The sequence below is a fragment of the Henckelia pumila genome, chromosome 4, assembly GCF_033568475.1.
Source record: "Henckelia pumila isolate YLH828 chromosome 4, ASM3356847v2, whole genome shotgun sequence".
Taxonomy (NCBI): Eukaryota; Viridiplantae; Streptophyta; class Magnoliopsida; order Lamiales; family Gesneriaceae; genus Henckelia; species Henckelia pumila.
In genome coordinates, this window is record NC_133123.1 from 32,603,810 (window position 1) to 32,675,898 (window position 72,089).

Consider the following 72,089-nt stretch of genomic DNA (forward strand, 5'->3'; position numbering starts at 1 on the left):
TGACAAGATTCAAGAAATCCAAAGACCGGTACATGATAAAACCGGTCTAGGGTTTGGAACAAATGAACAGTCTATGGAATCCTGTATTCAGTCAAGCCTGGACAAAGGCAATCTTAACAAAATAAGATTTGTCAGGTCCAGCACGATATATGAACACGATGAGTGCAGCTTTGACAAAAATCAGAAAGTATCGAACGAACGAAGCTCTAAGCATAAAGGGCTGGGATATGTGGATCCCCAGACCTCTAATCAAAGAGGAACTTGGATCAAACCAAAACCTAATGAAAGAAGAAAGGAAAACCAATCTAATTTCAAAAGGCCATGGAATGAGTCTAACTACTCTAAGAAAATATGGTCAAAGGAGAAGCCTTACCAGTACTTTAATTGCAGGCCAGTTCAAAAGAGGTACATGCTAACTGATGAAAATAAAAAAGGCAAGCAGCACACAGCAACCTCACAAGCACACACATTTACTGCCTATCAACCGCACAGATTTCTGGACACACACACGGGCAAACCTGTAAGGGTGTTCCAGGTGTGGGTCCCGAAAGGGCTAATCCGACCTGGACCCTACTAGATATGGGTACCAAAAGTTCTTCACTCTTTGCAGGTACTAAAAGTCCAAACGGGCGAGAAAACCACTTCTATCAAGGACACTACCTGGTATTTAGATAGCGGTTGCTCACGACACATGACAGGGAATCCAGAACTTCTAACAGAAGTGGTGTTGTGCAAAGGACCAAAGATCAGCTTTGGAGACAACTCCAAAGGTAAAACCGTGGGTAAGGGTAAGATCATCCATGGTAACATCATTATTAAAGATGTGTTACTTGTTGACAAACTATGCTATAATTTGATAAGTATTAGTCAACTATGTGACAATGATCATTCGGTCGAGTTTCACAAACACACTTGCCTCATAAAAAATGACAAAGGTGAGACTCTTATGACCGGTGTACGAGACCTAAACACCTACAAGGTAAACTGGTCTTGCTCACATATTTCTTCACCCACTTGTCTTACTGCTCATCATGATAAACATTGGTTGTGGCATAAGCGGTTAAATCATCTAAATTTTAAGTCCATTTTTAACTTGAGGAAGCATGATTTGGTTTCTGGTCTGCCCGAAGGAGATTTTATAAAAGACAAAGTTTGTCCTGCTTGTCAACTAGGAAAGCAGGTGAGAGCAACTTTTAAAAATAAAGGGTGTATGTCTTCTTCCAAATGTTTAGACTTACTTCACATGGACCTATTTGGTCCTATACCAGTAAGAAGCATAGGGGGAATGAGATATGCTCTTGTTGTTATAGATGACTTTTCTCGATTTACTTGGGTCATCTTTCTCTCTTCAAAAGATCAAACTGCACCTCACCTGATTAAGCTTTTTAAACGCTTGCAAAATGAACAATCTACTGTGATAGATAGAATCAGGAGTGATAGAGGGACTGAATTTTTAAACACCACTCTTATGACTTATCTAGATGATCAGGGAATCAAGCATGAGTTGTCAGCTGCTAGATCCCCACAGCAAAATGGGGTGGCTGAAAGAAGGAACCGTACTTTAAAAGAAGCAGCCAGAACTATGATTGCTGATTCAAATGTTTCTCAAAGACTTTGGGCAGAAGCAGTTAACACAGCTTGCTATACTCAAAACAGATCTATGATTAATAAACGATTTAACAAAACTCCATATGAGATCTGGAATGGCACAAAACCTGACATTTCTTATTTCAAAATTTTTGGGTGCAAATGCTTTATCCACAACAATGGCAAAAACCATTTGACAGCCTTCGATGCCAAAGCAGACGAAGGAACTTTTATTGGTTACTCAGCCGTTAGCAGAGCTTATCGAGTGTTCAATCAAAGATCACTAACGGTCGAGGAAACCATTCATGTTGTTTTTGATGAATCTACTCTATGTACAGAACAAACTCAAGGGAGCATAAATGATCTGAGTCACAGACTGGAAAACACAAATCTACAGGAAGAGAATGACAGTGATCTATATCCTCCAAAGAAGGATGATCCAGTTCCCTCTACCGGGTGTGATCAAACAAGGCCAGAAGTGGATCCACCGGTTGATAACAATCCTCCAGCCAATGATGATCCAGTAAACGAGGACGTTCATCAACCAATTGATGACAACCCTTTAGGGAATTATTTTAGGTGGAACAAAGATCATCCACCTGGGTTGGTCATAGGTGACCCTTCTGCTCCTCGAAAAACACGTGGTCAAATGATTAATGAATTCTTGCATGCAGCTTTCATATCTCAGGTAGAGCCCAAGAAAATAGATGAAGCTCTATCAGATGCCAGCTGGATTGAAGCTATGCAAGAAGAGTTGAATCAATTCACCCGCAACAATGTTTGGCATCTAGTTCCTCGACCGAAAAATCAAAATGTGATTGGAACTAGATGGGTGTTTCGTAACAAGCTCGATGAACATGGCACTGTTGTGCGTAACAAAGCTCGACTTGTTGCTCAAGGATTCAGACAAGAAGAAGGCATAGACTTTGAGGAATCTTTCGCGCCAGTTGCAAGACTAGAAGCAATCCGCATCTTTCTTGCTTATGCAGCCTTCAAGAATTTTAAAGTTTATCAAATGGATGTGAAGTCTGCATTCCTCAATGGTCTACTTCAAGAAGAGGTGTACGTTGAACAACCACCAGGTTTTGTCAATCCTACTCATCCTCAATATATCTATAAACTTGACAAAGCTCTCTATGGATTAAAACAAGCACCGCGTGCTTGGTATGACACTTTGCTAAAATTTTTACTGGAACATGATTTCCAAATTGGAACGGTCGATAAGACCCTGTTTAAATTTGTAAAAGGTGATCATGTGTTACTAGTACAAATTTATGTTGATGACATTATATTTGGGTCAACTAACCCCAAGTTGTGCTCAAAGTTCTCTAAACTGATGAAGGAGAAGTTTGAAATGAGCATGATGGGCGAGCTAAACTTCTTTCTTGGACTTCAAGTAAAGCAACTTGAAACTGGAATATTCATCAATCAGTCCAAGTATGCCAAGGAATTGGTAAAGAAGTTTGGAATGGAACAATGCTCAACTGTATCTACCCCCATGAGTACATCAATTAAGCTTGATAAAGATGAAGGGGGAATTCCGGTTGAGGTAACCATGTATCGAGGCCTTATTGGTTCACTGCTCTATTTGACTGCCAGTCGACCGGATATCATGTATTCAGTTTGTTTATGTGCTAGATTTCAAGCCGCACCTAAGCAATCTCATTTCATTGCTACCAAACGAATACTTAAATATATTAAAGGAACTACTAATGTGGGTCTTTGGTATCCCAAAGATTCAAATCTTAATCTTATTGGCTATTCAGATGCAGATTATGCAGGTTGTAGAATTGATCGCAAAAGTACAAGTGGCACATGTCAATTCCTTGGAGATAGACTAATCTCGTGGTCAAGTAAGAAGCAGACATCAATTGCTACCTCGACCGCCGAAGCAGAATACCTTGCTGCTGGCAGCTGTTGTGCTCAAATACTCTGGATTCAACAGCAGCTTAATGATTATGGGATTCGGTCGAGTGAAGCTCCAATCTACTGTGACAATACAAGTGCCATAGCCATCACTCACAATCCAGTGATGCACTCTCGGACAAAGCACATTGATGTCAGGCATCACTTTATCCGAGATCATGTCTTAAAGAAGGAAATTAGGCTGGAATACATCTCTACCGATCAGCAAGCAGCAGACATATTCACCAAGCCTCTACCGGACGCTAAGTTTTCATATTTTCGAAATATTCTTGGCTTAGTAGATTTAAGTTAGTATGCATGTGTTTAGGGGGAATGATTGTCAATATGACATTAATAGATTAGCTGTTACGTTGCCATTAATATTGGCATATCATCCGCCTTTAACTAGTCTCTGACAGGCTTCGTACTAGCAGCTTGGTGCTTTGAACCAAATGACATTAATTGGGCGCCGTGATTATGCTCTTCAAAACTTTTTGAATTTCAAAAATACTTTTCATGACATCACCCTATGGCCCATAGGTTCCTATATATACTTCTTTACACTCGTATATCAATTTTTCACCTTTGCTAAAAACTTTCATATTGTATTAAACGCTCCATCGAATTACTCTCAAGCTTTTGCTTACTCTTTGCTCGAGTTCTTATCTATAGATATCATGTCGATCCAGAAGACTTGCCTCGCCATCAACTTTGATTCCGTTGTTAAGGCAAACAACGCAGGAATAACTGAGGTCTTCACCATGCTTGAAGCCTCTGGACTGAGGAAATTTCTGGAATGCAGCGCCATCTGCGATTTGCCTGTTTTGAAGGAGTTCTTCGCAACCGCTCAAATCGAGCATGGGACTATCAAATGCTTGATCAAGACAGAGGTCTACTCCTTCAATCAGAAGTTCTTCGCCAGCACATTTGATCTGCCCTCCAGGGGTTTGACAAAATGCACGGATCTTCCAGATGGTAACTGCTCTTATTGGTTGAAGGAGTTCTCAACTACTGATGCTCCGATCAAACTGCCGGCCCAGAAGACATCTCTCAAAGCTCCATTCAGGCTACTGACTAATATCGTGGCCAAGAATCTTCTGGCCAAGGCTGGATCTTACGACAAGGTGACGCTGGAGAAATTTCAATACATGGCTTGTATTGCCTCCAAGATCAACATAAACTGGTCAGACATTCTGTTCAATATTCTATGTGAAATGATCAGGGGCAAAGGGCAATCCGAGGGATTTGCTTTGCAAATCTGCCACATCTTGGGCGTCCTTGGAGTGGACTTTTCCAAGACTGAGCCTCTGCATCCCACCAAATGGCTCAACAAGTCTACGATTCTCAAATTCCTGAACAAGAAAGAGACTGCGGTCGACACCTTGCCCTCAACCGCAAAGGTTATTGCTATCCCTCAACCGCTTTCAACGGTTTCGGTCGTGGCCAAACCAGTCCATACCAAAAAGTCTGCCAAGCGTCAACTGATCATCGAATCTGACTCTGAGGATGAATCACGTGAGAATGTTCCACTGATTCAAGCTTTCAGCAGGTCATCCCCTTCGGTCTCCAAAGCAGCTGTGTCATCCACGCCTGCAGGCGAGAAGAAGAGGCAGCACAAGAAGCTAAAGTCTCTTTCTGGACTTGCTCCTACCCTGCCAACGGTCGAGACTACTACCGTTGTTGCTTCTACTGCTCCTCGTCCTACAAAAGGTGTGATAATCCGAGAAGGTGCCTCATCAGCTCCTGAGGTCACTCTAGCTGATCCCAAAGACAAAGGGAAAGGTGTGATGATCTACACACCCAAGGCTCAACCAGCAGCTACGATAGAACTCAATATGATCATCTCTCACGTACTCCGTACTATCAAGCGTCATCTACAACGTTTTGACAGATGGCATCACTCCCGCACTCACTTGACACTCGCTCAAATATTTCCTAAATGGAAATCTCTAAACGTCATTGAGCAGAAGATGCTTCTATTTGCTGATACTGAAGACATCGTGGAGGCTCTGGGAAGAAGACATCTCATAGACTTGAAGCTTCGAGGAAGCCTGCTATCACTGCTAATTAATGAGCGTGTCAAGAATTTCAAATCCAAGAGTCCTACCGCTGCCGATGACTTTGTGATTTTGACTGGACTACAGGATAGTCTACGTCAAATCACTCAACTACTTCAGCACTTTCAAGCTCTCAACAATGTCAAAACACCAGCTTCAGCAGCCTGTTTGCAAGCTTATGTGCTGGAAGCACAAGTGATGATGAAAACCTTTCTCACTCAAGATCAGGGTGAAGAAGACGTCTATGCTCTTCCTTCTTCAGATGGGATTCTGACCGATCTCATCACTGCTGACCTCTTTCAATCATATGCTCTAAGATCGAGTGTAGCAGCATCTTCATCGGTCGACCCCTCCTCAACCGCAGTCCAAGTAGTTACTCCACCGGAAGCAGTTGTGATTGCTCGCTCCTCTCCCGTGACGACCGCTCACACTTCTCCCGGTCATTCACAAGATGTTTTAGAAGTGGCTGCACAAGAGATACCTGTCACCTCTGTGACAGAGGCTCCTTGCAGTAGTGAAGCAACAGTGCCCCCAACGGAGATATCAAGCACTATTGTATCACCTGCATCTCCAGAACAGCAAGTGACTGATGCTGATCCAGCACTTCAACCGTCTCCATCTACTGAAAAGTTTATGGAAGATCTCATTATGGATGAACCAAGTGCTGATCCTGGTACTCCACCAACCATATTGGCTGCAGTCGAAACTATTACATCTCCAACTGTACCATTATTGGAAGGTCCATCGGGTAGCTCTCCAGCAAGTTCACCCGCGCCACATCATCGTGAGTCTAGCCCTGTTTCACCAAGAAATGACTCAGAAGGGCAAATGATTCAGACTGATGATTCTTTAATTGAAGCCATGGCCGCAGCTCTAGATCATACCTTGATAAATCGGCTTCATGAGCTCATGCAAACGGTTAGGTCCTTCTCTCAAGACATAACAAACTCATCCTTATCGGTCGATAATTCACGCCAGACGATGATTCGGCATTTCGAGACCGTGTCTCGAGACCTCGCTCGTCTGTCCACAGAGATCACTAATCATCATCGCACTCAAATCAACACGCTCTCTACCGTCTCCGAACAAGTTATCCGATCCGAAAATCGCCTTCATAAGCAGTTGAATGATCGGATGGACACTATGCAAGCCACTCTACTTGCTCAAATCGATGCAAAAATAGACACTATGCAAGCCTGCCTTGGCACTCAACTCACTGAGGTCATCCTTCGGCTTAACCAAGGTGATGCCAAAAAGGGGGAAGAAGAGCAACGTAGAGCAGCAGAGGCAAGAAGACGTGAAGAAGAGTCCAGAAGAAAAGAAGAAGCCGACAGAAGAAGAAGAGAAGGCGATAGGTCAGGAGGAGCCAGTTGGTTCAAAAGATGAACAACTTATCTCTTCTTTACTTATCGCAGCCGCATCTTTTTTTCTGTAGGTGTAATAAAAATGCTTATTGTACTTAATGAAATTCATTCTCTCAATGAAGTTCATTTTAATGCTTTCATATTGTTCTTGGAGCACTTAAGTTTTGTCATCACCAAAAAGGGGGAAATTGTTGAATCCGATATTTTGGTGATAACAAACAACAACTCATTGTATAGGAATGTGCTGCCAACCATTGTATTTCAGGAACCTACTACAACTTCTACCGAAAGCTTGTCAACCGCCTTTGCTCTCGACCGGCTGAAGTCACAAGCCTATCAACTGGCTATCAAGACCAGCAGAGGATAAATCTATCTACCGGAAGCTTGTCAACCGCCTTTATCTCTCGACCGGTTGAAGTCACAAGCTTATCGACTGGTTATTCAAACCAGCAGAGGACAAATATCTCTACCGGTAGAATGCCAACTGCCTATCTAGATATCTCGAGACAAGTACCTATGACAAGATGTTCTTTGCAGGATCTTTTATTAAAAGCAGAACCGGCGTTTCAGAAGATTTGTTGACTCCTGCAAATCAAGACAACAGGTTGTACCAAAATGGCAAAAACACAGAATGACTGCAGATAAAGCATTCGACCGTTTATTCCAGTTTTGGACCCTGGAAGTTGTCTGCAGTGTACGATCCTCATGCAGAATCATCAATGCATTTATGAGCATTAAATGTGCATTCAATGCAGCATCAGAACGTTCAAAATAAAGACGTTGATGATTGACCTATATAAAGGGAAGATTGCTCAAACAACAACAAAAAGTGATACGAGACAACGAAGAGAGACAAGCAACTCAGAAAAATTTCAATCACTTGACTAATATCAGAAGTCCTCATCTGATATACTTGAGCACACTTACAAGATCAATCATCTGCTGCTCAAATAAACCCTCGCCTACAGTTCACATATCTGATCGTCAAGGATCATCCTAGGGTTTTCAAGCCTCTCGACCGCTCTGCAGTCTGAGAAGCTCAACTCAACTATACTCAGTGTTGAAGAGACTTGAAGCTGCTCTGAAAGCTTCCACCAGTCTGATAAGAACTGAGAATCTTATCTGTGTAAATCTAGGAGTTTCGGATTAGGCATTGGATAAGTCCTAAGTCTGAAGTGGGTGTATTACAAGACGTTGTAATAACCAAAGTCTTCTAGTGAATTCCTTCCTAAGTGGAAGAAGGGGAGACGTAGAAGGATTAAGCCTTCGAACTTCCATAAAATCGTGCTTTAGCATTTACTGCCACTTATCTCACATCCTGCTCATACATTGCATTATAAACTTTGCATCACTAAAACCTCTGAACTATTTCCGCACTATTTAAGTTGTTCAAAACGTTTTAGAAGTTGAGAAAACTGATTAAGTGAACTAAACTTCACTTGATCATTTTAAAGAAGTAGAAGAAAAGTTTCAGAGTGTATTCACCCCCCCCTCTACCCTCTGAACCGATCCCAACATACCCTTACATCTATAACAATACCTTGCGTCTTTTTTCCCTCAACAATTTGAAAAATAAAATAGTCAAATATGAAATCATACCCATTAATCTTCAACCTATTAAAATATCCCAAATTGCATAGCCAAAATATAAGCAATTTTACTTTTGAATCCCATACTCAATTTTACAGAGCATACACGGTTTGCCGCCAAGCTAAAGGGTGTTAAAAATGGATTAAAATTTAAAAAAATTTAAATCCAAACCAAATAAATCAAAAACAAAAACAAACAGAAAACCGAAATTTTAATTTGGATATAAGTGTCAAAATAAAAAATTATATGGTTTGGCTTCGGATCATATATAAGTCAAATCAAATCAACAGAAAAAATCAAAATTTAAATAGATAGATAATTTTATTTATATTTTTATTTAGATCGTATATTTTATAAGATTATATTTATTAAATTAAGAATCATATTTTAAAAAAAATGAGTTGATTGTTATTTATTTATTTAATTCATTTAGATTTAATATTTTGAAGATTGTACTAAAAAATTATCTAAAAAATAATATTATATATTTTTAAATATATTATAATTAGAATTTAAATAGTTGTCAAAATCGAATCAACAGAACAGTTTTGGTAGGAAATTGAACCAAAGAAAAACAGTTTGCAGATCGGATTATATATTTCTAAACAAAAAACCAAAAAACAGTGTGGTCATGGATAGTTGATATTGCATCCTAAGAGGAACAACTAAAATTAAATCGTGTCAATAATTATTTTTAAACATAAAAATTTCTTCCCTTTTAAATTTTTTTGGCGTATAATTTTACACAAACAACAATAACAATAATTGGTTGTGTGGATTAACAATATATTCACCATCAATGGGATTTGAAATAGAATAAATCATCTAATTTGTTTTACTTTTGGGTTTTGGTCATTTAGACATGGCCACGGGACGGTTCCGGTCCGGTTCCGGGACGGAACCGCCGGGTCCGGGTTGGTGAATCGGCGGTTCCGGTCCGGGCCCGGGTCAACCCTTGCTATTTTAAAAAAATAATAATTTTTTAAATTTTTTTTTTTACAATTAAACTTTTAAAAACTCTATCAAATATTTCATTATCTCAATAAAAAATATATAAATTTATTAAATAAAAATATATACATTTAAATTTTTAACATCTTCTAATATTATATTTATTCAATAAAAAAATATATGACATTTCAACTTACAACATTTTATATTAAAAACTATGTCTATATCAATAAAAAAAATTATATTAATTAAATAAAAATATATTACATTTCTTATATTAAAAATTATATATATTTCAATAAAAAAATTATTACATTTATTCAATAAAAAAATATATTATATTTCAATTTTCAACATCTTATATTAAAAACTATACATATCTCAATAAAAAATCTATTACATTTCAATTTAAACATCTTGTATATAAATTTTATTAGATTTAATTATTTTCAATCACAATCTAATATCAAATGATCTATTGGCCTAGTGGCAAGAGTGATGCCTCAATATCAATTGGTCTTGAGTTCAATTGGTCTTGAGTTCAAATCCAACATGTGTAGGTTTTAAATATATTATTTAAAATTTTAACAAAATAATAAATATATTAGGTTTTAAATATATTATTTAAAATTTTAACAAAATAATAAATATATTATTTAAAAATAGGCCGACCCGCCGGGTTGACCCGGGTCAACCCGCCTGTTCGGACCCGGGTCAGAACCGTCGGGTCGGCGGGTTTCAAAAGGAACGTGTCAAACCTGTTGACCCGGTTATCCGGCCCGTTGACCACGGGTTTACATGTTTCCAGAAAATGGTGATTTTGGTCCTATATTTTTTTACCTCTCCTTCACCTCCACCACCACCACTACCACGACCACCACCACAGTTATGTTGGCCATCTTTCTCTTTATGTTTTTATTTCATTCTCCACCTCTCGTCTGGGCAGAATGGTGCGTTTTAGCACCATCTGCCCAGATTGCTGAGGCGGAAGATTTGGTGAACCAACTTTGCCACGCCCCCTAAAACCGGCATTGGAAGATCTCCGTGCAGGGGAATCTTGTGGATCTTCAGCCGTTGGTCTGAAGATCCAAGCTTCCTACGTGATCAACTCTATTTTTCAAAAAAAGCAAAGTTTATCCTGTGCAGTAGTCTCCCAAGGACTGGGAGTTTCATCAACTGAGGACCCTAGTATGGTTTTTTAACATTTTCAAGCTTTATTTATTTATTTATTATTTTTATGAATTTTGTCTTTTTTTTTTTAAATCACAGCCGTGGGAAGCTGCATTTTCCCTCAGTCTACTCCCGGCTGGCATATTCCCACTTGGGCAATTGTGCTGATTGTGGTCGTGGGGATCTTGTTTGCTGCTGGAGGAGTCAAATTGTGCAGTAATACCGGTGGTGTCAAATTGTTCAGTAATATCAAATGCAACATGAACTTATGTGCAAGAGTCACCGAAGCTGGAGCTGGTGCTGATGATGATAGTGTCTGACTGTCTGCTAGTGTTGTTAGTTTGCTAGTAGAATTTAGAAATAAAGGTGTTTATATATTTTACTTTATCATACATCTCCGATGAATTTTTCCTCAAAATTTTTATTCCAAATGACTTTCATTGTGTAGGCATATTCTGCAAAAAAGTTGGAACAAAAATGTAAGCAAGTACCAGAGTATTTTATGTTAGAAATTTTGGTGTGACAGAAAATATCGCTAACCGGGTGCTACGTATCCATAGGAACCTGCAACACGGGACATGACTTGATAACTCTGTTGTTCATTCGGTTTTCACTATCTTGGCCAACCCGAAATCGGCTACTTTAGGCTTGAACTCTTCATCGATCAAAATGTTATTTGGTTTGACATCTCTATGAACAATCGGGGGCACACAATCATGGTGCAAATAGGCGAGCCCCTGAGCTGCTCCTAATGCAATGGCGAATCTCTTAGGCCAACCCAAATACGCCCCGTGCTTCTCGTCATTCAACATGTCTCTTAAACTCACATTCTTCATATAATCATACACCAACACTTCCATATTCTCGCCCGTGCAACTAAACAACAGTCTTACAATGTTCGCATGTCGTATTCTACCCAACGTGTCCACATCCGAGCGGAACACCCCCTCGGATTCTGCTATGTGGTGTGTTCCCCAAAGCCTCTTGGCAGCAACCGTCTTCCCACTTTTCAGCTTAACCCAATAGACACGTCCTGATGCACCAGATCCAATAAGATTCTCATCTCTTAGGGCCGCGAACACCTCCTCTTCATTGAATCCAATCCGTTGGCACGATGTGATTTTCCAAGATTTCTTCCTTTTAACAAAGGTAATTAACTTCTTGGTCTTGGTCAAGAGCCAAAGTAAAACCACCAGTAGCAATGCAATTACTGATAGAATTCCCACGAGTACAAAGTTCATGTGTTTGGGTCTCGAGCAAGGAGGAAGCGGCCTAAGATCCGGACTACACAAGTTTGGGTTTCCCATCAAACTTGAGAGAAAAAACTTGGTATCAAAACCAAGTGGGAACTTTCCCTTGAAGCCTATTATACGAGACGTTGAACTCATTGAATTTCAGATTAGTCAGCGATACCAGAATCTCCCCAGAGAAGGAGTTGTGGGAAAAATCCAAATGCGTTAGACCCTGCTTTGTAAGAGGAGTCGGGTTTGAGACTCCAACTCGAATTTGTGTTAGCAAAAGTTATGGCAACACTTTTAATTGATGCAACTTCATATATTATGACACAATTCGAATTTTTTTTTTAAAAAAATGATTTTCCAAAAAAACAAGTCATTATTATCGATGCAAAAATAATTAAATATATAAAATATTATTAAATTTTAAAATAAGAATATAATATATTATAATCTAGGTTTTTATAATTGGACCGATAATAAAAGATGGAGTCACCCTTCAACTAGTTAATATGGCTTTATCTATAGTATTATGTTATTCAAATTTACAATAGTAGTTTATTTTCAAATGATTTATTGACGCAGTACGCAATAATCGAATAAATTATAATTATTGCTCTCTTACTTTAATTTCTTAACTCCATCCCTGTCAATAACTGTTTCGATTAATCTTTTAAAAATAGTTCAACATATTTAATTTTTTCTTGTTTTTTTAAATAACATATTTATTTTATTTAAAATTTTATTTTTGGTTAAATATATATATGATTAGTTAGATTTTAAAATTTTTTAGAAATTTTGTTTAACATTTGAACATATTTTAATTTATATTTTCTTTCTAAAAAATATTATATTTCATATTTTAATTATATTTATTCTATTTTTTGGATTTTAAACTTTCTAAATATATATTTTTATTATTTATATATGATGAGTGCATTTTGTATGCATTATTTCGTGAGATTTTATGTCTATTTTATGTGCATTCATATTGTTTTTATGTGTTTTTATGTGTTTTAGTGCATGTGTGTGTATTTCACTCTTCAGGTTAATTTTTTAGGAAAATAAATTTTTGAAGATTGAATGATGGAGCATCCTTGGTCAAAAATTCTTTTTTTAATTTTAGGGAGATCCAATTCCGATCTCCACCATTCAAAATGAATTCAAGATGTTTTAAAGCTTATATCCAAATTTCATCTCGATCCAACGGCTATAACTCGAGATATGATTTTTTCAAGAAAACTGCGCGCTGGAAAGAACACATACACGGACCTAGGCACGGACCTGGCGCGGGTCCGTGCACTTCGCGAAAATTTCAAAATTCGGACAGAAAATTGCTCGCTCGAGCGAGCCTTGATCCCGCTCGAGCGAGATTTATGGACAGGAAAAAAATATTACAGAGCTACGCTCGCTCGAGCGAGCCGCACGTACAGAGTTAGTATTTTTGAAAACTCTTGCTCGGATTGGATGCTATCTTTTGAATATTTGGGCATATAATGTAAGGCCCGAAAATATTCAATTATTAATTATGGGATTTGAGAATTAAATTTCATACTATGGGTTAATATTGATTTGAGGAGTTATGAAAATGATAGATTTAATTTTCGAGCTGAAAATATTTAATTTGAGAATATGCGGATTTTGAGAATTAAATTCCGAGAATTCTTAAATTAAAAGAATAAATATTCGATTTGAATATTTATGGAATTGAAGATTTAATTCCATGTTTCGGAAATTAAAGAAGATGAATTGTGAAGATTTAACCTGATCAGGGACTGATTTGCACATACTGATATTTGAAGGGCTAGAATGCAAAAGGTCGGGATTATTTAATTAATCCGAATTTAATTTATTTTAATTCGAAAATATTTAATTTGGGAATATTTAGAGTTTTGATTTAAATTCTAATATTCTTAAATTATTTTGGATTGAAATTGAATTAAAATGAAGGCCGAGGACTGAATTGCAATTACTGAAGACTTGAGGGACTAAATTGCAATTTATGAAATATCTATCCAATTTAATCAGAATGAAACGTGTTTGAAGCAAAAAGGTTTCAGAATTTGAGAACAGAGGTCGAAACCTCTTCCTTTTGCTTTTGAATTCGATGATTTTCAAAATGCCGTAACTTTTGCGTCGTTCGTCCGATTTCAATTCCGAAAGATGTTTTGGAATCCTTGCGATGAGTACTTCGACTTTATGTAAGTTTCTGAGTACTTTAAGTATGTTTTGTAGAACGAAATTGGCAGAGATCAGTACATGAGCATATGATCTTGTTCTTGACGTGTTGTCTTGTTTATATTCGAAACCGGATTGAAGATTTAGTTTTGAATGAATCGTATGGATTCTCCAGCATGTATTCTCGAAATTTTAGCTGCTGGTATGTGGTTATTTGTCTGGTTTATGATCACATATGTTGAGATGAGATTGAATTCGAATACGATATTTCGTCGGTTACCGATTTTCAGTCGTTATGCCGTCGATTGATGTGTTGAGACAAGTTTGATAGATGATTGTCGAGATAAGATGTTATTTGATATGTTTAGCTACTGTTTTGAAGATTCAAACGATGTAGTATTGATTTGAAAAGCTGTATGAATTGAATTGAAATTAGAAATGAATTCGATACCGTAACGATTCCCGATTGTCAATCGCTACGATGATTGGTTATGTTTTGAAACCATATGGATAGTCTACGATTGAGCTAATGAACTTGGGATTGTATACTGATTTTGTTAGATGCAATCTGTATATTTCAGACATGCTACGAGCTCAAGCAACTCAAGAAGTCGAATAGTGAACCGAGGAAGTTCGCTTGAAATTTGAAATGATTTGATTGAAGATGTGCTGATGATTTCGACTCGATTCTGAAAGGATTGAATTGAACGAAGATGGATGTACATGTTTGAGGTTGAAGAATTCAGAACGGATAATATACGAAGGTAAAAGTAGACTACTATTTGATTGGGAATACAACTCGAGATGGTTTGTATCGAGTTCCCCTAAATCACATACTTGTTTGCTTAATTGCTCTTATGTGCTTTCATTTGAGTTGTTGAATAAGTTTTTGATGTTATGAATGCCTTGATGATGATATATGTTGCATTCATCTTGAAGACTTATTCTTTGATTTTGAAATGAACGGAAACGTTCGAATAGACGATTTGAGGAATCTTATATGTATGGCCTGGGTGGTTGATTTAGCCTAGCGTCTGATTTGCATATATGATTGCTTCAAAGTCTAGAGAAGAAAGATAAGTAACCCCACCTCGAGCGGGAGAGTCGGTGGATTAGTTATGATATCTACTTCTCGGGATCCCAACCGACGAATGATGAAATGAACCTTGTTTTGAAAACATGCATTGTATTTATTGTTATATCATGATCTTGATATATGTTTGATATGCATGTTTAGTTGCTTTTACTGGGAAATATATTTCTCACCGGAGTTATCCGGCTATTGTTTTGTTGTATGTGTCATTGCAATAGGGGGATTGGAACAGGGCAAAAGCAATCATGAAGAACAAGGATTGAAGAGATATAGTGTGAGGATCCGAGTTAGGAGTTGTTTGAACTGTCATGAAGTTTATTGAGTCGTAAACATGATCATTTTAGAAGTTACTTGTATCAAGACTTGTTAAGGATGATCTAAAGGTCTTGTTATTATATTTGAAATTTGAGTAATGTTTCAAATATTTGACTCCAACATGTTGTATCTTGAACTAGTTTTTATATGACAAGATTATATCATGTTTATGAGATTTTGATTATGTTGTAAAGCCTTGGAATGGTTTATTCCTAACAATTATAGCATGTTAGAATGCATGTTAGATGTTATGATTGATTAAACCATGTCTAGACTTTTGTAGGAGATGATCTTGAATCAATTGTAGGCTTGATTTCATTTTTGACAGCAGCTGAACAATTTTTCTGGTGCAGCGGCCGGCGCACGGGCGAGCAAGTACTCGCGCGCGCGCGAGCCAGTTTTTGAGATCTCGGTCTCATTGGCCGGCGCGCGCGCGAGGGGTGATGTCCGCGCGTGCGCAGGGCAATCCATTTGAAATTTTTTTTTTTTTATTCTTTTGTTTAGACTTTGATTATTGTCTAGCATTGTTGATTAATTGTTTAGACTTTGATTATTGTCTAACAGTGTTGATTAATGAGAGATTAGAACTCGGGTCATCACAACAGGTGGTATCAGAGCCCTAAATTCTTGGACTGAGATAGAAGCTGAGCGAGGTAAATCGAGTCACATGCATTGATTGTATTGCATGATTATGCATTACTTGATTTGATAATTCGATAAATTGATAAATTGCATGTGAGCATGATCTATCTTTGAAATTGAACTGCCTGATTTACTGATTTGTAACTATTTGGCATTTTTACTGTTTTGTTATAAGATTTTTCTCGGGTAATGTAAGCACCCATATGTTCTTTGGGTGACGTAAGCACCCCAGACTGACAGACTAGTATGGCCAGACTGAACAGAATGGTATGGTCAGATTGAACAGAACAGAACGGTATTGCTCAGCTGAATGAAGTATCTCTGATTGAACAGCATAGAAGATTAGCAAATTGATGATGTTGAGGGTTGTAGTTGGTTTGAAGAACTTGATTAGTTGTGATGACCCGAGTTCTAATCTCTCATTAATCTCATTAATCATTATGAAACCATGTTAGACAATAATCAAAGTCTAAACAAAAGAATAAAAAAATTTTTTTTTTTTTTAAATAAGTTGCACTGCGCACGCGCGGGCATCACCCCTCGCGCGCGCGCCGGCCAATGGGACCGAGGTCCCCTGGCTTGGCTCGCGCGCGCGCGAGCAGGAGCTCGCCCGTGCGCCAGCCAAACCAACAGAAAAAAAAATAATGGTTCAGCTGCTGTCAAAAACGAGATCATGCCTATGATTGATTCAAGATCATGTCCTACCAAAGTCTAGACATGATGAAATCAAGCATAACAACTACCATGCATTCTAACATGCTTTTAATGCTAGTAATAAACCATTCCAAGGCTTTACAACATAATCATCATTCTCATAACATGTAATAACATTGTCATATATCAAGTTCAAGACACCTTATGTTGATTCAAGGATTTACAACATATTTCCAATCCTATAAATATCAACAAAACCACAACTCAATCATCTACAAGTCTTGGTACAAGTATCCTTAAACATGATCATGATTAAGACTCATTAAACTTCATGACAGCACACATAACTCCTAACTCGGATCCTCACGCTATATCGATTTCATCACTTGTTCTTTAAGTCCGCCTTTGCCCGGTTCCACTTCCTCCTATTGCAATGACACATACAACAAAACAATAGCCGGATAAATCCGGTGAGAAATAGATTTCCCAGTAAAAGCAACTAAACATGCATAATCAATATCACAATCATGATATAGAAATAAATACAATGCATGCTTTCAAAACAAGGTTCTTTTCATCATTAATCAATTGGGATCCCGAGAAGAAGATATCATAGCTAATCCACCGACACACCCTATCGAGGTGGGGCTACTATCTTGCTCCTCTAGACTTTGAAGCCATTATATATGCAGCTCAGACGCTAGGCTCAAACAACCACCCAGGCCATACATATACAATCCCTCAAATCGTCTATTCGAACGTGTCCGTTCATTTCAAATTCAAGGGAATAAGTCATCAAGATGAATGCAACATGTAACATAATCAGGGCATTCATTATATCAAGAACTTATTCAAGTAATCAAAAGAAAGCACATAAGAGCACTTAAACAAACAAGTATGTGAATTGAGGGAACTCGATACAAACCATCTCGAGTTATAATCCCAATCAAATTGTAGTCCACTTTTACCTTTCAAATGTGATGTCTAGGATGTCTTTGAGCTTGTCCAATTCTGTCCAAGATCAATTACCAAACACAACTCAAATTCTGTTCAATATCAACTCAACCTTCCACAAGAACTTCAAAGGAAACTCAACCAACCTTGTGTGTTATTCTATCGGTTTCGAATTCAACGTTCTCGAGTTCACCTGTCCTGTTTACACACTGAAACAACAACATAACAAGCAAAGAATCATCAGCTAAGAGCTCAACAACTTCAGATTCCAAGAACAATAGCAAATCATTTCGATTCAAGAGTTCGACGGCATTTCGGTATTACTTCGGCGATCCCGAACAACTCTAAATCATTTCTAACATTCATATCAGATGTTCAACAACTCAAATCAACGTATCAGCAAGTATATATCAATCGAAACATATCTGGAAATCATAAGGATATGATATACACATCACTCTTTAACCAAACTTCAAGAACATCAAAGCTAGAAGATCAAAACCATCAAATTCATTCCAACTTCTGATCCCTGTCCATTTCGAATTCTCAAACCAACATGAAAGACAGAAAAACTTACATCAAATCAAAGGTCTTGTCGAGAGGATTCCAGAACATCTTTCGGAATCGAATTCGGATAACCGTAGCTCAAGATATAAGGATTTGAAGATGAAGATGAAGCTTGAAGATCTCTTGAAAGTTGCTCTCGGTTCTTTCTCCTTCAACTTTGAGAAATCTGATGGAATTTAGTGTTTCACACGTGAGCAAGGTTTAAACATAACAAGTGTCCCACTCAAATCCCCTAATTGCATTTTGGCCCCTCAACTCTTCCAAAATAGCAATTCAGTCCTCAATTACTCAATTCATTCAATTTCAATCCTAATCAATTTAAGAATATTAGAATTTACATCCAAACTCCAAATATTCCCAAATTAATTATTCTCGGATTAAAATTAAATATTTCCGGGCGTTACAATTCTCCCCCACTAAGACTCGATTTCGTCCTCGAAATCTTAGTAACATCAATAGATCATATCATAGATATCAGATAACAGAAAACTAAAGGAGACTCACATCAATGAAATAACTCTGAAAATCGTTGTCTCATATCCGATTCAGTCTCCCAAGTAGCTTATTCAATACCATGACGACTCCACTGAACCTTCACCAGCGGAATAGTCTTCGTACGAAGTTTCTTCTCTTTACGATCAAGAATCTGAATCGGCTTTTCGAAATAACTCAAAGTCTCGTCGAGTTCAGCTTCATCAGATTGAAGTACATGAGATTCATCAGAAAGATACTTTCGAAGCATTGATACATGAAAGACATCATGTATTCCAGATAACGCCGGAGGAAGAGCTAATCGATAGGCAAGATTGCCTATTTTCTCCAGAATTTCATACGGACCAATGTAGCGTGGAGACAACTTCCCTCGCTTGCCAAATTTGACTGTACCTCTGAAAGGGGAAATCTTCAGGAATACTCGATCCCCCTGTTCAAAAGACAAAGGTCGACGTCGAATGTTAGCATATTTCGCTTGTCTATCTTGAGCTGTCTTCATTCTTGTCTGAATAAGCTTCACTTGATCAGTCAGATCACGTATCATATCAGGGCCAGTGTCAGGTACTTCTGAAATATCATCCCAGTACAAAGGAGATCGACATTTTCTTCCATATAAAGCTTCAAATGGAGCCATTCCAATACTCGATTGGTAGCTGTTGTTGTACGAGAATTCACAAAGAGGTAATGAATCTTGCCAACTCGTGCCAAAATCAAGCACTACAGCTCTCAACATGTCCTCCAATGTCTGAATGGTACGCTCAGACTGCCCGTCTGTTTGTGGATGATAAGCTGTGCTCAAACGAAGCTGAGTACCCAAAGCACTCTGTAAGCTATGCCAGAAGTGAGATGTAAATCGAGGATCACGATCGGATACAATAGACTTCGGCACACCATGTAATCTGACAACTTCACGGACATAAATCTCTGCCATCTGATCATGTCTGTACGTCATACGATAAGGTATAAAACACGCAGACTTCGTCAATCTATCGATAATCACCTAGATAGCATCATAACCTCTAGAAGATCGAGGTAATCTCGTCACGAAATCCATGGAAATATGATCCCATTTCCATTCAGGCACGGATAAACTCTGTAACAAGCCAGGCGGTTTCTTCCTTTCAGCCTTCACCTGTTGGCAGTTCAGACACCGAGATAAAAAATCAGTGATATCAGACTTCATTGGTTTCCACCAGTATCGAGTCTTCAGATCATTATACATCTTCCTACCTCCAGGATGAATACTATAACGACTACAATGCGCCTCTGTCAGTAGTTGTTGTCGCACATCAGAAATATCAGGCACTACAAGGCGATTGTGAACATAAAGAAGATCATCTCGAACCCGGTATTCAGATACATGCCCTGATCTGACTTTCTCAATCGAATTCTGTATATTCTGATCAAGTTTCTGAGCATCTCGAATTCTTACCAATAAAGCTGGTTCAGCTTGCATTTGATAGAGTCGAAGAGGTTGATAATTCGTATCAAATACTAACCCAAACAGACAACAATCTTCAATCAAATTTGATACACCCATCGTCGATAAGGACAAAGAACATACCTTTCGACTGAGTGCATCTGATGCCGCATTCGATTTCCCTGGATAGTACTTAATCTCACAATCAAAGTCTTTAAGCAAATCAAGCCACCTCCGCTGTCTCATATTCAATTCTGACTGTGAAAATAGATACTTCAGACTCTTATGATCAGAATAAATCTCAAACTGCTCCCCGTACAGATAATGTCGCCAAATCTTCAAAGCAAATACGATGGCGGCCAATTCAAGATCATGAATCGGATATCTGGTTTCATGAGGCTTCAACTGTCTTGAGGAATAAGCAATCACATGTCCTCGCTGCATCAAAACACACCCTAATCCTTGATGAGATGCATCACAGTAAACAGTGAAACCACCAGTACCTGAAGGAATCGTCAAGACTGGTGCACTGGTCAGTCGTGTCTTCAACTCAAGAAAACTAGATTCACAAGCTTCCGACCAGATAAAAGGAGCATTTTTCTGAGTTAACTGAGTAATTGGCTTCGCAATACTGGAAAAATCTTTGATAAATCGACGATAATACCCAGCCAATCCCATAAAACTCCGGATCTCAGGAACAGATGTCGGTCTAACCCAATTGATCACTGCTTCGACTTTACTTGGATCCACAAAAATACCATTTCCAGATATAATATGTCCAAGAAAGACAACCTGTTTCAGCCAAAACTCACATTTCGAAAGTTTAGCATACAATTTCTCGACTCGTAAGGTTTTCAAAACTGTTCTCAGATGTTCAGCATGATCAATCAGATTCTTGGAATAGATCAGAATATCATCAATAAATATAATCACGAAATCATCGAGATACTTCTGAAACACACGGTTCATCAAAGCCATGAATACAGCTGGAGCATTCGTCAAACCAAACGGCATAACTATAAACTCATAATGGCCATACCTGGTTCTGAACGCAGTCTTAGGAATATCAGAATCCCTAACTCTCAGCTGATGGTATCCAGATCTCAGATCGATCTTGGAATACACAGAAGAACCCTGCAACTGATCAAATAAATCATCAATACGAGGCAAAGGGTATTTGTTCTTTACCGTAGCCTTGTTCAGTTGCCGGTAGTCAATGCACAATCTCATTGAACCGTCTTTCTTTCTAACAAACAGTACTGGAGCTCCCCAAGGAGAAACACTGGGTCGAATGTATCCCTTGGTCAGTAAATCTTCTAACTGTTCCTTCAATTCTTTCAGTTCAACTGGTGCCATTCGATAAGGTGCTTTCGAAATCGGTGCAGTTCCAGGCATCAGTTCAATGTTGAAGTCAATCTCACGATACGGAGGTAATCCTGGAATCTCATCCGGAAAGACGTCCGCAAATTCACTAACCACTGGCAAATCAGCCAGGTTCAGGCTAGGTTTCAACAAATCCACTGCATAAACAAGAAATCCCTCTGCTCCTTTCTGCAAAAGTCGGGTCATAGATAATACAGAAATAAGAGGAATCTTAGCACGTGAACCCTTACCATAGAACTTCCATTCTCCAGCCATCTCAGGTCTGAATCTCACTACCTTCTGAAAGCAATCGACGGTAGCTCTGTACTTATTCAGCATATCAATCCCAATAATACAATCAAAATCAGACATACCAAGTACAAAACAATCGATCTCAATCTCATTACCCTCATACTGTAGTACACAATTCTTTACTATCTGAATCAAGATAAGACCCCTCCCCAAAGGAGAAGAAACAGATACTACAACTGGTAATGACTCAACAGGAAAAGAATGCAATGCAACAAATTTGGCAGATAGAAACGTATGGGATGCACCGGTATCAAACAATACATAAGCAGAATAACCAGAAATAGAACAGTTACCTGCAATCACATCATCAGGTGCTCCCTGTGCCTGCCTGCTCCTCAGTCAAAGCAAAGACATGAGCCTGCTGTCTCTGAGGCTGATTGCCTGCCTGACTTCCACCTGGTCGAGTCTGCTGCTGTGGATGTGCTGGCTGAAAAGAATGAACAGAAGAGGCCTGTCTTCCAGGTTGAGCCACTGATCGTGATGACTCTGCACCTCTTGCCTGTCCAGTATTTCTCTGAGGACACACCCTTGCAAAATGACCTGTCTGTTGGCATATATGGCACCTCCCAGATACACCTCGGCATTGATCGGTTGGATGATTTCCACCACAACTGTTGCAGAACACTCCTGACTTCTGCTTCGTACTACTGGAACTCGAAGAACTGCTCCCAGACTTCTTAAACTGTTTTCCTCTTGCTTGCAAAAACCTTTTCTTTCCACTGCTACTACCCCCTTCAAATCGAAAAGGTTGCTGTTGCGGAGTTGGAGCTGCAAGTTGTGACTGTCTTGGAGGTTGTGCGGTATACGAAGCTCCTCGCTGCTGTATCAAACCAGCTTCCGCTCCCTTGGCACTGTTCAAGGCATCAGCAAAGGTATTCGGTCGCCTTGTATTCACCAGTGTAAAAACATCCGGACTCAGGCCATTGATAAACTGATCAGCCATAGCCTCATCACTGTCAGCAACATGTGGAGCAAAACGTAGCAATGTAGAGAATTTTGCAACGTAGTCTTCGATATTCAAATTCCCCTGTTTCAGATTTGCAAACTCAGCCCCTTTATCCTTGCGGTAAGACACAGGAAAGAAGCTTGGTAGAACTCAGTTTTGAAGACATTCCAAGTCAATACAGTTCCTCTACGCTCCAAAGCTCTTTTTGTAGTGAACCACCAGCTCTTCGCAACTTCATGCAACTGGTGCCCAATCAATCTAACTCTCCGTTCATCCCCGTAGTCAAGTGAATCAAATAGCATCTCCATATCATTAAGCCATCCCTCGCATTCAACAGCATTTTCTGTACCTTTCAAAGTAGGCGGCTTGTAGGATTGGAAACGTTTCAGAAGTGTTTCCATAGGAGTTGCGGTCATATCAGTCATATCTCTTGACGTACTTCCCTGTTCATTACTCGGCACGGCAGTAGCTTGAGGCACTATCGGTGTAACAACTGTCGGTGGAGTATGAACTGTCTGTTCTGGCAAAGAAATAGGAACATGGGGTCTCAGAGGAGGTCGGCCTGGTCTTCGAGACATATCTGATTATCAAAATGGTTAGGATACCAAATCATCAAATTATCTCAGTCCTCCTCTGATCATCTTACCTCTGATCAAGACTCGGTTCTGATTCAATTTTAAATAAATAATCATACTCTTCAAATAAAACATGCTTCCAATCAATTCAGATAATCAGGTAGCATGTCATAATTCATCAGGATACATGCCTCTATCAGTTCAGATATTCCAATAAGCATGCATCTTTAATCATCGTAATCATACTTTCAAATAAAATAAATACAACATCTTGTAATAAAATACTTGAAAGTAAATCATGCTAGAATTTAAAACATGTAATTCAATCACGTAATTGAATCATAGCATGATCATAAATAAGTAAAGCAGATGACTCGATCTACCCCACTCATTGTCTATCTAAGTCCAGAATTTTCTTGCTCTGATACCACCTGTTGTGATGACCCGAGTTCTAATCTCTCATTAATCTCATTAATCATTATGAAACCATGTTAGACAATAATCAAAGTCTAAACAAAAGAATAAAATTTTTTATTTTTTTTTAAATAAGTTGCACTGCGCACGCGCGGGCATCACCCCTCGCGCGCGCGCCGGCCAATGGGACCAAGGTCCCCTGGCTTGGCTCGCGCGCGCGCGAGCAGGAGCTCGCCCGTGCGCCAGCCAAACCAACAGAAAAAAAAATAATGGTTCAGCTGCTGTCAAAAACGAGATCATGCCTATGATTGATTCAAGATCATGTCCTACCAAAATCTAGACATGATGAAATCAAGCATAACAACTACCATGCATTCTAACATGCTTTTAATGCTAGTAATAAACCATTCCAAGGCTTTACAACATAATCATCATTCTCATAACATGTAATAACATTGTCATATATCAAGTTCAAGACACCTTATGTTGATTCAAGGATTTACAACATATTTCCAATCCTATAAACATCAACAAAACCACAACTCAATCATCTACAAGTCTTGGTACAAGTATCCTTAAACATGATCATGATTAAGACTCATTAAACTTCATGACAGCACACATAACTCCTAACTCGGATCCTCACGCTATATCGATTTCATCACTTGTTCTTTAAGTCCGCCTTTGCCCGGTTCCACTTTCTCCTATTGCAATGACACATACAACAAAACAATAGCCGGATAACTCCGGTGAGAAATAGATTTCCCAGTAAAAGCAACTAAACATGCATAATCAATATCACAATCATGATATAGAAATAAATACAATGCATGCTTTCAAAACAAGGTTCTTTTCATCATTCATCAATTGGGATCCCGAGAAGAAGATATCATAGCTAATCCACCGACACACCCTATCGAGGTGGGGCTACTATCTTGCTCCTCTAGACTTTGAAGCCATTATATATGCAGCTCAGACGCTAGGCTCAAACAACCACCCAGGCCATACATATACAATCCCTCAAATCGTCTATTCGAACGTGTCCGTTCATTTCAAATTCAAGGGAATAATTCATCAAGATGAATGCAACATGTAACATAATCAGGGCATTCATTATATCAAGAACTTATTCAAGTAATCAAAAGAAAGCACATAAGAGCACTTAAACAAACAAGTATGTGAATTGAGGGAACTCGATACAAACCATCTCGAGTTATAATCCCAATCAAATTGTAGTCCACTTTTACCTTTCAAATGTGATGTCTAGGATGTCTTTGAGCTTGTCCAATTCTGTCCAAGATCAATTACCAAACACAACTCAAATTCTGTTCAATATCAACTCAACCTTCCACAAGAACTTCAAAGGAAACTCAACCAACCTTGTGTGTTCTTCTATCGGTTTCGAATTCAACGTTCTCGAGTTCACCTGTCCTGTTTACACACTGAAACAACAACATAACAAGCAAAGAATCATCAGCTAAGAGCTCAACAACTTCAGATTCCAAGAACAATAGCAAATCATTTCGATTCAAGAGTTCGACGGCATTTCGGTATTACTTCGGCGATCCCGAACAACTCTAAATCATTTCTAACATTCATATCAGATGTTCAACAACTCAAATCAACGTATCAGCAAGTATATATCAATCGAAACATATCTGGAAATCATAAGGATATGATATACACATCACTCTTTAACCAAACTTCAAGAACATCAAAGCTAGAAGATCAAAACCATCAAATTCATTCCAACTTCTGATCCCTGTCCATTTCGAATTCTCAAACCAACATGAAAGACAGAAAAACTTACATCAAATCAAAGGTCTTGTCGAGAGGATTCCAGAACATCTTTCGGAATCGAATTCGGATAACCGTAGCTCAAGATATAAGGATTTGAAGATGAAGATGAAGCTTGAAGATCTCTTGAAAGTTGCTCTCGGTTCTTTCTCCTTCAACTTTGAGAAATCTGATGGAATTTAGTGTTTCACACGTGAGCAAGGTTTAAACATAACAAGTGTCCCACTCAAATCCCCTAATTGCATTTTGGCCCCTCAACTCTTCCAAAATAGCAATTCAGTCCTCAATTACTCAATTCATTCAATTTCAATCCTAATCAATTTAAGAATATTAAAATTTACATCCAAACTCCAAATATTCCCAAATTAATTATTCTCGGATTAAAATTAAATATTTTCGGGCGTTACATTAGTTGTTTAACTATTGGATCAGATTGATTGAATACCAACTTCGAAATCTAGCAACCAGCTGAGGGATTTTGATAAAGAAATGATAAGAAGGCAGAGGTATGTTGATTGTTGGTAAGTGCTTAGAATATAATTTTGTTTATACTTCTTTGCCACAACAGATAGAAATGATGAGAAAGAAAATATACCATGTAGAAGTTGCATCTTTTTGAATGTGAGGAATGCTTTAGTAGAATTTTCAAGTCTATTACAATTCTTTGAATTGTAGATGAGGAAAAGCTCAAGATTGAGTGAATTATTTCATGGCTTGAATCCGCAGATTATGTCTGAATAAATGTTGATGACTGAAACATTTTGTGTAAAGACATAGCCTTGTCTAGGAGAATTGAAGCTGAATGATGAGTTAGGAGAATGAAATTGTAGATATATAAGAGTATGTGAGATATTCACAACTTTATTTACAATTTTCATGTCAGAACAGATATTAAGTGAATGATATATCTAGCAAGTCGAGATGGATTAATCCGATTCAGAATGCCTAGTATATTAAAATTTATTACACTCTTTGTGGAGAAGGATATCCGAACAAACAGTGTAAGAACAAGTCAGACAGATGTGCTAAAATTTATTCAATGAATAAATTCCAGAAGTATACAGAGGATCAGAATGAAATTGCACCTGAGAATGAAATTTCAGGTAACAGATTTATTTTGTTTTGACCTGGTTATTATTGGGGCAATAGATATATGATAGCGGAAAGCTTATTATATGATTACCTCTGTATCAGAAAAGAGATTTTGTGAATTGAACTGAAAAATAAAACTATTGCTTCGATGAACTGAAACTGAACATGATAGTGTTCATGTGAGAATTTACTTAAGTACTGATTAGTGATAGTTGCAGATTATTGAATCATTGGATTTTGTGATTTAACCAATCGGTATGATGATAAGAAGCGATAAAATTAGATCAACAGGAACATGATATGCATATGAATATGATGATATGATATAGAATCTTGAATTAAGATTCTGTGATTTCGGTTTGATATATGATGTTTGATTACAGAAATATTCCGAAATCAATATATTCGATGCACGAAATATGTTCAAGATCTAAATTAGCATTGATAAGTATGTTATTGAATAGAGATTACAGATATATTCCAGTAAGATTTTTGGCTTTAGTTTAAGTTGTAAACTGGAATTCAATATTGAATTGAATAATTGAAGAATCTATGAATTACCAACTTGATGAGATTATGAATTGGATATTAATCTTGAGGTTTAGAAGATAAATGATGATATAACAATCAGTTACAGATGAGTCTTTTCTTTGATTATGCTGAATCGATTACATCAACTGGAGATATAATTCTTGAATGATTTAATATTGATTGGCTCTCATGGCACATTGCTTTCGTTTGGAGCCTGAGTGATTTACTCATTCTGAGTTATGTGATGCAAGTGAGTTGTTTTCACTTTGCAGAGTTTGTTATCCAGAAGATTTGATTTTGGATGACCTTGATTGAGGGATTTTCTCAATCTTGATTTATTTCTTTTGATTTTGAGAATTATTGATCCTTTGATGTTATTTCGGCGTATTTAAGATTCTCGTAACTGATAGAAGAATTTGAATATGGTCCCTGATTTTTGGGTTAGATGATATGATTTGTCGGTATTTGGAGATAGGAATAAGGAATGAAATAGGCATCTGATGAATTGATTTAAGATTTTTGTGTATTCTAGTTTGAATATTCAGATGAATATATTACCAATCAGAATGAATTTTCGATTGGAAGTAAGGCATAATTGTTCAGAAGATGAAATCAACATAGAAAGTAAACTGAAATGATTAGAATTCAGTACAGAATGCCAGATTGAGATATGAATTGAAGCCTCAGATCCAAATGAATGAATTATATTATGATTGGTTATTTGATTGTGCCTGATATTTCCGAAAAGAGATATCCGAATTTGAAGAATTGCACAACAATGGATTCGATATTCATTCGATAATTGTTTTATCTTTTGATAAAGCAAATAGTAGTAACAGAATTAGTACGTTTTTGAAGTTAAACGTACAGATATTTTCTGATGAAGTTGAAAATCGTTGATCAGATGAGTTCAATGATAGTCTGGAAACTCCAAACATTGAACCAAGATTATAATTTGAAAGAATATTTTGTAACAACTACCGTGATGAAACAGTATAGATGAGGTAAACAGGTGGTAGTTATGAACAGACTGATGAACATTACTGTATACGATGATCTGTCTGTATGAACAAATCATTGAATTGTGATTAGATTCATTGCAAAATGAACAGTAAGCCAGGAAATAATGTTTCAGATTGAAACATTGGGTTTACTATTAATTTTAATACAGAAGATCCGAAGACTTTGAGTACTTTTTGAGGAAAAGGTACAATATATTATCCTTGAATGGGAAGATTAGTCAGAGATGATGAATCGAATTTGTGAGAATGAACCTTTTTATCTGGTATGATACCGAGTATCAACAGTTCTGAATACTTTGAAATCTGTGACTACAACATATTATACTCTGATTAATTGATAGTCCGAATATACTAATCAGCATTTGGCAGAATACTCTGTATGAGATGTGACGAACATCTATCTATTCAGATCCTGGAAGAAGATAGAGATATGATGAAACTATAGGAATGATTAAAATCTATTGTCCGAATTAAGACTTTAGATTTATTTGACAGAATGTGGCATCGATTGATTGACTGATGATCTGAGAGTTGAATTCGATTGATGGATTATCTGAGTCGGTTTTCCACATATTGACGATATTCTCAGAACTTTAATACCTGATTCGGTATTATTTGATTTGATATGTTGCCACTTGAGGATTATAATTCCTGTAATAGCTATTGAGCCAATTTTGAGTTAATGATATGATGCTATGATGAAAAGAACTCCGATTTCTTGTGTTGTAATGATATTACCGAGGTATATGACATCAGATCAGACATGATTTGTCGATATCAGGTCGAGTTTGATTTGAGATACACAACGAATTTGACGATGAATCTGTATAGAAGAAAACGGAAAAGAAGAACCAGAATTGGTAATTGAATGATAGATATAACTTATGAAGCTAAAACTGATTAGTTAAGCGGAAAAAGTTATTCGTGAAACATCATTCAATTCATAGAATTTCATTTACAGAATCAGAATATGAAAGTGAATATTGAACTTCATTGAAGAAGATGTCAGATGGAATCGAGGATAGAAAAGAATTATTCTTTGCAGCTTGATACAATGAATCTGAATTGTTTCACGTATCTACAGTAAGGACATATTGATAGATTCCTTCTGTGTACTTGAACCAAACAAGAGGAATACTGAGAAAATTATATTCAGTACTTAGGGTACAAATGAACAGATTCGAGTTCAATGATTGAAGTGAGAATAACTTCAGATAATCATTCAGTCTATCAGACTTGATATTTGGTTTGACTACGATTTCGAGGACGAAATCATTTCTTAGAGGGGAGGAATTGTAAGGCCCGAAAATATTCAATTATTAATTATGGGATTTGAGAATTAAATTCCATACTATGGGTTAATATTGATTTGAGGAGTTATGAAAATGATAGATTTAATTTCCGAGCTGAAAATATTTAATTTGAGAATATGCGGATTTTGAGAATTAAATTCCGAGAATTCTTAAATTAAAAGAATAAATATTCGATTTGAATATTTATGGAATTGAAGATTTAATTCCATGTTTCGGAAATTAAAGAAGATGAATTGTGAAGATTTAACCTGATCAGGGACTGATTTGCACATACTGATATTTGAAGGGCTAGAATGCAAAAGGTCGGGATTATTTAATTAATCCGAATTTAATTTATTTTAATCCGAGAATATTTAATTTGGGAATATTTAGAGTTTTGATTTAAATTCTAATATTCTTAAATTATTTTGGATTGAAATTGAATTAAAATGAAGGCCGAGGACTGAATTGCAATTACTGAAGACTTGAGGGACTAAATTGCAATTTATGCAATATCTATCCAATTTAATCAGAATGAAACGTGTTTGAAGCAAAAAGGTTTCAGAATTTGAGAACAGAGGTCGAAACCTCTTCCTTTTGCTTTTGAATTCGATGATTTTCAAAATGCCGTAACTTTTGCGTCGTTCGTCCGATTTCAATTCCAAAAGATGTTTTGGAATCCTTGCGATGAGTACTTCGACTTTATGTAAGTTTCTGAGTACTTTAAGTATGTTTTGTAGAACGAAATTGGCAGAGATCAGTACATGAGCATATGATCTTGTTCTTGACGTGTTGTCTTGTTTATATTCGAAACCGGATTGAAGATTTAGTTTTGAATGAATCGTATGGATTCTCCAGCATGTATTCTCGAAATTTTAGCTGCTGGTATGTGGTTATTTGTCTGGTTTATGATCACATATGTTGAGATGAGATTGAATTCGAATACGATATTTCGTCGGTTACCGATTTTCAGTCGTTATGCCGTCGATTGATGTGTTGAGACAAGTTTGATAGATGATTGTCGAGATAAGATGTTATTTGATATGTTTAGATACTGTTTTGAAGATTCAAACGATGTAGTATTGATTTGAAAAGCTGTATGAATTGAATTGAAATTAGAAATGAATTCGATACCGTAACGATTCCCGATTGTCAATCGCTACGATGATTGGTTATGTTTTGAAACCATATGGATAGTCTACGATTGAGCTAATGAACTTGGGATTGTATACTGATTTTGTTAGATGCAATCTGTATATTTCAGACATGCTACGAGCTCAAGCAACTCAAGAAGTCGAATAGTGAACCGAGGAAGTTCGCTTGAAATTTGAAATGATTTGATTGAAGATGTGCTGATGATTTCGACTCGATTCTGAAAGGATTGAATTGAACGAAGATGGATGTACATGTTTGAGGTTGAAGAATTCAGAACGGACAATATACGAAGGTAAAAGTAGACTACTATTTGATTGGGAATACAACTCGAGATGGTTTGTATCGAGTTCCCCTAAATCACATACTTGTTTGCTTAATTGCTCTTATGTGCTTTCATTTGAGTTGTTGAATAAGTTTTTGATGTTATGAATGCCTTGATGATGATATATGTTGCATTCATCTTGAAGACTTATTCTTTGATTTTGAAATGAACGGAAACGTTCGAATAGACGATTTGAGGAATCTTATATGTATGGCCTGGGTGGTTGATTTAGCCTAGCGTCTGATTTGCATATATGATTGCTTCAAAGTCTAGAGAAGAAAGATAAGTAACCCCACCTCGAGCGGGAGAGTCGGTGGATTAGTTATGATATCTACTTCTCGGGATCCCAACCGACAAATGATGAAATGAACCTTGTTTTGAAAACATGCATTGTATATACTGTTATATCATGATCTTGATATATGTTTGATATGCATGTTTGGTTGCTTTTACTGGGAAATATATTTCTCACCGGAGTTATCCGGCTATTGTTTTGTTGTATGTGTCATTGCAATAGGGGGATTGGAACAGGGCAAAAGCAATCATGAAGAACAAGGATTGAAGAGATATAGTGTGAGGATCCGAGTTAGGAGTTGTTTGAACTGTCATGAAGTTTATTGAGTCGTAAACATGATCATTTTAGAAGTTACTTGTATCAAGACTTGTTAAGGATGATCTAAAGGTCTTGTTATTATATTTGAAATTTGAGTAATGTTTCAAATATTTGACTCCAACATGTTGTATCTTGAACTAGTTTTTATATGACAAGATTATATCATGTTTATGAGATTTTGATTATGTTGTAAAGCCTTGGAATGGTTTATTCCTAACAATTATAGCATGTTAGAATGCATGTTAGATGTTATGATTGATTAAACCATGTCTAGACTTTTGTAGGAGATGATCTTGAATCAATTGTAGGCTTGATTTCATTTTTGACAGCAGCTGAACAATTTTTCTGGTGCAGCGGCCGGCGCACGGGCGAGCAAGTACTCGCGCGCGCGCGAGCCAGCTTTTGAGATCTCGGTCTCATTGGCCGGCGCGCGCGCGAGGGGTGATGTCCGCGCGTGCGCAGGGCAATCCATTTGAAATTTTTTTTTTTTTATTCTTTTGTTTAGACTTTGATTATTGTCTAGCATTGTTGATTAATTGTTTAGACTTTGATTATTGTCTAACAGTGTTGATTAATGAGAGATTAGAACTCGGGTCATCACATATAAATAGTTCTTTTAGCATCAGATTAGGGGTTCCAGACGCAGATTGAAGAATCAAGAGGCGGCCAAACATCATCTTTCATTCTACCTTTCTTTTTCTTTTTTTTTTGGTTGATGTTTTGGATTAAAAACTTTGTTTGAATCATGATTTTGTTTCTTGAGTAGTTTTTTCTCTTTCGATCAAGGTCACGTGATTGGGCCAGACAATTTATGTAGAAAACTTGGATGTTAATTTGGAATTTTCAGATTTGAGTTTATTTTATTGATTGTCGAATTTATATTTTTCTTGTGAATGATCTGACCAATTATTTGCTTGCATGTTAATCGATTCCAAGTCGACAGAGGAGGTATTGATTTTGATCACTTTGATAATCAACACATGGTAAAATCGACTAGAAATAAAATTCGGTTTCAGTGTGCGGTTTAGGTGTACACTAAATTCTAATAATTATTAATGCATTCAAATTTGATTAGAATTACGAAAGATTAATCCGTAAATATTTGAATAGGTTTCATTGTTCTAGAAATAGACCTTTAAACATGATAGGAGAATTCCTGTAAATTAAGATTAAATCTGAGTCTTGAATCGACTACTTGTTACATAATTTGTTTGGTACCTACGTGAGTCCTTGATCGAGCTTTTTCTCTATTGAATTTAATCCAAAAATTCCTGTTGCGTTCTTATTGAGTTGAATCTTATTTTAAATTTAAGTTTTATAGTTTAAAATCTGAATTTTCATCACTCTTATTTCTTAGTCTAGATTAAGTATAAATAATCATATTTTGGTACTCATATATATACAGTCTCTGTGGGTTCGACATCTGGACCTTTGTCCACTTTACTATTACTTGACCTGGTACGTTTGCCAGTAGAATTTATTCACATCGATTTAAGCGGTCAATATACATATTTAAAATTTTTAAATATATTTAATATAATATATTAGTTTTTCAATCGGACCGTCCCATTGAATCTGTTGAATCGATTGAACTATTTTTAAAAGATTAACCGAAACGGTTATTGACAAGGACAGAGTTAAGAAATTGAAGTAAGAAAACAATAATTATATTTTATTCGATTATAGCGTACTGCGTCAATAAATAAATCAATTAAAAATGAACTATTATTGCAAATTTGAATAATATAATTCTATAGATAAATTCAATTTTGGCATTTTTCTGCTACGCGCTATTTCTTCTAAAAATTGCAACTGAGAAATTCTCATGTTCTTCCCCAAATTTTTTGCAATTCATCCTCTAATGTTTACCCATTTGTTTTTTACGCATATTTTTTAAAGTAAATTTTGGTATTTTTTGGTTATTTGTACCCTAAATTATTATCTTTTTACATCAGTTAATTTACTTAAAGTCAAATAAAATCAAGATCATTCAAAACAAATTATCTTTACTCTAATTTTATTTTTTATAATGGAGAATTATTGATCTACCTACTCATCTTATTTTTTTACCCATTTTTGTTTTTTGTTTTTTTTAAAAAATTATGTTTCATGCCCTTTCGGGCTAATGGCATTACATCACCCTGTGTTAACTCAAATACTCAATGTGGCTCACAAAACCATGTCTAAATTAATAAGCATTTGAACCCTTCAATTTTCCAAATAGAGGCTTACGTGCCCCAACTCTATTTTAGAAGATTTTACATAAAAATATGACTATTATACAGGGACGTTCCAACAATTATAATTGTGATTAAAGACTAGGGAGAATGAAATTATTTAACTGATCTGCGGTAACTATATTGTTTGAAGGATATGTGAGGCCAATAATTATAATTCAATATATGAAGCCCAGTCTAGCCCCCACCCTTAACCCATATATTAATATATATGTGTATATTATGTGTATATTTTTAAGGTCTAATATAATGAATTTTTTTTCTTTTTGGGCTCTTTCAAAAAATTTTATTTTGGGCTTTTACAATGTTTGATATAGACTAATAATATTTTTTGTCTTGGGTTCTATCAAATATATTTTTTCTGTTTTGGGCTATTTTAACTTTTATTTGGACTAACTGGATTTTCAAATGGAGTTTGAGAAATTTTAATTATATTATACTAATAATAAATTATATTATAAAGATAATTAATTAAAAAAATTAGACAAGTATCATCCGTATATTAGATTTCAAATGGAAAATGCTTTATTTTTTTAAAAAAAATTTGTGTAATAATATAATATAATATTTTCTATTAAGTTTAGGGGAGCTAATATAATAAAAGTTAGATTTTTATATCATTATTATGATATTGATATTTAAAAAAATTAAAAAGTTATGAAAAACTAAATGATATATAAATTTAGAGAGTTAATTAGATTATATAAAAACATACACACACACACACACACACACACACACATATATATATATATATATACAATAGATTAGAATATTCGATGTCTATAATTTTTTTGTACCTAAAATTTAGCCCCCTTTGAAGAAAAATCCTAGTTACGTCCCTGCTATTATACCCTTACATCTATAACAATACCTTGCGTCTTTTTTCCCTCAACAATTTGAAAAATAAAATAGTCAAATATGAAATCATACCCATTAATCTTCAACCTATTAAAATATCACAAATTGAAAAGCCAAAATATAAGCGATTTTACTTTTGAATCCCATTCTCAATTTTACAGTGCATACACGGTTTGCCGCCAAGCTAAAGGGTGTTAAAAATGGATTAAAATTGAAAAAAATTTAAATCCAAACCAAATAAATCAAAAACAAAAACAAACAAAAAACCAAAATTTTAATTTGGATATAAGTGTCAAAATAAAAAATTATATGGTTTGGCTTCGGATCATATATAAGTCAAATCAAATCAACAGAAAAAATCAAAATTTAAATAGATAGATAATTTTATTTATATTTTTTTTAGATCGTATATTTTATAAGATTATATTTATTAAATTAAGAATCATATGAGTTGATTGTTATTTATTTATTTAATTCATTTAGATTTAATATTTTGAAGATTGTACTAAAAAACTATCTAAAAAATAATATCATATATTTTTAAATATATTATAATTAGAATTTAAATAGTTGTCAAAATCGTATCAACAGAACAGTTTTGGTAGGAAATTGAACCAAAGAAAAACAGTTTGCAGATCGGATTATATATTTCTAAACAAAAAACCAAAAAACAGTGTGATCATGGATAGTTGATATTGCATCCTAAGAGGAACAAATAAAATAAAATCGTGTCAATAATTATTTTTAAACATAAAAATTTCTTCCCTTTTAAATTTTTTTGGCGTATAATTTTACACAAACAACAATAACAATAATTGGTTGTGTGGATTAACAATATATTCACGATCAATGGGATTTGAAATAGAATAAATCATCTAATTTGTTTTACTTTTGGGTTTTGGTCGTTTAGACATGGCCACGGGACGGTTCCGGTCCGGTTCTGGGTTAGAACCGCCGGGTCCGGGTTGGTAAATCGGCGGTTCCGGTCCGAGCCCGAGTCAACCCTTGCTTTTTTAAAAAAATAATAATTTTTTTAAAATTTCTTTTTACAATTAAAATTTTCAAAACTCTATCAAATATTTCATTATCTCAATAAAAAATATATAAATTTATTAAATAAAAATATATACATTTAAATTTTTAACATCTTCTAATATTATATTTATTCAATAAAAAAATATATGACATTTCAAATTTCAACATTTTATATTAAAAACTATGTCTATATCAATAAAAAAAAATTATATTAATTAAATAAAAAATATATTACATTTCTTATATTAAAAATTATATATATTTCAATAAAAAATTTATTACATTTATTCAATAAAAAAATATATGATATTTCAACTTTCAACATCTTATATTAAAAACTATACATATCTCAATAAAAAATCTATTACATTTCAATTTAAACATCTTGTATACATATTTTATTAGATTTAATTATTTTCAATCACAATCTAATATCAAATGATCTATTGGCCTAGTGGCAAGAGTGATGCCTCAATATCAATTGGTCTTGAGTTCAATTGGTCTTGAGTTCAAACCCAACATGTGTAGGTTTTAAATATATTATTTAAAATTTTAACAAAATAATAAATATATTAGGTTTTAAATATATTATTTAAAATTTTAACAAAATAATAAATATATTATTTAAAAATAGGCCGACCCGCCGGGTTGACCTGGGTCAACCCGCCGTTTCGGACCCGGGTCTGAACCGCCGGGTCGGCGGGTTTCAAAAGGAACGTGTCAAACCTGTTGACCTGGTTATCGGCCCATTGACCACGGGTTTACATGTTTCCAGAAAATGGTGATTTTGGTCCTATATTTTTTTACCTCTCCTTCACCTCCACCACCACCACTACCATGACCACCACCACAGTTATGTTGGCCATCTTTCTCTTTCTGTTTTTATTTCATTCTCCACTTCTCGTCTGGGCAGAATGGTGCGTTTTAGCACCATCTGCCCAGATTGCTGAGGCGGAAGCTTTGGTGAACCAACTTTTCCACGCCCCCTAAAACCGGCATGTGAAGATCTCCGTGAAGGGGAATCTTGTGGATCTTCAGCCGTTGGTCTGAAGATCCAAGCTTCCTACGTGATCAACTCTATTTTTCAAAAAAATCCAAGTTTATCCTGTGCAGTAGTCTCCCAAGGACTGGGAGTTTCATCAACTGAGGACCCTAGTATGGTTTTTTAACATTTTCAAGCTTTATTTATTTATTTATTTATTATTTTTATGAATTTTGTCTTTTTTTTTTTTAAATCACAGCCGTGGGAAGCTGCATTTTCCCTCAGTCTACTCCCGGCTGGCATATTCCCACTTGGGCAATTGTGCTGATTGTGGTCGTGGGGATCTTGTTTGCTGCTGGAGGAGTCAAATTGTGCAGTAATACCGGTGGTGTCAAATTGTTCAGTAATATCAAATGCAACATGAACTTATGTGCAAGAGTCACCGGAGCTGGAGCTGGTGCTGATGATGATAGTGTCTGATTGTCTGCTAGTGTTGTTAGTTTGCTAGTAGAATTTAGAAATAAAGCTGTTTATATATTTTACTTTATCATACATCTCCGATGAATTTTTCCTCAAAATTGTTATTCCAAATGACTTTCATTGTGTAGGAATATTCTGCAAAAAAGTTGGAACAAAAATGTAAGCAAGTACCCGAGGATTTTATGTTAGAAATTTTGGTGTGACAGAAAATATCGCTAACCGGGTACTACGTATCCATAGGAACCTGCAACACGGGACATGACTTGATCACTCTGTTGTTCATTCGGTTTCACTATGTTGGCCAACCCGAAATCGGCTACTTTAGGCTTGAAGTCTTCATCGATCAAAATGTTATTTGGTTTGACATCTCTATGAACAATCGGGGGCACACAATCATGGTGCAAATAGGCGAGCCCCTGAGCTGCTCCTAATGCAATGGCGAATCTCTTAGGCCAATCCAAATACGCCCCGTGCTTCTCGTCATTCAACATGTCTCCTAAACTCACATTCTTCATATAATCATACACCAACACTTCCATATTCTCGCCCGTGCAACTAAACAGCAGTCTTACAATGTTCGCGTGTCGTATTCTATCCAACGTGTCCACCTCCGAGCGGAACACCCCCTCGGATTCTGCTATGTGGTGTGTTCCCCAAAGCCTCTTGGCAGCAACCGTCTTCCCACTTTTCAGCTTAACCCAATAGACACGTCCTGATGCACCAGATCCAATAAGATTCTCATCTCTTAGGGCAGCGAACACCTCCTCTTCATTGAATCCAATCCGTTGGCACGATGTGATTTTCCAGGATTTCTTCCTTTTAACAAAGGTAATTAACTTCTTGGTCTTGGTCAAGAGCCAAAGTAAAACCACCAGTAGTAACGCAATTACTGATAGAATTCCCACGAGTACAAAGTTCATGTGTTTGGGTCTCGAGCAAGGAGGAAGCGGCCTAAGATCCGGACTACACAAGTTTGGGTTTCCCATCAAACTTGAGAGAAAAAACTTGGTATCAAAACCAAGTGGGAACTTTCCCTTGAAGCCTATTATACGAGACGTTGAACTCATTGAATTTCAGATTAGTCAGCGATACCAGAATCTCCCCAGAGAAGGAGTTGTGGGAAAGATCCAAATGCGTTAGACCCCGCTTTGTTAGAGGAGTCGGGTCTGAGACTCCAACTCGAATTTGTGTTAGCACAAGTTATGGCAACACTTTTAATTGATGCAACTTCATATATTATGACACAATTCGAATTTTTTTTTTAAAAAAAATGATTTTCCAAAAAAACAAGTCATTATTATCGATGCAAAAATAATTAAATATATAAAATATTATTAAATTTTAAAATAAGAATATAATATATTAATAATCTAGGTTTTTATAATTGGACCGATAATAAAAGATGGAGTCACCCTTCAACTAGTTAATTTGGTTTTATCTATAGTATTATGTTATTCAAATTTACAATAGTAGTTTATTTTCAAATGATTTATTAACGCAGTACGCAATAATCGAATAAAATATAATTATTGCTCTCTTACTTTAATTTCTTAACTCCGTCCCTGTCAATAACTGTTTCGATTAATCTTTTAAAAATAGTTCAACAGATTTTATTTTTTCTTGTTTTTTTAAATAACATATTTATTTTATTTAAAATTTTATTTTTGGTTAAATATATATATGATTAGTTAGATTTTAAAATTTTTTAGAAATGTTGTTTTACATTTGAACATATTTTAATTTATATTTTCTTTCTAAAAAATATTATATTTCATATTTTAATTATATTTATTCTATTTTTTGGATTTTAAACTTTCTAAATATATATTTTTATTATTTATATATGATGAGTGCATTTTGTATGCATTATTCGTGAGATTTTATGTCTATTTTGTGTGCATTCATATTGTTTTTATGTGTTTTTATGTGTTTTAGTGCATGTGTGTGTATTTCACTCTTCGGGTTAATTTTGTAGGAAAATAAATTTTTGAAGATTGAATGACGGAGCATCCTTGGTCAAAAATTCTTTTTTTAATTTTAGAGAGATCCAATTCCGATCTCCACCGTTCAAAATGAATTCAAGATGTTTTAAAGCATATATCCAAATTTCATCTCGATCCAACGACTATAACTCGAGATATGATTTTTTCAAGAAAACTGCACGCTGGAAAGAACACATACACGGACCGAGGAACGGACCTGGCACGGGTCCGTGCACTTCGCAAAAAATTCAAAATTCGGACAGAAAACTGCTCGCTCGAGCGAGCCTTGATCCCGCTCGAGCGAGATTTATGGATAGGAAAAAAATATTACAGAGCTACGCTCGCTCGAGCGAGCCGCGCGTACAGAGTTAGTATTTTTGAAAACTCTTGCTTGGATTGGATGCTATCTTTTGAATATTTGGGCATATAAATAGTTCTTTTAGCATCAGATTAGGGGTTCCGAACTCAGATTGAAGAATCAAGAGGCGGCCAAACATCATCTTTCATTCTACCTTTCTTTTTCTTTTTTTTTTGGTTGATGTTTTGGATTAAAAACTTTGTTTGAATCATGATTTCGTTTCTTGAGTAGTTTTTTCTCTTTCGATCAAGGTCACGTGATTGGGCCAGATAATTTATGTAGAAAACTTGGATGTTAATTTGGAATTTTCAGATTTGAGTTTATTTTATTGATTGTCGAATTTATATTTTTCTTGTGAATTATCTGACCAATTATTTGCTTGCATGTTAATCGATTCCAAGTCGATAGAGGAGGTATTGATTTTGATCACTTTGATAATCAAAACATGGTAAAACCGACTAGAAATAAAATTCGGTTTCAATTTGCGATTTAGGTGTACACTAAATTCTCACAGTTATTAATGCATTCAAATTTGATTAGAATTACGAAAGATTAATCCGTAAATATTTGAATAGGTTTGATTGTTCTAGAAATAGACCTTTGAACATGATAGGAGAATTTTCGTAAATTAAGATTAAATCTGAGTCTTGAATCGACTACTTGTTACATAATTTGTCTAGTACCTACGTGAGTCCTTGATCGAGCTTTTTCTCTATTGAATTTAATCCAAAAATTCCTGTTGCGTTCTTATTGAGTTGAATCTTATTTTAAATTTAAGTTTTATAGTTTAAAATCTGAATTTTCATCACTCTTATTTCTTAGTCTAGATTAAGTATAAATAATCATATTTTGGTACTCATATATATACAGTCTCTGTGGGTTCGACATCTGGACCTTTGTCCACTTTACTATTACTTGACCTGGTACGCTTGCCAGTAGAATTTATTCACATCGATTTAAGCGGTCAATATACATATTTAAAATTTTTAAATATATCTAATATAATATATTAGTTTTTCAATCGGACCGTCCCATTGAATCTGTTGAATCGATGGAACTATTTTTAAAAGATTAACCGAAACGGTTATTGACAAGGACAGAGTTAAGAAATTGAAGTAAGAAAACAATAATTATATTTTATTCGATTATAGCGTACTGCGTCAATAAATAAATCAATTAAAAATGAACTATTATTGCAAATTTGAATAATATAATTCTATAGATAAATTCAATTTTGGCATTTTTCTGCTACGCGCTATTTCTTCTAAAAATTGCAACTGAGAAATTCTCATGTTCTTCCCCAAATTTTTTGCAATTCATCCTCTAATGTTTACCCATTTGTTTTTTTACGCATCTTTTTTAAAGTAAATTTTGGTATTTTTTGGTTATTTGTACCCTAAATTATTATCTTTTTATATCAGTTAATTTACTTAAAGTCAAATAAAATCAAGATCATTCAAAACAAATTATCTTTACTCTAATTTTATTTTTTATAATGGAGAATTATTGATCTACCTACTCATCTTATTTTTTTACCCATTTTTGTTTTTTGTTTTTTTAAAAAAATTATGTTTCATTCCCTTTCGGGCTAATGGCATTACATCACCCTGTGTTAACTCAAATACTCAATGTGGCTCACAAAACCATGTCTAAATTAATAAGCATTTGAACCCTTCAATTTTCCAAATAGAGGCTTACGTGCCCCAACTCTATTTTAGAAGATTTTACATAAAAATATGACTATTATACAGGGACGGACCAACAATTATAATTGTGATTAAAGACTAGGGAGAATGAAATTATTTAACTGATCTGCGGTAACTATATTGTTTGAAGGATACGTGAGGCCAATAATTATAATTCAATATATGAAGCCCAGTCTAGCCCCCACCCTTAACCCATATATTAATATATATGTGTATATTATGTGTATATTTTTAAGTTCCAATATAATGCATTTTTTTTCCTTTTGGGCTCTTTCAAAAAAATTTATTTTGGGATTTTTCAATGTTTGATATAGACTAATAATATTTTTTGTCTTGGGTTCTATCAAATATATTTTTTCTGTTTTGGGCAATTTTAACTTTGATTTGGACTAACTGGATTTTCAAATGGAGTTTGAGAAATTTTAATTATATTATATTAATAATAAATTATATTATAAAGATATTTAATTAAAAAAATTAGACAAGTATCATCCGTATATTAGATTTCAAATGGAAAATGCTTTATTTTTTTTAAAAAAATTTGTGTAATGATATAATATAATATTTTCTATTAAGTTTAGGGGAGCTAATATAATAAAAGTTAGATTTTTATATCATTATTATGTTATTGATATTTAAAAAAATTAAAAAGTTATGAAAAACTAAATGATATATAAATTTAGAGAGTTAATTAGATTATATAAAAACACACACACACACACGCACACACACACACTACACACACACACATATATATATATATATATATATATATTTATATATAATAGATTAGAATATTCGATGTCTATAATTTTTTTGTACCTAAAATTTAGCCCCCTTTGAAGAAAAATTCTAGTTACGTCCCTGCTATTATACCCTTACATCTATAACAATACCTTGCGTCTTTTTTCCCTCAACAATTTGAAAAATAAAATAGTCAAATATGAAATCATACCCATTAATCTTCAACCTATTAAAATATCCCAAATTGCAAAGCCAAAATATAAGCGATTTTACTTTTGAATCCCATACTTAATTTTACAGAGCATACACGGTTTGCCGCCAAGCTAAAGGGTGTTAAAAATGGATTAAAATTGAAAAAAATTTAAATCCAAACCAAATAAATCAAAAACAAAAACAAACAGAAAACCGAAATTTTAATTTGGATATAAGTGTCAAAATAAAAAATTATATGGTTTGGCTTCGGATCATATATAAGTCAAATCAAATCAACAGAAAAAATCAAAATTTAAATAGATAGATAATTTTATTTATATTTTTATTTAGATCGTATATTTTATAAGATTATATTTATTAAATTAAGAATCATATTTTAAAAAAAAATGAGTTGATTGTTATTTATTTATTTAATTCATTTAGATTTAATATTTTGAAGATTGTACTAAAAAGTTATCTAAAAAATAATATTATATATTTTTAAATATATTATAATTAGAATTTAAATAGTTGTCAAAATCGAATCAACAGAACAGTTTTGGTAGGAAATTGAACCAAAGAAAAACAGTTTGCAGATCGGATTATATATTTCTAAACAAAAAACCAAAAAACAGTGTGGTCATGGATAGTTGATATTGCATCCTAAGAGGAACAACTAAAATAAAATCGTGTCAATAATTATTTTTAAACATAAAAAATTTCTTCCCTTTTAAATTTTTTTGGCGTATAATTTTACACAAACAACAATAACAATAATTGGTTGTATGGATTAACAATATATTCACCATCAATGGGATTTGAAATAGAATAAATCATCTAATTTGTTTTACTTTTGGGTTTTGGTCGTTTAGACATGGCCACGGGATGGTTCCGGTCCGGTTCTGGGTCAGAACTGCCGGGTCCGGGTTGGTGAATCGGTGGTTCCGGTCCGGGCCCGGGTCAACCCTTTCTTTTTTAAAAAAATAATAATTTTTTTAAATTTTTTTTTTACAATTAAACTTTTAAAAACTCTATCAAATATTTCATTATCTCAATAAAAAATATATAAATTTATTAAATAAAAATATATACATTTAAATTTTTAACATCTTCTAATATTATATTTATTCAATAAAAAAATATATGACATTTCAACTTACAACATTTTATATTAAAAACTATGTCTATATCAATAAAAAAATTATATTAATTAAATAAAAAATATATTACATTTCTTATATTAAAAATTATATATATTTCAATAAAAAATTTATTACATTTATTCAATAAAAAAATATATTATATTTCAACTTTCAACATCTTATATTAAAAACTATACATATCTCAATAAAAAAAATCTATTACATTTCAATTTAAACATCTTGTATACAAATTTTATTAGATTTAATTATTTTCAATCACAATCTAATATCAAATGATCTATTGGCCTAGTGGCAAGAGTGATGCCTCAATGTCAATTGGTCTTGAGTTCAAATCCAACATGTGTAGGTTTTAAATATATTATTTAAAATTTTAACAAAATAATAAATATATTAGGTTTTAAATATATTATTTAAAATTTTAACAAAATAATAAATATATTATTTATAAATAGGCCGACCCGCCAGGTTGACCTGGGTCAACCCGCCGGTTCGGACCCGGGTCAGAACCACCGGGTCGGCGGGTTTCAAAAGGAACGTGTCAAACCTGTTGACCCGGTTAACCGGCCCGTTGACCACGGGTTTACATGTTTCCCGAAAATGGTGATTTTGGTCCTATATTTTTTTACCTCTCCTTCACCTCCACCACCACCACTACCACGACCACCACCACTGTTATGTTGGCCATCTTTCTCTTTCTGTTTTTATTTCATTCTCCACTTCTCGTCTGGGCAGAATGGTGCGTTTTAGCACCATCTGCTCAGATTGCTGAGGCGGAAGCTTTGGTGAACCAACTTTGCCACGCCCCCTAAAACCGGCATGTGAAGATCTCCGTGCAGGGGAATCTTGTGGATCTTCAGCCGTTGGTCTGAAGATCCAAGCTTCCTACATGATCAACTTTATTTTTCAAAAAAAGCAAAGTTTATCCTGTGCAGTAGTCTCCCAAGGACTGGGAGTTTCATCAACTGAGGACCCTAGTATGGTTTTTTAACATTTTCAAGCTTTATTTATTTATTTATTATTTTTATGAATTTTGACTATTTTTTTTAAATCACAGCCGTGGGAAGCTGCATTTTCCCTCAGTCTACTCCCGGCTGGCATATTCCCACTTGGGCAATTGTGCTGATTGTGGTCGTGGGGATCTTGTTTGCTGCTGGAGGAGTCAAATTGTGCAGTAATACCGGTGGTGTCAAATTGTTCAGTAATATCAAATGCAACATGAACTTATGTGCAAGAGTCACCGGAGCTGGAGCTGGAGCCGGAGATGGAGCTGGTGCTGATGATGATAGTGTCTGACTGTCTGCTAGCGTTGTTAGTTTGCTAGTAGAATTTAGAAATAAAGCTGTTTATATATTTTACTTTATCATACATCTCCGATGAATTTTTCCTCAAAATTGTTATTCCAAATGACTTTCATTGTGTAGGCATATTCTGCAAAAAAGTTGGAACAAAAATGTAAGCAAGTACCCGAGGATTTTATGTTAGAAATTTTGGTGTGACAGAAAATATCGCTAACCGGGTGCTACGTATCAATAGGAACCTGCAACACGGGACATGACTTGATCACTCTGTTGTTCATTCGGTTTCACTATCTTGGCCAACCCGAAATCGGCTACTTTAGGCTTGAACTCTTCATCGATCAAAATGTTATTTGGTTTGACATCTCTATGAACAATCGGGGGCACACAATCATGGTGCAAATAGGCGAGCCCCTGAGCTTCTCCTAATTCAATGGCGAATCTCTTAGGCCAATCCAAATACGCCCCGTGCTTCTCGTCATTCAACATGTCTCCTAAACTCACATTCTTCATATAATCATACACCAACACTTCCATATTCTCGCCCGTGCAACTAAACAGCAGTCTTACAATGTTCGCATGTCGTATTCTACCCAACGTGTCCACCTCCGAGCGGAACACCCCCTCGGATTCTGCTATGTGGTGTGTTCCCCAAAGCCTCTTGGCAGCAACCGTCTTCCCACTTTTCAGCTTAACCCAATAGACACGTCCTGATGCACCAGATCCAATAAGATTCTCATCTCTTATGGCCGCGAAAACCTCCTCTTCATTGAATCCAATCCGTTGGCACGATGTGATTTTCCAAGATTTCTTCCTTTTAACAAAGGTAATTAACTTCTTGGTCTTGGTCAAGAGCCAAAGTAAAACCACCAGTAGCAATGCAATTACTGATAGAATTCCCACGAGTACAAAGTTCATGTGTTTGGGTCTCGAGCAAGGAGGAAGCGGCCTAAGATCCGGACTACACAAGTTTGGGTTTCCCATCAAACTTGAGAGAAAAAACTTGGTATCAAAACCAAGTGGGAACTTTCCCTTGAAGCCTATTATACGAGACGTTGAACTCATTGAATTTCAGATTAGTCAGCGATACCAGAATCTCCCCAGAGAAGAAGTTGTGGGAAAGATCCAAATGCGTTAGACCCCGCTTTGTTAGAGGAGTCGGGTCTGAGACTCCAACTCGAATTTGTGTTAGCACAAGTTATGGCAACACTTTTAATTGATGCAACTTCATATATTATGACACAATTCGAATTTTTTTTTTTTTAAAAATGATTTTCCAAAATAACAAGTCATTATTATCGATGCAAAAATAATTAAATATATAAAATATTATTAAATTTTAAAATAAGAATATAATATATTAATAATCTAGGTTTTTATAATTGGACCGATAATAAAAGATGGAGTCACACTTCAACTAGTTAATTTGGTTTTCTCTATAGTATTATGTTATTCAAATTTACAATAGTAGTTTATTTTCAAATGATTTATTGACGCAGTACGCAATAATCGAATAAAATATAATTATTGCTCTCTTACTTTAATTTCTTAACTCCGTTCCTGTCAATAACTGTTTCGATTAATATTTTAAAAATAGTTCAACAGATTTTATTTTTTCTTGTTTTTTTAAATAACATATTTATTTTATTTAAAATTTTATTTTTGGTTAAATATATATATGATTAGTTAGATTTTAAAATTTTTTAGAAATGTTGTTTTACATTTGAACATATTTTAATTTATATTTTCTTTCTAAAAAATATTATATTTCATATTTTAATTATATTTATTCTATTTTTTGGATTTTAAACTTTCTAAATATATATTTTTATTATTTATATATGATGAGTGCATTTTGTATGCATTATTTCGTGAGATTTTATGTCTATTTTGTGTGCATTCATATTGTTTTTATGTGTTTTAGTGCATGTGTGTGTATTTCACTCTTCGGGTTAATTTTGTAGGAAAATAAATTTTTGAAGATTGAATGACGGAGCATCCTTGGTCAAAAATTCTTTTTATTAAATTTAGAGAGATCCAATTCCGATCTCCACTGTTCAAAATGAATTCAAGATGTTTTAAAGCTTATATCCAAATTTCATCTCGATCCAACGGCTATAACTCGAGATATGATTTTTTCAAGAAAACTGCACGCTGGAAAGAACACATACACGGACCGAGGCACGGACCTGGCACGGGTCCGTGCACTTCGCAAAAATTTCAAAATTCGGACAGAAAACTGCTCGCTCGAGCGAGCCTTGATCCCGCTCGAGCGAGATTTATGGATAGGAAAAAAATATTACAGAGCTACGCTCGCTCGAGCGAGCCGCGCGTACAGAGTTAGTATTTTTGAAAACTCTTGCTTGGATTGGATGCTATCTTTTGAATATTTGGGCATATAAATAGTTCTTTTAGCATCAGATTAGGGGTTCCGAACGCAGATTGAAGAATCAAGAGGCGGCCAAACATCATCTTTCATTCTACCTTTCTTTTTCTTTTTTTTTTTGGTTGATGTTTTGGATTAAAAACTTTGTTTGAATCATGATTTTGTTCTTGAGTAGTTTTTTCTCTTTCGATCAAGGTCACGTGATTGGGCCAGACAATTCATGTAGAAAACTTGGATGTTAATTTGGAATTTTCAGATTTGAGTTTATTTTATTGATTGTCGAATTTATATTTTTCTTGTGAATGATCTGACCAATTATTTGCTTGTTTGTTAATCGATTCCAAGTCGATAGAGGAGGTATTGATTTTGATCACTTTGATAATCAACACATGGTAAAACCGACTAGAAATAAAATTCGGTTTCAATTTGCGGTTTAGGTGTACACTAAATTCTCACAGTTATTAATGCATTGAAATTTGATTAGAATTACGAAAGATTAATCCGTAAATATTTGAATAGGTTTGATTGTTCTAGAAATAGACCTTTGAACATGATAGGAGAATTCCCGTAAATTAAGATTAAATCTGAGTCTTGAATCGACTACTTGTTACATAATATGTCTGGTACCTACGTGAGTTCTTGATCGAGCTTTTTCTCTATTGAATTTAATCCAAAAATTCCTGTTGCGTTCTTATTGAGTTGAATCTTATTTTAAATTTAAGTTTTATAGTTTAAAATCTGAATTTTCATCACTCTTATTTCTTAGTCTAGATTAAGTATAAATAATCATATTTTGGTACTCATATATATACAGTCTCTGTGGGTTCGACATCTGGACCTTTGTCCATCTTTCCAATTACTTGACCTGGTAAGCTTGCCAGTAGAATTTATTCACATCGATTTAAGCGGTCAATATACATATTTAAAATTTTTAAATATATCTAATATAATATATTAGTTTTTCAATCGGACCGTCCCATTGAATCTGTTGAATCGATGGAACTATTTTAAAAAGATTAACCGAAACGGTTATTGACAAGGACAGAGTTAAGAAATTGAAGTAAGAAAACAATAATTATATTTTATTCGATTATAGCGTACTGCGTCAATAAATAAATCAATTAAAAATGAACTATTATTGCAAATTTGAATAATATAATTCTATAGATAAATTCAATTTTGGCATTTTTTTGCTACGCGCTATTTCTTCTAAAAATTACAACTGAGAAATTCTCATGTTCTTCCCCAAATTTTTTGCAATTCATCCTCTAATGTTTACCCATTTGTTTTTTTACGCATCTTTTTTTAAGTAAATTTTGGTATTTTTTGGTTATTTGTACCCTAAATTATTATCTTTTTACATCAGTTAATTTACTTAAAGTCAAATAAAATCAAGATCATTCAAAACAAATTATCTTTACTCTAACTTTATTTTTTATAATGGAGAATTATTGATCTACCTACTCATCTTATTTTTTTACCCATTTTTGTTTTTTGTTTTTTTAAAAAAATTATGTTTCATTCCCTTTCGGGCTAATGGCATTACATCACCCTGTGTTAACTCAAATACTCAATGTGGCTCACAAAACCATGTCTAAATTAATAAGCATTTGAACCCTTCAATTTTCCAAATAGAGGCTTACGTGCCCCAACTCTATTTTAGAAGATTTTACATAAAAATATGACTATTATACAGGGACGGACCAACAATTATAATTTTGATTAAAGACTAGGGAGAATGAAATTATTTAACTGATCTGCGGTAACTATATTGTTTGAAGGATATGTGAGGCCAATAATTATAATTCAATATATGAAGCCCAGTCTAGCCCCCACCCTTAACCCATATATTAATATATATGTGTATATTATGTGTATATTTTTAAGTTCCAATATAATGCATTTTTTTCTTTTTGGGCTCTTTAAAAAAATTTTATTTTGGGCTTTTTCAATGTTTGATATAGACTAATAATATTTTTTGTCTTGGGTTCTATCAAATATATTTTTTCTGTTTTGGGCTATTTTAACTTTGATTTGGACTAACTGGATTTTCAAATGGAGTTTGAGAAATTTTAATTATATTATACTAATAATAAATTATATTATAAAGATAATTAATTAAAAAAATTAGACAAGTATCATCCGTATATTAGATTTCAAATGGAAAATGCTTTATTTTTTTTAAAAAAATTTGTGTAATGATATAATATAATATTTTCTATTAAGTTTAGGGGAGCTAATATAATAAAAGTTAGATTTTTATATCATTATTATGTTATTGATATTTAAAAAAATTAAAAAGTTATGAAAAACTAAATGATATATAAATTTAGAGAGTTAATTAGATTATATAAAAACATACACACACACACACACACACATATATATATATATATATATATATATATATATATATATATATATAATAGATTAGAATATTCGATGTCTATAATTTTTTTGTACCTAAAATTTAGCCCCCTTTGAAGAAAAATCCTAGTTACGTCCCTGCTATTATACCCTTACATCTATAACAATACCTTGCGTCTTTTTTCCCTCAACAATTTGAAAAATAAAATAGTCAAATATGAAATCATACCCATTAATCTTCAACCTATTAAAATATCCCAAATTGCAAAGCCAAAATATAAGCGATTTTACTTTTGAATCCCATACTTAATTTTACAGAGCATACACGGTTTGCCGCCAAGCTAAAGGGTGTTAAAAATGGATTAAAATTGAAAAAAATTTAAATCCAAACCAAATAAATCAAAAACAAAAACAAACAGAAAACCGAAATTTTAATTTGGATATAAGTGTCAAAATAAAAAATTATATGGTTTGGCTTCGGATCATATATAAGTCAAATCAAATCAACAGAAAAAATCAAAATTTAAATAGATATATAATTTTATTTATATTTTTATTTAGATCGTATATTTTATAAGATTATATTTATTAAATTAAGAATCATATTTTAAAAAAAAAATGAGTTGATTGTTATTTATTTATTTAATTCATTTAGATTTAATATTTTGAAGATTGTACTAAAAAATTATCTAAAAAATAATATTATATATTTTTAAATATATTATAATTAGAATTTAAATAGTTGTCAAAATCAAATCAACAGAACAGTTTTGGTAGGAAATTGAACCAAAGAAAAACAGTTTGCAGATCGGATTATATATTTCTAAACAAAAAACCAAAAAACAGTGTGGTCATGGATAGTTGATATTGCATCCTAAGAGGAACAACTAAAATAAAATCGTGTCAATAATTATTTTTAAACATAAAAATTTCTTCCCTTTTAAATTTTTTTGGCGTATAATTTTACACAAACAACAATAACAATAATTGGTTGTGTGGATTAACAATATATTCACCATCAATGGGATTTGAAATAGAATAAATCATCTAATTTGTTTTACTTTTGGGTTTTGGTCGTTTAGGCATGGCCACGGGATGGTTCCGGTCCGGTTCCGGGTCGGAACCGCCGGGTCCGGGTTGGTGAATCGGCGGTTCCGTTCCGGGCCCGGGTCAACCCTTGCTTTTTTTAAAAAATAATAATATTTTTAAAATTTTTTTTTACAATTAAACTTTTAAAGACTCTATCAAATATTTCATTATCTCAATAAAAAATATATAAATTTATTAAATAAAATATATAAATTTAAATTTTTAACATCTTCTAATATTATATTTATTCAATAAAAAAATATATGACATTTCAACTTTCAACATTTTATATTAAAAACTATGTCTATATCAATGAAAAAAATTATATTAATTAAATAAAAAAATATATTACATTTCTTATATTAAAAATTATATATATTTCAATAAAAAATTTATTACATTTATTCAATAAAAAAATATATTATATTTCAACTTTCAACATCTTATATTAAAAACTATACATATCTCAATAAAAAAATCTATTACATTTCAATTTAAACATCTTGTATACAAATTTTATTAGATTTAATTATTTTCAATCACAATCTAATATCAAATGATCTATTGGCCTAGTGGCAAGAGTGATGTCTCAATATCAATTGGTCTTGAGTTCAAATCCAACATGTGTAGGTTTTAAATATATTATTTAAAATTTTAACAAAATAATAAATATATTAGGTTTTAAATATATTATTTAAAAATTTAACAAAATAATAAATATATTATTTAAAAATAGGCCGACCCGCCGGGTTGACCCGGGTCAACCCGCCGGTTCGGACCCGGGTCAGAACCACCGGGTCGGTGGGTTTCAAAAGGAACGTGTCAAACCTGTTGACCCGGTTAACCGGCCCGTTGACCACGGGTTTACATGTTTCCCGAAAATGGTGATTTTGGTCCTATATTTTTTTTACCTCTCCTTCACCTCCACCACCACCACTACCACGACCACCACCACAGTTATGTTGGCCATCTTTCTCTTTCTGTTTTTATTTCATTCTCCACTTCTCGTCTGGGCAGAATGGTGCGTTTTAGCACCATCTGCTCAGATTGTTGAGGCGGAAGCTTTGGTGAACCAACTTTGCCACGCCCCCTAAAACCGGCATGTGAAGATCTCCGTGCAGGGGAATCATGTGGATCTTCAGCCGTTGGTCTGAAGATCCAAGCTTCCTACGTGATCAACTCTATTTTTCAAAAAAAGCAAAGTTTATCCTGTGCAGTAGTCTCCCAAGGACTGGGAGTTTCATCAACTGAGGACCCTAGTATGGTTTTTTAACATTTTCAAGCTTTATTTATTTATTTATTATTTTTATGAATTTTGTCTTTTTTTTTTAAAATCACAGCCGTGGGATGCTGCATTTTCCCTCAGTCTACTCCCGGCTGGCATATTCCCACTTGGGCAATTGTGCTGATTGTGGTCGTGGGTATCTTGTTTGCTGCTGGAGGAGTCAAATTGTGCAGTAATACCGGTGGTGTCAAATTGTTCAGTAATATCAAATGCAACATGACCTTATGTGCAAGAGTCACCGGAGCTGGAGCTGGTGCTGATGATGATAGTGTCTGACTGTCTGCTAGTGTTGTTAGTTTGCTAGTAGAATTTATAAATAAAGCTGTTTATATATTTTACTTTATCATACATCTCCGATGAATTTTTCCTCAAAATTGTTATTCCAAATGACTTTCATTGTGTAGGCATATTCTGCAAAAAAGTTGGAACAAAAATGTAAGCAAGTACCCGAGGATTTTATGTTAGAAATTTTGGTGTGACAGAAAATATCGCTAACCGGGTGCTACATATCCATAGGAACCTACAACACGGGACATGACTTGATCACTCTGTTGTTCATTCGGTTTCACTATCTTGGCCAACCCGAAATCGGCTACTTTAGGCTTGAACTCTTCATTGATCAAAATGTTATTTGGTTTGACATCTCTATGAACAATCGGGGGCACACAATCATGGTGCAAATAGGCGAACCCCTGAGCTGCTCCTAATGCAATGGCGAATCTCTTAGGCCAATCCAAATACGCCCTGTGCTTCTCGTCATTCAACATGTCTCCTAAACTCACATTCTTCATATAATCATACACCAACACTTCCATATTCTCGCCCGTGCAACTAAACAGCAGTCTTACAATGTTCGCATATCGTATTCTACCCAACGTGTCCACCTCCGAGCGGAACACCCCCTCGGATTCTGCTATGTGGTGTGTTCCCCAAAGCCTCTTGGCAGCAACCGTCTTCCCACTTTTCAGCTTAACGCAATAGACACGTCCTGATGCACCATATCCAATAAGATTCTCATCTCTTAGGGCCGCGAACACCTCCTCTTCATTGAATCCAATCCGTTGGCACGATGTGATTTCCAAGATTTCTTCCTATTAACAAAGGTAATTAACTTCTTGGTCTTGGTCAAGAGCCAAAGTAAAACCACCAGTAGCAATTCAATTACAGAAAGAATTCCCACGAGTACAAAGTTCATGTGTTTGGGTCTCGAGTAAGGAGGAAGCGGCCTATGATCCGGACTACACAAGTTTGGGTTTCCCATCAAACTTGAGAGAAAAAACTTGGTATCAAAACCAAGTGGGAACTTTCCCTTGAAGCCTATTATACGAGACGTTGAACTCATTGAATTTCAGATTAGTCAGCGATACCAGAATCTCCCCAGAGAAGGAGTTGTGGGAAAGATCCAAATGCGTTAGACCCCGCTTTGTAAGAGGAGTCGGGTCTGAGATTCCTACTCGAATTTGTGTTAGCACAAGTTATGGCAACACTTTTAATTGATGCAACTTCATATATTATGACACAATTCGAATTTTTTTTTTTAAAAATGATTTTCCAAAAAACAAGTCATTATTATCGATGCAAAAATAATTAAATATATAAAATATTATTAAATTTTAAAATAAGAATATAATATATTAATAATCTAGGTTTTAATAATTGGACCGATAATAAAAGATGGAGTCACCCTTCAACTAGTTAATTTGGTTTTATCTATAGTATTATGTTATTCAAATTTACAATAGTAGTTTATTTTCAAATGATTTATTGACGCAGTACGCAATAATCGAATAAAATATAATTATTGCTCTCTTACTTTAATTTCTTAACTCCGTCCCTGTCAATAACTGTTTCGATTATTCTTTTAAAAATAGTTCAACAGATTTTATTTTTTCTTGTTTTTTTTAAATAAGATATTTATTTTATTTAAAATTTTATTTTTGGTTAAATAAATATATGATTAGTTAGATTTTAAAATTTTTTAGAAATGTTGTTTTACATTTGAACATATTTTAATTTATATTTTCTTTCTAAAAAATATTATATTTCATATTTTGATTATATTTATTCTATTTTTTGGATTTTAAACTTTCTAAATATATATTTTTATTATTTATATATGATGAGTGCATTTTGTATGCAATATTTCGTGAGATTTTATGTCTATTTTGTGTGCATTCATATTGTTTTTATGTGTTTTTATGTGTTTTAGTGCATGTGTGTGTATTTCACTCTTCGGGTTAATTTTGTAGGAAAATAAATTTTTGAAGATTGAATGACGGAGCATCCTTGGTCAAAAATTCTTTTTTTAATTTTAGAGAGATCCAATTCCGATCTCCACCGTTCAAAATGAATTCAAGATGTTTTAAAGCTTATATCCAAATTTCATCTCGATCCAACGGCTATAACTCGAGATATGATTTTTTCAAGAAAACTGCGCGCTGGAATGAACACATACACGGACCTAGGCACGGACCTGGCGCGGGTCCGTGCACTTCGCGAAAATTTCAAAATTTGGACAGAAAACTGCTCGCTCGAGCAAGCCTTGATCCCGCTCGAGCGAGATTTATGGTGTGATGACCCGAGTTCTAATCTCTCATTAATCTCATTAATCATTATTAAACCATGTTAGACAATAATCAAAGTCTAAACAAAAGAATAAAAAATTTTTTTTTTTTTCTAACATATTACACGGCGCACGCGCGGGCATCAACCCTCGCGCGCGCGCCGGCCAATGGGACCGAGGTCCCCTGGCTTGGCTCGCGCGCGCGCGAGCAGGAGCTCGCCCGTGCGCCAGCCAAACCAACAGAAAAAAATAATGGCTCAGCTGCTGTCAAAAACGAGATCATGCCTATAATTGATTCAAGATCATGTCCTACCAAAGTCTAGACATGATGAAATCAAGCATAACAACTACCATGCATTCTAACATGCTTTGAATGCTAGTAATAAACCATTCCAAGGCTTTACAACATAATCATCATTCTCATAACATGTAATAACATTGTCATATATCCAGATCAAGACACCTTATGTTGATTCAAGGATTTACAACATATTTCCAACCCTATAAACATCAACAAAACCACAACTCAATCATCTACAAGTCTTGGTACCAGTATCCTTAAACATGATCATGATTAAGACTCATTAAACTTCATGACAACACACATAACTCCTAACTCGGATCCTCACGCTATATCGATTTCATCACTTGTTCTGTAAGTCCTCCTTTGCCCGGTTCCACTTCCTCCTATTGCAATGACACATACAACAAAACAATAGCCGGATAACTCCGGTGAGAAATAGATTTCCCAGTAAAAGCAACTAAACATGCATAATCAATATCACAATCATGATATAGAAGTAAATACAATGCATGCTTTTAAAACAAGGTTCTTTTCATCATTCATCAATTGGGATCCCGAGAAGAAGATATCATAGCTAATCCACCGACACACCCTATCGAGGTGGGGCTACTATCTTGCTCCTCTAGACTTTGAAGCCATTATATATGTAGCTCAGACGCTAGGCTCAAACAACCACCCAGGCCATACATATACAATCCCTCAAATCGTCTATTCGAACGTGTCCGTTCATTTCAAACTCAAAGGAATAAGTCATCAAGATGAATGCAACATGTAACATAATCAGGGCATTCATTATATCAAGAACTTATTCAAGTAATCAAAAGAAAGCACATAAGAGCACTTAAACAAACAAGTATGTGAATTGAGGGAACTCGATACAAACCATCTCGAGTTGTAATCCCAATCAAATTGTAGTCCACTTTTACCTTTCAAATGTAATGTCTAGGAGGTCTTCAAACTTGTCAAAAGCTGTACAATATCAAGCACCAAGCACAACTCAAAATCTGCTCAAGATCAACCCCAAACTTCAACAAGAATGCCAAAGGAAACTCTACCAACCTTGTTCAATCTTCTATCGGTTTCGAAGTCGACGTTCTTGAGTTGAGTTGCCCTGTTTATGCACTGAGACAATAGCATAACAAACAAGGAACCATTATCTAATAGTTCAGCAACTTCCAAAGCCAAAAACAATATCAAATCACTTCAATTCAAGAATTCAACGGCATTTCGGTATAACTCGGCGATTCCCGCAAATCTCTAAATCATTTCAAACATTCATATCACTTATTCAACCTCTAAACTAAAATATCAGCAGGTGTATAGAGTGAATCAAAGCTGGTAAATCATAAGAACAAGAGATACAACTCAATCTTCAATCAAACTTCAAGATTAACAAAGCTAGAAGCTCAACAATACCAAATCAAATCCAACATCTGATATCTGCCATTTTCGAAATCTCAAACCTTGATGAACAAAGAAGATACTTACATCAAATCGAAGGTCTTGGCGAGAGGATTCCAGAACATCTTTCGGAATCGAATTCGGATAATCGTAGCTCAAGATATGAAGATTTGAAGATGAGTGAAAGCTTGGAAATTCTCCGGAAACTTGCTCTCGGTTTCTTGGCTTGGAAGTCTGATTAAATGTGTTGATTGACACGTGCACATGCTGATACATCACTCCAATTCTGATAAGTTTAGTCATTATTGCACTTTAGTCCCTCAAGAGTCCAATAATTGCAATTCAGTCCTCAATTACTCAATTCATTCAAATTCAATCCTAATCAATTTAAGAATATTAGAATTTAAATCAAAACTCCAAATATTCCCAAATTAATTATTCTCGGATTAAAATTAAATAATTCCGGGTGTTACAATTCTCCCCCACTAAGACTCGATTTCGTCCTCGAAATCTTAGTAATATTAGCAAATCATATCACAGATATCAGATAACAGAAAACTAAAGGAGACTCACATCAAGAAAATAACTCTGGAAATCGTTGTCTCATATCTGATTCAGTCTCCCAAGTCGCTTCTGTAATACCATGACGACTCCACTGAACCTTCACAAGCGGAATAGTCTTCGTACGAAGTTGCTTCTCTTTACGATCAAGAATCTGAATTGGCTTTTCGAAATAACTCAAAGTATCGTCGAGTTCAGCTTCATCAGAGTGAAGTACATGAGATTCATCAGCAAGATACTTTCGAAGCATTGATACATGAAAGACATCATGTATTCCAGATAACGCAGGAGGAAGAGCTAATCGATAGGCAAGATTGCCTATTTTCTCCAGAATTTCATACGGACCAATGTAGCGTGGAGACAACTTCCCTCGCTTGCCAAATCTGACTGTACCTCTGAAAGGAGAAATCTTCAGGAATACTCGATCCCCCTGATCAAAAGACAAAGGTCGACGTCGAATGTTAGCATATTTCGCTTGTCTATCTTGAGCTGTCTTCATTCTTGTCTGAATAATCTTCACTTGATCAGTCAGATCACGTATCATATCAGGGCCAGTGTCAGGTACTTCTGAAATATCATCCCAGTACAAAGGAGATCGACATTTTCTTCCGTATAAAGCTTCAAAAGGAGCCATTCCAATACTCGATTGATAGCTGTTGTTGTACGAGAATTCACAAAGAGGTAATGAATCTTGCCAACTCGTGCCAAAATCAAGCACTACAGCTCTCAACATGTCCTCCAATGTCTGAATGGTACGCTCAGACTGCCCGTCTGTTTGTGGATGATAAGCTGTGCTCAAACGAAGCTGAGTACCCAAAGCACTCTGTAAGCTATGCCAGAAGTGAGATGTAAATCGAGGATCACGATCTGATACAATAGACTTCGGCACACCATGTAATCTGACAACTTCACGGACATAAATCTCTGCCATCTGATCATGTCTGTACGTCATACGATAAGGTATAAAACTCGCAGACTTCGTCAATCTATCGATAATCACCCAGACAACATCATAACCTCTAGAAGATCGAGGTAATCTCGTCACGAAATCCATGGAAATATGATCCCATTTCCATTCCGGTACAGACAAACTCTGTAACAAACCAGGCGGTCTCTTCCTCTCAGCCTTCACCTGTTGGCAATTCAAACATCGAGCTACAAAATCAGTGATATCAGTCTTCATTTGCTTCCACCAATACTGAGCTTTCAGATCATTATACATCTTTCTACCACCAGGATGAATACTGTAACGACTACAATGCGCCTCTTCCAGTAGTTGTTGACGTACATCAGAAATATCAGGCACTACTAGACGATTGTGAACGTAAAGAAGATCATCTCGAACCCGGTATTCAGATACATGCCCTGATCTGACTTTCTCAATCGAATTCTGTATATTCTGATCAAGTTTCTGAGCATCTCGAATTCTTACCAATAAAGCTGGTTCAGCTTGCATTTGATAGAGTCGAAGATGTTGATAATTCGTATCAAATACTAACCCAGACAGACAACAGTCTTCAATCAAATTCGATACACCAATCGTCGATAAGGACAAAGAACATACCTTTCGACTGAGTGCATCTGCTGCCGCATTCAATTTCCCTGGATAGTACTTAATCTCACAATCAAAGTCTTTAAGAAAATCAAGCCACCTCCGCTGTCTCATATTCAATTCTGACTGTGAAAATAGATACTTCAGACTCTTATGATCAGAATAAATCTCAAACTGCTCCCCATACAGATAATGTCGCCAAATCTTCAAAGCAAATACGATGGCGGCCAATTCAAGATCATGAATCGGATATCTGGTTTCGTGAGGCTTCAACTGTCTTGAGGCATAAGCAATCACATGTCCTCGCTGCATCAAAACACACCCTAATCCTTGATGAGATGCATCACAGTAAACAGTGAAACCACCAGTACCTGAAGGAATCGTCAAGACTGGTGCACTGGTCAGTCGTGTCTTCAACTCAAGAAAACTAGATTCACAAGCTTCCGACCAGATAAAAGGAGCATTTTTCTGAGTTAACTGAGTAATTGGCTTCGCAATACTGGAAAAATCTTTGATAAATCGACGATAATACCCAGCCAATCCCATAAAACTCCGGATCTCAGGAACAGATGTCGGTCTAACCCAATCGATCACTGCTTCGACTTTACTTGGATCCACAGAAATACCATTTTCAGATATAATATGTCCAAGAAAGACAACCTGTTTCAGCCAAAACTCACATTTCGAAAGTTTAGCATACAATTTCTCGACTCGTAAGGTTTTCAAAACTGTTCTCAGATGTTCAGCATGATCAATCAGATTCTTGGAATAGATCAGAATATCATCAATAAATATAATCACAAAATCATCGAGATACTTCTGAAACACACGGTTCATCAAAGCCATGAATACAGCTGGAGCATTCGTCAAACCAAACGGCATAACTATAAACTCATAATGGCCATACCTGGTTCTGAACGCAGTCTTAGGAATATCAGAATCCCTAACTCTCAGCTGATGGTATCCAGATCTCAGATCGATCTTGGAATACACAGAAGAACCCTGCAACTGATCAAACAAATCATCAATACGAGGCAAAGGGTATTTGTTCTTTACCGTAGCCTTGTTCAGTTGCCGGTAGTCAATGCACAATCTCATTGAACCGTCTTTCTTTCTAACAAACAGTACTGGAGCTCCCCAAGGAGAAACACTGGGTCGAATGTATCCCTTGGCCAGTAAATCTTCTAACTGTTCCTTCAATTCTTTCAGTTCAACTGGTGCCATTCGATAAGGTGCTTTTGAAATCGGTGCAGTTCCAGACATCAGTTCAATGTTGAAGTCAATCTCACGATACGGAGGTAATCCAGGAATCTCATCCGGAAAGACGTCCGCAAATTCACTAACCACTGGCAAGTCAGCCAGGTTCGGGCTAGTTTTCAACGTATCCACCGCATAAACAAGAAATCCCTCTGCTCCTTTCTGCAAAAGTCGGGTCATAGATAATACAGAAATAAGAGGAATCTTAGCACGTGAACCCTTACCATAGAATTTCCATTTTCCAGCCATCTCAGGTCTGAATCTCACTATCTTCTGAAAGCAATCGACGGTAGCTCTGTACTTATTCAGCATATCAATCCCAATAATACAATCAAAATCAGACATACCAAGTACAAAACAATCGATCTCAATCTCATTACTCTCATACTGTAGTACACAATTCTTTACTATCTGAATCGTGATAAGACCCCTCCCCAAAGGAGAAGAAACAGATACTACAACTGGTAATGACTCAACAGGCAAAGAATGCAATGCAACAAATTTGGCAGATAGAAACGTATGGGATGCACCGGTATCAAACAACACATAAGCAGAATAACCAGAAATAGAACAGTTACCTGCAATCACATCATCAGGTGCTCCCTGTGCCTGCTTCTCAGTCAAAGCAAAGACATGAGCCTGCTGTCTCTGAGGCTGATTGCCTGCCTGACTTCCACCTGGTCGAGTCTGCTGCTGTGGATGTGCTGGCTGGAAAGAATGAACAGAAGAGGCCTGTCTTCCAGGTTGAGCCACTGATCGTGATGACTCTGCACCTCTTGCCTGTCCAGTATTTCTCTGAGGACACACCCTTGCAAAATGACCCGTCTGTTGGCATATATGGCACCTCCCAGATACACCTCGGCACTGATCGGTTGGATGATTTCCACCACAACTGTTGCAGAACACTCCTGACTTCTGCTTCGTACCACTGGAACTCGAAGAACTGCTCCCAGACTTCTTAAACTGTTTTCCTCTTGCTTGCAAGAACCCTTTCTTTCCACTGCTACTACCACCTTCAAATCGAAAAGACTGTTGCGGAGTTGGAGCTGCAGGTTGTGACTGTCTCAGAGGTTGTGCGGTATACGAAGCTCCTCGCTGCTGTATCAAACCAGCTTCCGCTCCCTTGGCACTGTTCAAGGCATCAGCAAAGGTATTCGGTCGCCTTGTATTCACCAGTGTAAAAACATCCGGACTCAGGCCATTGATAAACTGATCAGCCATAGCCTCGTCACTGTCAGCAACATGTGGAGCAAAACGTAGCAATGTAGAGAATTTTGCAACGTAGTCTTCGATATTCAAATTCCCCTGTTTCAGATTTGCAAACTCAGCCCCTTTATCCTTGCGGTAAGACACATAAAAGAAGCGTTGGTAGAACTCAGTTTTGAAGACATTCCAAGTCAATAAAGTTCCTCTACGCTCCAAAGCTCTTTTTGTAGTGAACCACCAGCTCTTCGCAACTTCATGCAACTGGTGCCCAATCAATCTAACTCTCCGTTCATCCCCGTAGTCAAGTGAATCAAATAGCATATCCATATCATCAAGCCATCCCTTGCATTCAACAGCATTTTCTGTACCTTTCAAAGTAGGCGGCTTGTAGGATTGGAAACGTTTCAGAAGTGTTTCCATAGGAGTTGCGGTCATATCAGTCATATCTCTTGACGTACTTCCCTCCTGTTCATTACTCGGCACAGCAGTAGCTTGAGGCACTATCGGTGTAACAACTGTCGGTGGAGTATGAACTGTCTGTTCTGGTAGAGAAATAGGAACATGGGGTCTCAGAGGAGGTCGGCCTGGTCTTCGGGACATATCTGATTATCAAAATGGTTAGGATACCAAATCATCAAATTATCTCAGTCCTCCTCTGATCATCTTACCTCTGATCAAGACTCGGTTCTGATTCAATCTTAAATAAATAATCATACTCTTCAAATAAAACATGCTTCCAATCAATTCAGATAATCAGGTAGCATGTCATAATTCATCAGGATACATGCCTCTATCAGTTCAGATATTCCCATAAGCATGCATCTTTAATCATCGTAATCATACTTTCAAATAAAATAAATACAACATCTTGTAATAAAATACTTGAAAGTAAATCATGCTAGAATTTAAAACATGTAATTCAATCACGTAATTAAATCATAGCATGATAAAAAAAAAAACATAAATAAGTAAGGCAGAAGACTCGATCTACCCCACTCATTGTCTATCTAAGTCCAGAATTTTCTTGCTCTGATACCACCTGTTGTGATGACCCGAGTTCTAATCTCTCATTAATCTCATTAATCATTATTAAACCATGTTAGACAATAATCAAAGTCTAAACAAAAGAATAAAATTTTTTTTTTTTTTCTAACATATTACACGGCGCACGCGCGGGCATCAACCCTCGCGCGCGCGCCGGCCAATGGGACCGAGGTCCCCTGGCTTGGCTCGTGCGCGCGCGAGCAGGAGCTCGCCCGTGCGCCAGCCAAACCAACAGAAAAAAATAATGGCTCAGCTGCTGTCAAAAACGAGATCATGCCTATAATTGATTCAAGATCATGTCCTACCAAAGTCTAGACATGATGAAATCAAGCATAACAACTACCATGCATTCTAACATGCTTTGAATGCTAGTAATAAACCATTCCAAGGCTTTACAACATAATCATCATTCTCATAACATGTAATAACATTGTCATATATCCAGATCAAGACACCTTATGTTGATTCAAGGATTTACAACATATTTCCAACCCTATAAACATCAACAAAACCACAACTCAATCATCTACAAGTCTTGGTACCAGTATCCTTAAACATGATCATGATTAAGACTCATTAAACTTCATGACAGCACACATAACTCCTAACTCGGATCCTCACGCTATATCGATTTCATCACTTGTTCTGTAAGTCCGCCTTTGCCCGGTTCCACTTCCTCCTATTGCAATGACACATACAACAAAACAATAGCCGGATAACTCCGGTGAGAAATAGATTTCCCAGTAAAAGCAACTAAACATGCATAATCAATATCACAATCATGATATAGAAGTAAATACAATGCATGCTTTTAAAACAAGGTTCTTTTCATCATTCATCAATTGGGATCCCGAGAAGAAGATATCATAGCTAATCCACCGACATACCCTATCGAGGTGGGGCTACTATCTTGCTCCTCTAGACTTTGAAGCCATTATATATGTAGCTCAGACGCTAGGCTCAAACAACCACCCAGGCCATACATATACAATCCCTCAAATCGTCTATTCGAACGTGTCCGTTCATTTCAAACTCAAAGGAATAAGTCATCAAGATGAATGCAACATGTAACATAATCAGGGCATTCATTATATCAAGAACTTATTCAAGTAATCAAAAGAAAGCACATAAGAGCACTTAAACAAACAAGTATGTGAATTGAGGGAACTCGATACAAACCATCTCGAGTTGTAATCCCAATCAAATTGTAGTCCACTTTTACCTTTCAAATGTAATGTCTAGGAGGTCTTCAAACTTGTCAAAAGCTGTACAATATCAAGCACCAAGCACAACTCAAAATCTGCTCAAGATCAACCCCAAACTTCAACAAGAATGCCAAAGGAAACTCTACCAACCTTGTTCAATCTTCTATCGGTTTCGAAGTCGACGTTCTTGAGTTGAGTTGCCCTGTTTATGCACTGAGACAATAGCATAACAAATAAGGAACCATTATCTAATAGTTCAGCAACTTCCAAAGCCAAAAACAATATCAAATCACTTCAATTCAAGAATTCGACGACATTTCGGTATAACTCGGCGATTCCCGCAAATCTCTAAATCATTTCAAACATTCATATCACTTATTCAACCTCTAAACTAAAATATCAGCAGGTGTATAGAGTGAATCAAAGCTGGTAAATCATAAGAACAAGAGATACAACTCAATCTTCAATCAAACTTCAAGATTAACAAAGCTAGAAGCTCAACAATACCAAATCAAATCCAACATCTGATATCTGCCATTTTCGAAATCTCAAACCTTGATGAACAAAGAAGATACTTACATCAAATCGAAGGTCTTGGCGAGAGGATTCCAGAACATCTTTCGGAATCGAATTCGGATAATCGTAGCTCAAGATATGAAGATTTGAAGATGAGTGAAAGCTTGGAAATTCTCCGGAAACTTGCTCTCGGTTTCTTGGCTTGGAAGTCTGATTAAATGTGTTGATTGACACGTGCACATGCTGATACATCACTCCAATTCTGATAAGTTTAGTCATTATTGCACTTTAGTCCCTCAAGAGTCCAATAATTGCAATTCAGTCCTCAATTACTCAATTCATTCAAATTCAATCCTAATCAATTTAAGAATATTAGAATTTAAATCAAAACTCCAAATATTCCCAAATTAATTATTCTCGGATTAAAATTAAATAATTCCGGGTGTTACATATGGATAGGAAAAAAATATTACAGAGCTACGCTCGCTCGAGCGAGCCGCGCGTACAGAGTTAGTATTTTTGAAAACTCTTGCTTGGATTGGATGCTATCTTTTGAATATTTGGGCATATAAATAGTTCTTTTAGCATCAGATTAGGGGTTCCGAACGCAGATTGAAGAATCAAGAGGCGGCCAAACATCATCTTTCATTCTACCTTTCTTTTTCTTTTTTTTTTTTGGTTGATGTTTTGGATTAAAAACTTTGTTTGAATCATGATTTCGTTTCTTGAGTAGTTTTTTCTCTTTCGATCAAGGTCACGTGATTGGGCCAGACAATTTATGTAGAAAACTTGGATGTTAATTTGGAATTTTCAGATTTGAGTTTATTTTAATGATTGTCGAATTTATATTTTTCTTGTGAATGATCTGACCAATTATTTGCTTGCATGTTAATCGATTCCCAGTCGACAGAGGAGGTATTGATTTTGATCACTTTGATAATCAACACATGGTAAAACCGACTAGAAATAAAATTCGGTTTCAGTGTGCGGTTTAGGTGTACACTAAATTCTCACAGTTATTAATGCATTCAAATTTGATTAGAATTACGAAAGATTAATCCGTAAATATTTGAATAGGTTTGATTGTTCTAGAAATAGACCTTTGAACATGATAGGAGAATTCTCTTAAATTAAGATTAAATCTGAGTCTTGAATCGACTACTTGTTACATAATTTGTCTGTTACCTACGTGAGTCCTTGATCGAGCTTTTTCTCTATTGAATTTAATCCAAAAATTCCTGTTGCGTTCTTATTGAGTTGAATCTTATTTTAAATTTAAGTTTTATAGTTTAAAATCTGAATTTTCATCACTCTTATTTCTTAGTCTAGATTAAGTATGAATAATCATATTTTGGTACTCATATATATACAGTCTCTGTGGGTTCGACATCTGGACCTTTGTCTACTTTACTATTACTTGACCTGGTACGCTTGCCAGTAGAATTTATTCACATCGATTTAAGCGGTCAATATACATATTTAAAATTTTTAAATATATCTAATATAATATATTAGTTTTTCAATCGGACCGTCCCATTGAATCTGTTGAATCGATTGAACTATTTTTAAAAGATTAACCGAAACGGTTATTGACAAGGACAGAGTTAAGAAATTGAAGTAAGAAAACAATAATTATATTTTATTCGATTATAACGTACTGCGTCAATAAATAAATCAATTAAAAATGAACTATTATTGCAAATTTGAATAATATAATTCTATAGATAAATTCAATTTTGGCATTTTTCTGCTACGCGCTATTTCTTCTAAAAATTGCAACTGAGAAATTCTCATCTTCTTCCCCAAATTTTTTGCAATTCATCCTCTAATGTTTACCCATTTGTTTTTTTACGCATCTTTTTTAAAGTAAATTTTGGTATTTTTTGGTTATTTGTACCCTAAATTATTATCTTTTTACATCAGTTAATTTACTTAAAGTCAAATAAAATCAAGATCATTCAAAACAAATTATCTTTACTCTAATTTTATTTTTTATAATGGAGAATTATTGATATACCTAATCATCTTATTTTTTTACCCATTTTTGTTTTTTGTTTTTTTAAAAAAATTATGTTTCATGCCCTTTCGGGCTAATGGCATTACATCACCCTGTGTTAACTCAAATACTCAATGTGGCTCACAAAACCATGTCTAAATTAATAAGCATTTGAACCCTTCAATTTTCCAAATAGAGGCTTACGTGCCCCAACTCTATTTTAGAAGATTTTACATAAAAATATGACTATTATACAGGGACGGACCAACAATTATAATTGTGATTAAAGACTAGGGAGAATGAAATTATTTAACTGATCTGCGGTAACTATATTGTTTGAAGGATACGTGAGGCCAATAATTATAATTCAATATATGAAGCCCAGTCTAGCCCCCACCCTTAACCCATATATTAATATATATGTGTATATTATGTGTATATTTTTAAGTTCCAATATAATGCATTTTTTTTTCTTTTTGGGCTCTTTAAAAAAATTTTATTTTGGGCTTTTTCAATGTTTGATATAGACTAATAATATTTTTTGTCTTGGGTTCTATCAAATATATTTTTTCTGTTTTGGGCTATTTTAACTTTGATTTGGACTAACTGGATTTTCAAATGGAGTTTGAGAAATTTTAATTATATTATACTAATAATAAATTATATTATAAAGATAATTAATTAAAAAAATTAGACAAATATCATCCGTATATTAGATTTCAAATGGAAAATGCTTTATTTTTTTAAAAAAAATTTGTGTAATGATATAATATAATATTTTCTATTAAGTTTAGGGGAGCTAATATAATAAAAGTTAGATTTTTATATCATTATTATGATATTGATATTTAAAAAAATTAAAAAGTTATGAAAAACTAAATGATATATAAATTTAGAGAGTTAATTAGATTATATAAAAACACACACACACACACACACACACACACACACACACACACATATATATATATATATAATAGATTAGAATATTCGATGTCTATAATTTTTTTGTACCTAAAATTTAGCCCTCTTTGAAGAAAAATCCTAGTTACGTCCCTGCTATTATACCCTTACATCTATAACAATACCTTGCGTCTTTTTTCCCTCAACAATTTGAAAAATAAAATAGTCAAATATGAAATCATACCCATTAATCTTCAACCTATTAAAATATCCCAAATTGCAAAGCCAAAATATAAGCGATTTTACTTTTGAATCCCATACTTAATTTTACAGAGCATACACGGTTTGCCGCCAAGCTAAAGGGTGTTAAAAATGGATTAAAATTGAAAAAAATTTAAATCCAAACCAAATAAATCAAAAACAAAAACAAACTGAAAACCAAAATTTTAATTTGGATATAAGTGTCAAAATAAAAAATTATATGGTTTGGCTTCGGATCATATATAAGTCAAATCAAATCAACAGAAAAAATCAAAATTTAAATAGATAGATAATTTTATTTATATTTTTATTTAGATCGTATATTTTATAAGATTATATTTATTAAATTAAGAATCATATTTTAAAAAAAATGAGTTGTGAAACGACTAACAATCTACCACTAATATAATGGTTTACTTTAATATAGAAAATACGGGATTTTTCAAAAATTTTGCCATGACCCGTTTGAAACTACTACAAAGCCACCCTGTCACAGACAGCAGTTCAACAAGAACAAAAGTCACCCGATAAATTTAATCCAAATACGATAATCATAAATTATCTAGAAAAGGGGAATCTATCCAACTCCGTTGCGGAAATAAAAATATTAAGTTTACATGCCAAAAGTTTTAAAGCAGGGAAAACACTTCCTGCAAACGACAAACAGCGTATGAAATATTTCACTCATATGTAATCAAAAGAAAGCAACATCAGAGTGCGGAAAAACTAAAGCACGTCGGTCAAGGGCCTGCACCACTGATGACCTCGCTCTGGGGATCCTGCCCCTCAACCTCAAAGTAATAATCATCACCTGAAAACAATAAGTGGAGTGAGTCGAAAGACTCAGCAAGAATATGGGGGGGATAACGAGTACCACATAAATACAAGCACAAGCAGAGTAAAAATAACTTGTAATAAAATAATTTTGTGCCCTAAATTTAAAATAAATGATTTCTAAACAAAAATAGCGAACATGAATGACACATACACATGGCTAAGTCGAACATGAGAAATATAACTGAGTAAACTGTACGGAAACATAAACATAAATATTTGAACTTAGATCCTTGAATTGTGACTCTGTGATTTCGATCATGATCATGGCTGCAGTGCACTATGCCGCAAGGAAGTCAGGATAACACCCAACTCGTCTTGCCCATACTTGGTAAGGGAAGCCAGGATTTCTCCCAACTCGTCCAGACCCATACTTGGTAAGGGAAGCCAGGATATCTCCCAACTCGTCCAAACCCATAAATTGGTAAGGGAAGTCAGAACGTCTCATAACTCGTCCAAACCCATACTTTCTATAGTCACAATCAACTCACTTTGTTCCTCAAAATATTTTCTTTCATACTTCCACATGGACTTAGCATGCATATGCAAATATGACATAAAGGTAAATATTAAGCAATAATCATGCATAAGACTCACACAAGGATGACCGGGATGGTGATTTAGGGACTAAACCAAAGGGGTATAAAGTTTAACCCATACTTGGCACTTACGACTAACTTGAGCGGTTTGCCCGTAAAATCTATAACTCACTCGATACTTAACCAAAAATGATTCCGCTTGAAGACACTACTCCACGACACTTAGAACTAAGTATAAAAGTTGTCCTCGGAATTTATTTCCTAAGCGAGCTATTTTTAAAGAAAGGTTTTTCGGACAGCAGCCCAAGAGAGTTGACAGATTCTGCGCACCTAAGATGAAAAATATAGAACTCGACCGAGACTTAACCGAATTAATTCCCGCTTGAACCGACATCTTCCCAACATACTAAAATAATCCCAGACCCGAGCCCTTAGGCAAAACACGAGCCTAAACCCCGTTTAAAAAAAAATATTTTCCGGACAGCAACTACATGAGGTGAAAGCCAATTCTGCACACCCTCTTTTCTTAAGCTTAAAACTCAACCAAAATGTAACCAAATTCATTTCCGCTCGAACCGGAATATTCCTAACATCTTAGAATAATTCTAAACCCGAGCCTTTAGCCAAAACCCGAGCCTAAACTTGCTATAAGGATCGAGTTCTGGACAGCAAGCCTTAACCCAAAAAAATTCTGTACTTACACTTTCTCTAGAATTGAAACTTGCCAACAACCAACAACCACATCGAGCCATCCTATATACTACCCCGTGAACTACATATCACCCGTGGTAGTTCCTAAATCACCAAACCAATCCATCAAGCAACCAAACCACAAGAATTCAGAAATGCAATGCAAGACATTTTCTGAAAAATTTGACAGCATTAGCATCAACAAGACTCACATTGTCACAATGAACATATAACAAACACTTTAAATGCTGACTTGCTAAAACCGAAATGCAAGCAAAGGGAATGGGCAGAAAACGTAATGCACAAAAGAAACAGGGCACGACTGGAACATGGACATATTTTGCACAAAACCTAACACCATGCAAGACTCATATTAATAAGCTATAATTCATAGAGAAGAAACCATAAACTTGCCTAACAATTCAAGCAAGAAAATCGAAAAATGAAAGCAAGAAAATTCTGGTTCTTCTCGGCCGAACAGAAATTGCAACTTGGGTTGGATTTTTGAGCTGAAATCTATGAAGATGGAGCTCAATAATCCTTCCAACTAGCTAAGGGATGAATTAAAACAAAGAAATGAAGAAAAGGAAGATCAAAGGAAGAAGATTGCAAGAGAAAAATGCAAGAAGAATCGCCCCTGCTCTATCTCACGGCTAGTGAGTGTGTTATGGTGTGTGTGTGTGTGTTACAAATTTAGAAGCTAGGTTTAATTTAAGTAGGAGCATATGTGTGGCTAGGATTTGATCTTGACTCTTTAGATTAGGCAAACCCTAGGTGAGAAAATAGTTGAATAAAAATTCAAAGCACCACACTTAGCAATTTTTGACTGGAAATAAATCGCACCTATAATTAGCAAGTTTAAAAATCCTAATTTAAAATATTAAATTCGATTTTTCTAAGCTGGAAATAAAAAAATACTATTTTTTTTGCAAAAGTTAGAAATAATATATTCTATCGCTCAAGAAAATATAATATTTAGCCAATTAATCACAGAAAATTAAAATAATTAAATTAATTAAAATAATAAATATTAAAGACTAATTTAGCCATAAAAATTAAATTAAGAAATTTTAGGCGTCACAAGTTGATTGTTATTTATTTATTTAATTCATTTAGATTTAATATTTTGAAGATTGTACTAAAAAATTATCTAAAAAATAATATTATATATTTTTAAATATATTATAATTAGAATTTAAATAGTTGTCAAAATCGAATCAACAGAACAGTTTTGGTAGGAAATTGAACCAAAGAAAAACAGTTTGCAGATCAGATTATATATTTCTAAACAAAAAACCAAAAAACAGTGTGGTCATAAAAATTTCTTCCCTTTTAAATTTTTTTGGCGTATAATTTTACACAAACAACAATAACAATAATTGGTTGTGTGGATTAACAATATATTCACCATCAATGGGATTTGAAATAGAATAAATAATCTAATTTGTTTTACTTTTGGGTTTTGGTCGTTTAGACATGGCCACGGGACGGTTTCGGTTCGGTTCCGGGTCGGAACCGCCGGGTCCGGGTTGGTGAATCGGCGGTTCCGGTCCGGGCCCGGGTCAACCCTTGCTTTTTTAAAAAAATAATAATTTTTTAAAATTTTTTTTTTACAATTAAACTTTTAAAAACTCTATCAAATATTTCATTATCTCAATAAAGAATATATAAATATATTAAATAAAAATATATACATTCAAATTTTTAACATCTTCTAATATTATATTTATTCAATAAAAAAATATATGACATTTCAACTTTCAACATTTTATATTAAAAACTATGTCTATATCAATAAAAAAAATTATATTAATTAAATAAAAAATATATTACATTTCTTATATTAAAAATTATATATATTTCAATAAAAAATTTATTACATTTATTCAATAAAAAATATATTATATATCAACTTTCAACATCTTATATTAAAAACTATACATATCTCAATAAAAAATCTATTACATTTCAATTTAAAAATCTTGTATACAAATTTTATTAGATTTAATTATTTTCAATCACAATCCAAAATCAAATGATCTATTGGCCTAGTGGCCAGAGTGATGCCTTAATATCAATTGGTTTTGAGTTCAAATCCAACATGTGTAGGTTTTAAATATATTATTTAAAATTTTAACAAAATAATAAATATATTAGGTTTTAAATATATTATTTAAAATTTTAACAAAATAATAAATATATTATTTAAAAATAGGCCGACCCGCCGGGTTGACCCGTGTCAACCCACCGGTTTGGACCCAGGTCAGAACCGCCGGGTCGGCGGGTTTCAAAAGGAACGTGTCAAACCTGTTGACCCGGTTAACCGGCCCGTTGACCACGGGTTTACATGTTTCCAGAAAATGGTGATTTTGGTCCTATATTTTTTTACCTCTCCATCACCTCCACCACCACCACTACCACGACCACCACCACAGTTATGTTGGCCATCTTTCTCTTTCTGTTTTTATTTCATTCTCCACTTCTCGTCTGGGCAGAATGGTGCGTTTTAGCACCATCTGCCCAGATTGCTGAGGCGGAAGCTTTGGTGAACCAACTTTGCCACGCCCCCTAAAATCGGCATGTGAAGATCTCCGTGCAGGGGAATCTTGTGGATCTTCAGCCGTTGGTCTGAAGATCCAAGCTTCCTACGTGATCAACTCTATTTTTCAAAAAAAGCAAAGTTTATCCTGTGCAGTAGTCTCCCAAGGACTGGGAGTTTCATCAACTGAGGACCCTAGTATGGTTTTTTAACATTTTCAAGCTTTATTTATTTATTTATTATTTTTATGAATTTTGTCTTCTTTTTTTTTTTAAATCACAGCCGTGGGAAGCTGCATTTTCCCTCAGTCTACTCCCGGCTGGCATATTCCCACTTGGGCAATTGTGCTGATTGTGGTCGTGGGGATCTTGTTTGCTGCTGGAGGAGTCAAATTGTGCAGTAATACCGGTGGTGTCAAATTGTTCAGTAATATCAAATGCAACATGAACTTATGTGCAAGAGTCACCGGAGCTGGAGCTGGTGCTGATGATGATAGTGTCTGACTGTCTGCTAGTGTTGTTAGTTTGCTAGTAGAATTTAGAAATAAAGCTGTTTATATATTTTACTTTATCATACATCTCCGATGAATTTTTCCTCAAAATTGTTATTCCAAATGACTTTCATTGTGTAGGCATATTCTGCAAAAAAGTTGGAACAAAAATGTAAGCAAGTACCCGAGGATTTTATGCTAGAAATTTTGGTGTGACAGAAAATATCGCTAACCGGGTTCTACGTATCCATAGGAACCTGCAACACGGGACATGACTTGATCACTCTGTTATTCATTCAGTTTCACTATCTTGGCCAACCCGAAATCGGCTACTTTAGGCTTGAACTCTTCATCGATCAAAATGTTATTTGGTTTGACATCTCTATGAACAATCGGGGGCACACAATCATGGTGCAAATAGGCGAGCCCCTGAGCTGCTCCTAATGCAATGGCGAATCT